Source organism: Trachemys scripta, chromosome 1, assembly GCF_013100865.1.
Source record: "Trachemys scripta elegans isolate TJP31775 chromosome 1, CAS_Tse_1.0, whole genome shotgun sequence".
Classification (NCBI taxonomy): Eukaryota; Metazoa; Chordata; order Testudines; family Emydidae; genus Trachemys; species Trachemys scripta.
In genome coordinates, this window is record NC_048298.1 from 91,074,370 (window position 1) to 91,146,174 (window position 71,805).

At 48.0% G+C, this 71,805-nt stretch overlaps 1 protein-coding gene across 1 annotated transcript; it reads left to right on the forward strand.

The window, feature by feature from the left end:
- Nucleotides 1–9,127: 9,127 nt before the first annotated feature.
- On the forward strand, nucleotides 9,128–58,955 carry NPTXR (neuronal pentraxin receptor). The gene is made up of 6 exons (XM_034791896.1): nucleotides 9,128–9,299; nucleotides 36,441–37,420; nucleotides 56,034–56,256; nucleotides 56,894–57,147; nucleotides 57,709–57,888; nucleotides 58,721–58,955. Exons 1-6 carry the CDS (start codon nucleotides 9,128–9,130, stop codon nucleotides 58,943–58,945), a joined length of 2,034 nt encoding a protein of 677 aa, XP_034647787.1. The 3' UTR covers nucleotides 58,946–58,955.
- Nucleotides 58,956–71,805: the final 12,850 nt, after the last annotated feature.

The following is a 71,805-nucleotide window of genomic DNA, read 5'->3' on the forward strand; positions in this document are numbered from 1 at the left end:
TCCCAGAACCTGCACCCTGCACCCCTCCTGCACCCCTGCCCCAGCCCAGGGCCTGCACCCCAGACCTCCTCCCCCACCCAAACTCCCTCCCAGAGCCTTGGGCAGGTGGGGGGTGGAGTTTTGGGGGGGCAGAGTTTGGCAGGGGCAGGTTCTGGGCACCACCAAAATTTCTACAAACCCTGCTGGCAAGAGCTGGTGCGCCATAGCGGGGTGGACCAGCTTCCTGAGACAGCAATTTAAAAGGCTGGAGCCCAGGGCCCTTTAAATTGCCACCAGGCTCCTGCTGCTGCTACCGCCCCGGGCCCTTTAAATCGCTGCTGGAGCCCCACTGCTGCTACCCCAGGGCTCCGGGGACAATTTAAAGAGCCTGGGACGGTAGAGGCAGTGGGAGCCCCAGGCCCTTTAAATCACCCCCAGAGCCTGCTGGAGCCCTGGGGTAGCAGCGGCAGGGCTCTGGTGGCTATTGAAAGAGTTCGGGGCTCCCGCTGCCTCTACCACCCTGGGCCCTTTAAATAGCCACCGGAGCCCTGCCGCCGCTACCCCAGGGCTCCAGCAGCAGGGCTCCGGAGACGATTTAAAGGGCCCTGCTGCTGGAGCCCCGGGGCTCCGTCGGCAATTTAAAGTTGCCCCCTTTAAATTGCCCCCGAACCTCAGGGCTCCCAGCCACTTCTGCAACTGGGAGCTCAGGGAGTGATTTAAAGGACTTGGGGCTCCTCGCTGCTGCTACCACAACCCTAGAGGGCCTGGGGATTTAAAGGCCCCGCCTCTTCTGGTGGAGGCCATGCCTCTTCCGGTGGAGGCCATGCGCCTCCTCAGGACTCCAGAGTACCGGCAAGTCCTTTAAGTTACTTTCACCCGTGGAGGCAGCTACCTTTTATATTCTCCTCCAGGTTTAAGAACATCTCTTTTTTCTTACTGTGGAAAATTACAGCAAAATGGAGTTTGGAGTCACATGGGCAAGTCACATGTCCATGCATGACTTAGTTCTTTACAGGCAGCAGCCATTGCTTACATGCTATCTTGAACGTCCCCAGATAGACTTCTTATGTGGATTGGAGTCTTCCAAGGTCCATTGTCCGTTAAGTGTTTCTTGATTGGGCACTTAACTTGCTAATTCCTTTCTCAAGAAGCTGACCAAATGCTTTACTAAGGCTTCTTGGAATCAAAACACATTGAGATACAAGTACATAGCCAATATTCATAACTTTCACTACAAAAATGGTACACACATACAGATAGCATAATCATAACCAGCAAATCATAACCTTTCCACAGACACCTTATATGACAAAATTTGTACAATATTTGCTGCAAATATATAACAGTGGTTGCCACAGCAATCTATACGGTTACAGATTCTGTCAATAACATCACATATGCAATGAGGTGTTTCTTACCATCCTCCCCTTCTTACATGAGCGTTGCCCCAAATCCAGTACTGGAAGCATCCAAGCTCAGAAGGAATGGTTTCTCAAAATCAGGGCTGGCTAGGACAGATTCTCTAGATAAAGCTTCATTTATGCTCTGGAAGCCCTGTTCACAGTCCTCTGTCCACATCACCTTGTCTGGTTTTCCCTTCTTTGTAAGGTCTGTTGGCCAGACCAATAAAGGATTGGACCTGCTTCTTTGTTTTAGGGGCAGGCCAGCTTTTAATGGCTTCTACTTTCAAGGGTTTGGGGCGAACCAGCCCACTGCCCACCCTGTGTCCCAGGTCTGATACCGCTGAGGTTCCCATTTTGCATTTAGAAACTTTAACAGTCAGGTTGGCTTCCCTGAGTTTTCTTAACAGTCCCCGCGTGATTTATGTGATCTCGCCAAGAGCTGCTGAAGATGGCTAGATCATCTAGGTAAGCCCTTACAAAAGATTCCAGTCCCTGTAGGACTTCACTTATGAGCCAGGCCATCACAGGCCACGGGGCATATTTACCACTAATAGTCAAAGATCAATTAATTGCCAAAATTAGGCTATCCCCTCCATAAACTTATCAACCATCTTATCAACAAACCTATCAACTTATCAACAAACTTATCCATACCATCCCCTCCATAAACTTATCAACTTATCATGAATGTGGCTCCTGAATTCCACAATCCAAACAGTAAAAACCTTGAATTCATATAGACCAGATTCCACTATGAAAGCAGATTTTTCTCGAGTATCAGCATCTAAGAGAATTTGCCAGTACCGTTGAGTTAAATCCAGTGTTCTTATGAATTTTGCTCCTCCAAGTATATCTAGCAGATCCTCTATTCTGGACATGGGGTAAGGATCAGGTTGAGTGATAGCATTCAGCTTCCTATAATCCACACAAAACCTCAAGGTTTTGTCCTTTTGGGGTACCATCACAATAGGAGATGCCCATGGGCTTTTGAACCTAGTAACTATTCTCATTGCTAATATGCTCTCCACCTCTTCCTGAATCTGTTTCTGCATTTCTTCCTTGGCTCTGTAAACCCTGCTAGGAGCTGGATGGGAACCTGTGGTTTGAATGGAGTGCATCTTCTTGCTAGTTAACCATGGCCGATTTGAGAATGTCTGCTTATGATGTTTCAATACAGCTAATATTTCCTCCTTTTGAACGGTAGTTAAACCCCCCCCCCCAACTCAATGCTTTCAAGCTGTGTCTCCTCTTTGCTCTCTGTAACTATATCAATTAAAGAGACAGACAAAGCAGACAAAAAAGGGCTAGTCTACACTGCGGGAGGGATCGATCTAAGATACGCAACTTCAGCTATGAGAATAGCGTAGCTGAAGTCGACGTATCTTAGTTCGACTTACCTTGCATCTTCACGGTGCGGGATCGATGGCTGTGGCTCCCCTGTCGACTCCGCTTCCGCCTCTCACTCTGGTGGAGTTCTGGAGTCAACGGGGAGCACGTTCGGGGATCGATTTATCGCGTCTAGATGAGACGCGATAAATCAATCCCCGATAGATCGATTGCTACCCGCCGATCCAGCAGGTAGTGAAGACGTACCCAGAGTCTCTTCCTCAGCTCAGCAAATCATATTCACAACTCTATCTATTGACATGCACTGTTTGTGCAACTCCTCTGCCAATGGGGCTTCCTCACATTATAGGTAACCTCATTACCTCTTTCCACTACCTCCTAGGGTCCATTTCAAATATCTTGCATTTTATTCTTTCTCACAGGATCTAGCATAGGCATCATATCTCCAATTTCAAACACCCTTTCCTAAGTATGCCTATCATACCAAGCCTTTTGAACTTCCTGGCTTTTCTTAAGATTCTGCTGAACCAATCCATCCTGGCTTGTAAATTCTGTTTAAATTGAGACACATACTGCACCACTGGCTGCTCTGTCTCCTCAGTATTGCCTTCCCAAGAATCAGGAATCAGATCAAGGCATCCCCTGACCTGCCTTCCATGCAGTAACTCAAAGGGAGCAAACCCTGTAGATTCTTGGGATACACTCCTGTACACATACAGGAAATATGGAAGCAAAATGTCCCAGTCATTCTGGAGCCTACTCACATACATTTTCAGCATAGCTTTCAGTGTTCCATTGACTCTTTCCACCAGACTATTGGTCTGTGGGTGATAAGGAGCCATAGGTGCTGACTCCGTGGGTCCTCCGGGGCTGGAGCACCCCTGGTGAAAAATTAGTGGGGGCTCTGCACCGACCAGCAGCCAAGCTCCCTCCGCCCCCGCCTCGCCTCCTCCCCCTTCCGACGGCACCGCGTCCCTGCTCCTCCCCCTTCCTCCCAGCACTTCCCGCCCCACCCCCTGCTGCCTAACAGCTATTTGGCTGCACTTAGGACTTTCCAGGAGGGAGAGGGAGGAGCTGGGATACGGCGTGCTCAGGAGAGGAGGCGGAGAAGAGATGGGGCAGGGGCGGAGACTTTGAGAAAGGGGTGGAATGGGGGTGGGGTGAGGGTGGTGCAGGGGCGGGGCCAGGGGTGGGGAGGGGTCGAGCACCCACTGGGCAGAGGGGAGTCGACGCCTATGTAAGGAGCAGCTTTTCTGTGTTTAACTTCACACATCTCCCATAACTGCTTAAAAACAACAGACATAAATTTTGTCAGACTGTGGTGCAAATTTTATCTTGGAAAATGCACTCTGCTAAAAATAGTAAGCAGTGCTGTAGCCACTGTCTTTGCCTCAATATTAGACAATGCTGCAGCCTCGGGGATATCTGGTAGCAAAATCTACCAAGATAAGAATATATCTCTTTCCATTACTGGAAGGTTTAGAGAGTGGTTCCACAATATCCACAGATACTTTTGCAAATGCTTCCCCAACAATGGGTAACGACTGCAGGGGTACCTTACTAGGTTCCTTTGCACTTCTGACACGAATCACAGCTTCTGCAATAATCCCTCACTGTTTCAAAAAGATGAAGCCAGTAGAAATTTTGCTTTAGCCTGTCACACATTCTTTCCACTCCCAGGTGCCCTGCAAATGGACCCTCATGAGCTAACTTTTCTATCAGGTTTCAGAGTAGCAGCTGTGTTAGTCTATATCCGCAAAAAGAACAGGAGTACTTGTGGCACCTTAGAGACTAACAAATTTATTTGAGCATAAGCTTTCGTGGACTACAGCCTACTTCATCAGATGCATGTAGTGGAAAATACAGTAGGAAGATATATATACACAGAGAACATGAAACAATGGGTGTTACTATACACACTATAAGGAGAGTGATCAGTTAAGGTGAGCTTTTATCAGCAGGAGAGAAAAAGAACTGTTTGTAGTGGTAATGAAAATGGCCCATTTCCAGCAATTGACAAGGAGATATAAGGAACTGGGGGGCGGAGAGGGGGAGAATAAGCATGGGGAAATAGTTTTACTTTGTGTAATGGCCCATCCACTCCCAGTCTTTGTTCAAGCCTAATTTAATGGTGTCCAATTTGCAAATTAATTCCAATTCAGCAGTCTCTCGTTGGAGTCTGTTTTTGAAGTTTTTGTGTTGTAATAGTGTGACTTTTAGGTCTGTAATCGAGTAGCCAGGGAGATTGAAGTGTTCTCCAACTGGTTTTTGAATGTTATAATTCTTGACGTTAGATTTGTGTCCATTTATTCTTTTGCGTAGAGACTGTCCAGTTTGGCCAATGTACATGGCAGAGGGGCATTGCTGGCACATGATGGCATATATCACATTGGTAGATGTGCAGGTGAACGAGCCTCTGATCATATGGCTGATGTGATTAGATCCTATGATGGTGTCCCCTGAATAGATATGTGGATAGAGTTGGCAATGGCCTTTGTTGCAAGGATAGGTTCCTGGGTTAGTGTTTTTTTGTGTGGTGTGTGGTTGCTGGTGAGTATTTGCTTCAGGTTTGGGGGATGTCTGTAAGCAAGGACTGGCCTGTCTCCCAAGATCTGTGAGAGTGATGGATCATCCTTCAGGATAGGTTGTAGATCCTTGATGGTGCGCTGGAGAGGTTTTAGTTGGGGGCTGAAGGTGATGGCTAGTGGCGTTTTGTTACTGTCTTTGTTGGCCCTGTCCTGTAGTAGGTGACTTCTGGGTACTCTTCTGGCTCTGTCAATCTGTTTTTTCACCTCAGCAGGTGGGTATTGTAGTTGTAAGAATGCTTGATAGAGATCTTGTAAGTGTTTGTCTCTGTCTGAGGGGTTGGAGCAAATGCGATTGTATTGTAGAACTTGGCTGTAGACAATGGATCGTGTGGTGTGGTCTGGATGAATGCTGGAGGCATGTAGGTAAGTATAGCGGTCAGTAGGTTTCCGGTATAGGATGGTGTTTATGTGGTCATTGTTTATTAGTACTGTAGTGTCCAGGAAGTGGATCTCTTGTGTGGACTGGTCCAGGCTGAGGTTGATGGTGGGGTGGAAATTGTTGAAATCATGATGGAATTCCTCAAGGGCTTCTTTTCCATGGGTCCAGATGATGAAGATGTCATCAATGTAGTGCAAGTAGAGTAGGGGCATTAGGGGACGAGAGCTGAGGAAGCATAGTTCTAAGTCAGCCATAAAAATGTTGGCATACTGTGGGGCCATGCGAGTACCCATAGCAATGCCGCTGGTTTGAAGGTACACATTGTCCCCAAATGTGAAATAGTTATGGGTGAGGACAAAGTTACAAAGTTCAGCCACCAGGTTTGTCGTGACATTATTGGGGATATTGTTCCTGACAGCTTGTAGTCCATCTTTGTGTGGAATGTTGGTGTAGAAGGCTTCTACATCCATGGTGGCTAGGATGGTGTTTTCAGGAAGATCACTAATGGATTGTAGTTTCCTCAGGAAGTCTCGAAGATAGCTAGGAGTGCTGGTAGCGTAGGGCCTGAGGAGGGACTCTACATAGCCAGACAATCCTGCTGTCAGGGTGCCAATGCCTGAGATGATGGGGCATCCAGGATTTCCAGGTTTATGGATCTTGGGTAGCAGATAGAACACCCCTGCTCGGGGTTCTAGGGGTGTGTCTGTGCGGATTTGTTCTTGTGCTTTTTCAGGCAGTTTCTTGAGTAGATGGTGTAGTCTCTTTTGGTAACCCTCAGTAGGATCAGAGGGTAATGGCTTGTAGAATGTGGTGTTGGAGAGCTGCCTAGCAGCCTCTTATTCATATTCCAACCTATTCATGATGACAACAGCACCTCCTTTGTCTGTGTGTATATATATCTTCCTACTGTATTTTCCACTACATGCATCCGATGAAGTGGGCTGTAGCCCACGAAAGCTTATGCTCAAATAAATGTTAGTCTCTAAGGTGCCACAAGTACTCCTGTTCTTTTTAACTTTTCTGTATCTCTCTGGTATCACAAGCTGTTTGCAGATACTACCATGAGGATGCTTTTTCCCTATAGAGATTTGCTATAACAAACCATCTTGCATGAAAAATCTGCCTTTCCCTTCCCCAGCTGGGGCTTGATTCTGAGCATCAATTCTGGCCCTCTCTAATGAAACATCATTTTTCTGCACAATAATAAACTCCTTCTGTGTTCCATTCAAGTTCAGAGCCATCTCTGACACATCAGACAAATTCTCAGTCGGCACAAGCTGAGATACACTCTCTGCCTGTTCACAGTTTCCCTCACTGACATCATGCAGGGTATCTGCATCAGAGCCATACTTTCCCTGTGACCTGGTCACGATGTTAACCTGATTAAACGTAGCTGAAAGATCATTACCAATCAAGATATCAGCAGGTAACAAATCTCTAATACGAAACACCATATCACCTTCAAAACTTTCCCCAGATTCTGCCCAAAGGCACTTTTACAGAAACCTCAGAGAGAGACAATATGTTCACTCTCTTATCTGGTAACAAAGCAGTTCCTCTCTGACCAATTCCCCTTTAACTAAAGTAATATCAGATGCAGTGTCTCACTGTCCTGTACACATAATTCCACTGACCTTTGCAGTCCTTATGAATTCCTCATTATCCCTCCGCATCTCAGTCCTAATATAAATTGAGGCTATTTTCCTCTTCCACCACCTCATTTGGAATTAAAATGCTAGCATTAACACCTGCAAGGTTGGTGTTTGTACTCAAAGTGGCAGTGTTGGTGCTTATATGGTTAGCCTCTGTATTCAGCGTAACAGCATTGGAATTTATTATGGGTGCAGATAGTGGGGTGTTTTTAAGGTTTGGGCAATTCGGTTTTATATGACCAGGGGTCCCACATTGGTGGCAGATAACCTGTTTCCCCTTAGGGTGAGAGGTTTTATGTTCTGGACTCCCAGTAGTCTTTCTAATAAAGTTGGAGTTCTTCTTCGAGTGATTGCTCATGTGTATTCCACAATAGGTGTGCATGTTCGCCATGTGCACCGGTGCCGGAAGTTTTTCCCCTAGCAGTACCCATAGGGGAGTGCCCCAGCGACCCCTGGAGTGGTGCCTCCATGGCGCAGTAGAAGTGGCGCACTCCCCCCACCCTCAGTTCCTTCTTGCCACCAGTGAAGGTGCTTCGGAACTGCTCTGCTCCAGCTTTGCTGTAGCTTGTCTCCGAAACTGTTTGTTTGTTCAGCGTATAGTACCTGTAGTTAGTTAGTTTAGTTTAGTTTAGCTAAAGCGCCTGGGCCGGGGCATGCCCCAAGCCCCGGGTTTTAAGTCGTGCGACACTTGTAGGCGATCTATGCCACTGAGTGATCTGCACGCAGACTGTCTGTGCTGTTTGGGGGAAATCCATCTCAGTGATCGCTGCAAGATTTGCAAGTCGTTTAAGCCTCGAACCAAGAGAGAAAGGGACATTAGGCTCCGGGCCATCCTGATGGAGTCAGCACTGACCCCGGCTCCGGCGCACCGCTCCGAGTCGGCACTGGGCACCCTGTTGTAGGTGCACGGCGACCCTCCGGCACTATCAACTAGTCAGCACCGCTCCCCATCCATGGAGCATGCCAAGAAGGCTAGGAAGAGGCCTTCTTCACGGTGGCACCAGAGTAAACCTGGGGCAGAGGCTAGACCCACGGCGTCTAGACCACCAACTCAAGTCAAGTGGAGTAGCCCGGCCCATTCGGGGCAGGCCTCCCCAGATGTCCAGGCAGCCCAGGATGTTATGTCCATGCTGGTACCAGGAGCACCGCCGATGTTGGCCCTGCGCTCCAGAGGCAAGCCGCCGCTAGGATCTCCGCAGTCACCCCCGGCTTGATACTGGTCTCGGTCGAGGGAATGTTCCTGACGCCATTCGCCGCCTAGCGACTGTTCAGAGCAAAGTCCACGTGGATCGCCCTCCACGCCCACCAGGCTGTCTGGTTGGGTTCCGTCTGACTGAGATTCTTGGCACCGCTCCACCTCAAGGAGCGAACACTGACAGGACCAAGGCAGACATCTCGGAGGGGCTATCGCAGCCGATCACGGCACGAACATCGACGTTGTTCCCATTCGGCATCCCGCTCCAGGACCCCGCCACAGGATCGCCTCTGCAGCCCCAGGCCTCGATCACCAGCGTCTCACCATCGCGGGTCCACCTGCCGGAGCCGATCACGGAACAGCTGTTACTGACGGTACCGGTCCTCCACGTCGGGATTGCAGTCCCGTGGTCGGCATTGCTCCCAGCACTGCCGATCCTCCTGGTCCAGGGACAGCAACAGGTCGTATGTCAGCCCGGCCTCCCTTCGTAGTTGTCCATCAATGGGTCAGGCCAGCCAGGCCAAACAGCCAGCTCCACCGGTGCCACAGCAGGTGCAGTGGCACCGGGCCCCATGGCCGGCCCAATGGTACCAGTGGGCACCATGGCCCCCGACTCAGCCCCCGGTGGGGGCTTGCTCGGTGGCCGGAGCCTCAGCAGGACCATCGGCTTCCCTCTCCAGACCTCCGAGGAAGGAGTCGGCGGGACGTACATTCTGAGCACCGTGCCCAGAGACCGACCAAGTGGTGGACCCTCCGGTGCCGGTGGACATCCAAAGTACCACGCCGGCCTCCTCACCCTCCCCAGATGAGCCGATTATGGCCCCTCCTCCCTCCGTCCCACAGGAGGACTTTAGGGCCCACCAAGAACTCTTAAAAAGGGTGGCATCAAGCCTCCACCTCCAAGCAGAGGAGATGGAGGAGCCCTCAGACTCCCTGTTTAATGTGCTGTCCTCCTCGGCACCGGGCAGGGTGGCCTTGCGTCTCCACGAAGGGGTGGCAAAAATTTCAAATGACCTGTGGCAAACCCCGGCCTCACTGGCCCCCATCTCTAAGAGAGCGGAACGCAAGTATTTTGTACCCACCAAGAGGCATGAATACGTACACATCCACCCTGCTCCTAACTCCCTGGTAGTCGAGTCAGTCAACCACAGGGAATGGCAAGGCCAGCCAGCCCCTACCCCGAAAAATAAAGATTCAAGGAGGTGGACTCATTGGAAGGAAAATGTATTCGTCCTTGAGCTTCCAGTTACGGGTAGCAAACCACCAGGCCCTCCTGGGCTGGTATGAGTTCAGTCTGTGGGGCTCCCTGCCCAAGTTCGAAGACTCCCTCCAGGAGCACGATAGGAAGGAGTTCAAAGCGCTGGTGGAGGAGGAGACAGCAGCTGCCAGGGCAACCCCGCAGGCAGCTTCGGATACAACGGACACGGCCGCGCGGTCCATGGCCTCCGTGGTGTCCATGAGAAGGGCGTCATGGCTCCTGCTCTCTGGGCTGTCCAGACTCCCGCACGACTCTCCAGACTCTGGGTCTCTACATTCTGGCTCCAACTAAACCTAAGTTCAAGCCACAGCAGACTCCCGCTCAGGCCACCCACCCAAAATACGAGACCGCTTATAAGAAGTCACAGGACTATAAGAGGCACCCACAGAAGCAGTCTCGGCCTGCCCCCCAGCCTGGGTCCTCCAAGGGCAAGCAACCGGGGAAAAGGCAGTTTTGACGGGATGCCTGGGGGCACCCTGCCAGTTCTCATTAGGGATCCACCCTGAATAAAGCTTCCCTTCTCCAATCGGTTGTGTGCTTTCCTCCCGGAGTGGTCACAGCTGACCTCAGATCGATCGGTCCTCAACACCATTTCCTGGGGGTACACCCTCCAGTTTACTTCCTCCCTGCCCAGCCATCCTCCACCCCTGTCCCTCTTGGGGGACCCCTCGCACGAGGCTTTGCTCGAGCAGGAGGTGGGACGGCTCCTGGGCCTAGGAGTGGTGGAAGCAGTACCCGGGGAGTTGAAGGGCAAGGGGTACTACTCCTGTTATTTCCTTATCCCGAAGGCCCATCTTGGACCTGCAAGGCCTGAACCAATACATGGTGAAGCTCAAGTTCCGCATTGTCTCCCTGGCCTCCATCATCCCCTCCCTGGATCCCGGGGACTGGTACACCGCCCTCAATCTGCTGGACACGTACTTCCACATTCATATATTCGAGGGGCACAGACGCTTCCTCCGTTTCAGAGTGGGGCAGGAACACTACCAATTTACGGTCCTCCTGTTTGGCCTGTCCACTGCCCCCAGGATAGTCACGAAATGTATGTCAGTGGTGGTGGCCTACCGAGGGGTCGAGATCTTCCCCGATCTAGATGACTAGTTTGTCAAGGGCAGCTCCCGGTCGTAGGTGTGGGATCACGTGGCGCTCCTTCTGTCCACATGCACCACTTTGGGCCTGTTGGTAAACAATACCAAGTCCACGTTAGTCCCAGTTCAATGCCTAGAGTTTATCGGGTTGGTCCTGGACGCCTCGTCGGCCAGAGCCTCCCTCCCACCGGACAGGTTCAAGACCCTAAAGGGGCTCATCAACACGGCCACAAGGTTTCTGGTGACAACAGCCAGAGCATGCCTCCAGCTCTTGGGTCACATGTCGGCGTGCACATATGTGGTCCATCATGCCAGACTCAGGATGAGGCCCCTCCAGCTCTGGTTGGCCTCAGAGTTCTCCCAGGCCAGGGATAGGATGGACAAAGTCCTCACAGTACCTGAGTCAGTGATCACCTCCCTACGGTGGTGGTCCTCCCCGAGAAACATGCTCCAAGGGGTCCCGTTCAGGGGCAGGCCCCCGTCACTGGAGCTGGTGTCTGACGCGTTGGACCTGGGATGGGGGGCCCATGTGGGGAACATTCAGATCCAAGGTCTGTGGTCGGCTCAGGATCTGCCACTCCACATAAACGTCAAGGAGCTCGGGGCAGTCCGGCTGGTGTGCATGGCCTTCCGCTCACACTTGGAGGTGGTCAGGGTCCTCATGGACAACACGGTCTTGATCCTCTGCCCTCTGCTGCAAAGCCCTCAGGCTGTGGGATTTTTGTATAGCCCACAAAATCTGCCTACAGGCCTTCCATCTGCCAGGTGCACGGAACACGCGGGTGGATCACTTGAGCAGGGACTTCTCCTCTCAGCATGAGTGGTCTCTCCACCCAGATGTGGTGCACAGACTTTTCCAAGTGTGGGGAACTCCCTAGGAGTTCGCGACTCGGCAGAACAGTCGCTGCCCCTGGTTCTGTTCCAGGGGAGGGGGTGGGAGGGCTGGGACGGGGCTCTATCTCCGATGCCTTCCTCCTGTCCTGGTCAAGCTAGTTTCTCTACGCCTTTCCCCCGTTCCTACTGATCGGCAAGGTCCTGGGAAAGATAAAGACAGACAAGGTCCGGGTCCTTCTGATTGCCCCGGCATGGCTCAGGCAGCATTGTTACGGGACCCACAACTTGTCATCCTGCCTGGACCTGCTCTCCAAGGACCAGGGCAGCCTCCTCCATCCCAACCTAGCGGCACTCCACCTCACGGCATGGCTGCTCAATGGTTAGGTCAGGAGGAATGGACGTGCTCGGAAGGGGTTCAGCACGTCCTCCTAGAAAGCAGGCAGCTCTCCACGCACTGAGCCTACTTGGCAAAGTGGTCTCGGTTTTCCTGATGGATGGACGAGCGGGGCGTTTCCCCGGTGGCTGCCCCAATCCAGTTTATTCTGGACTACCTCCTTCATCTTAGAGCCCAAGGCCTGGCGCCCTCGTCAGTCAAGGTGCACCTGGCGGCCATATTGGCCTTCCATCCGCTAGTGCAGGGCCACACGGTATTCTCCCATGATATGACTGGCCGATTCCTTAAGGAGTTAGATCTCCCCTTCCTGTATGTTAGGCCCCCTGTCCCACAGTGGGATCTAAAGCTGGTGTTGGTCTGTCTCATGGGGTCCCCATTTGCACCGCTAGCCACGTGCTCCTGGTCACACCTCTCGTGGAAGGTGGCCTTCCTGGTTGCGATCACGTCAGCTAGGTGGGTCTCAGAGCCCAGGGCCCTGACCTCTGAGCCCTTGTACACAGTGTTTCATAAAGATAAGGTCCAGCTCTGCCCACACCCTTCGTTCCTCCCGAATGTGGTCTCCACCTACCACATGGTCAGGACATTTTTCTGCCAGTCCTCTGCCCCAAGCCCCATGCGTCCAGTGAGGAGCGCTGCCTCCACACACTAGATGTGAGACGGGTTCTTACTTTCTACCTGGAGTGGACTAAGCCGTTTAGAAAGTCCTCACAACTGTTCATTGCCTCGGCCAAGCTCATGGAAGGTCAGCCGATCTCCACTCAGCGCCTCTCCAACTGGATCACCTCATGCATCCATACCTCTTATGACCTGGTGGGAATCCCTCCGCCACCAATTGTCGGCTGCCTTTTTGGCCCATGTCCCCATTCAGGACATTTGTAGGGCTGCCACGTGGTCTTCAGTTCACACATTCATCTCGCACTATGGAATCGTCTCCCAGACCAGGGATGACGCTAAGTTCAGCAGGGCTGTGTTCTGTCCTGAGAATTTGTGAACTCCTATCCACCTCCAACAGCTATAGCTTGGAATCACCTATTGTGGAATACACATGAGCAATCACTCCAAGAAGAAAAGACAGTTACCTTTTCCGTGTTCTTCGAGATGTGTTGCTCATGTCTATTCCACATCCCGCCCTCCTTCCCCTCTGTCGGAGTTGTCTGGCAAGAAGGAACTGAGGGTGGAGGGAGCACGCAGCGCCCCTTCTACCGCGCCATGGAGGCGCCACTCCAGGGGTACTGCTAGGGGAAAATCTTCTGGCACCGGTGCACATGGCCAGCACGCACACCTGTTGTGGAATAGACATGAGCAACACATCTCGAAGAACACCAGTTACGGAAAAGGTAACTGTCTTTTTGGTTCACTCTAAAACCCTTCATCCCTTTTAAATTGGGGTGCATAGAGATTACCTTTCCCAGGGTTTATGCCCATCATGAACCCTGTTTTCAATATATTCATCAGTAATTATTTCTGCCTGTAAGACTGAATCAGGTTTCTTATCACAGACTGCTACTCTGATTTCTTCAGGAGCCATCTTTAGCAACTTCTCTAGTGTAATTAACAGTTTATCAAAGTCACCATAAGATCCTGCTCCTGTATTCCACTTTTTAACAAAACCAAGCAATTTATAAATACATTCCACATAAGTAGCATTATCAGACATTCTGAGCTTTATAAATTTCAATCTATAAAACTCAGGAGTAATCTTAAACCATTTCAACACAGTTTCTTTTAACTTTCTGTAATCCAAAGCCTCCGCTGCCCCCATTTCATTGAACACTTGCCTTGTTTTACCAGTCAGTTTGGTCAGGAGAAACACCATCGTTTTTTCATCTGGAATTTTCTAGACATCACATAGAGGCTCAAAGGTGGATAAAAATTCTTCAGAATCTTTATAAATTGGACAGACTTTATCCCAGTCTCTGCTATTGAGAGGGGATGGAATTCCCGGCGGTGGCAGCCTCTCTTCCACTCCCCGGACTTGAATTTGGAGTGTGGCAGCTTCCATCTGGTTTTGATGTGCTTCTTTCTCAACTTGCAGCTGTTCCATTTGCCTCTTGTGAGCTTTCTTCCTCCATCTCCTCACTTGCTAGCTTCTCCCTCAATCAAAGGTCTGCCATTTTTACTTCATGCTCAAGACGCTGCTTGTCTGCTATCATCTGCATTCAGATTGCTTCTTCTGCTGCTTTTTGATCACATTCCATGAGCAAATCTCTCATCTCCTGATCTGAGATGTTCTCTGTAAGGGCTATTTTCTTATCTTTACATACTTTTAAAAGTTATTTTGTGTTCATAGCCTCATAGGATTGTGACTAACTCATGGTCACTAATTTTTAACCCTTAAAACTTCCTCAATATCAAATTAAAATTTTGGATATACCCATCTAGAGCCTAATCTCCAGTGGGTGAAATAGGATATTGAAGGTCCATCTTTCACAGGCTCAGGAAAAGCAAAATGTGTTTTATGACCAATGCTAATCTAACAAATGCAATAGAAGGGATTATATCTCATAGAATCATAGGACTGGAAGGGACCTTAAGAGGTCATCTAGTCCAGTCCCCTGCACTCATATGATTGAATCAGTCCGAACAATCAAAGCTCCAGGCTTGTTGCATGGGTCTCTAGTGTGTGGAAGCATGTAGAAATGATGACTATCAGCTTTTGCTCTAAGGAGGGGAAAGAAGCAAAGTGGCTTCACTGGTCCACTGTCCAAAGAAGTATCACCATTTTGTCCATGAAGGTGGAAAGAGGGGCACAGAATTGATGGGAGGGGGTAAAGAGGAGAGGGATTTTTGGTGGGGAACAGTTTAGAATGTTAGAATACTTCACCAGACTGTGAGATTGGAGAAGTCATGGGATCACAGGGTACAGAACAGAGGTGCAGCCACAGAAAAAAATTAGTGGGTACTTATCACCCACCGGCAGCCAGCTCCCTCACTACCTCCTCTCCCCTGCACTTCCCGTCCGCCAGCAGCCACACCAATCAACTCCTCCCCTTCGCTCCCAGCGTCTCCTGCCTGCCATGATCAGCTGTTCTGCGGCGTGCAGGAGGGGCTGGAAGGGCAAGGGAGGAGTGAGGATGGGGCACGCTCGGAGGAGGGGGCAGAACTGGGTGGGAAAAAGTGGGAAAGAGGTGGAGTGGGGCAGAGTGGGGGTGGGAAGAGGCAGGTTGGGGATTTGGGGGAAGGGAGCAGGACCAGGGTTGGAACAGGGGGTTGAGCACCCCCGGGGCACAGAGGAAGCTGGCATCTGTGGTCCAGAAACAAAACACTTTGGCCACCAGCAAAAGTGAACTGTTTAGGAATGAGTCACCCACAGAAATAGCAAATGGCTGGAGAATTCAATCCAATGGCACAATTAGATCGACTATATTGCAGACACTCAACAAGCCCAAAACTACACCATCACCACGATGTGCTGGAAAATATCCACATAATTAACTTTAGACGCTTGTTTACTTCCCACCCACTCCCCTTTCCTTTGCTGTTTTCCACTCAGAGCCAATGAGGTACTCAAGTGAGCAGGAGCCAGGAGTTAGACTCTCTCAGGTCACTATGTTCTCGACTCAGAGGAGCTCTGGGGAGCCAAAGGGAGGCCTGTGCTGTGACAGGAGGCCTGTGCTGTGGTGGGGTCTCTTGTTCTTGGTGCCTTCGGTAACGTTCTAATTCTGAAGATGACTGTAGCTGGTAGTGACATATTCTACAGCCAGACTGCAGGCCTGGCAGCACAAGTCTAACCTCAGTCCAGCGCTGGAGAGCCTGCTGCCTCTGCTTTGTACGGTTAAGTAGGGTTGAGGCTTTGGAGAGATGTACTGAAGACTCCGCTCTTCCTTTCTCTCATTCTTTGTCTTCTTTTGCCTGGTTCTGGCAGTGCCCCTTCCTTGTGTAATATAGTCACTAGTAAATTCCTTCCCATAGAGGGCACCAAAGCTCTCATTAACTTCCCCTCTGATACAGAATTTGCTATGTGACATGCCATGACTTGAGCTACAGATGTGACTGACACCCCCATGCCCCCCTTTTCCTTGTCTCCTGTCAGTGTGCCACAGAGAAGGGAAGCAAAAATTGCTTTCTTGCCTTCAGGCAGCTCAAAGACTAGCTTTGCCCTCCTCTTCATAGAATTCATTATCATCAGCCGGCAGAGAGTGATCCAGCAGTGACATGCCCCGTTTCTCATCCCCCAAGTCCCTGAGCTAATCAGGTTCCCTGACTGTGGGCCGGATTGTAACCAGTGGCTAAACTGAAGGGCTTTGGATATGATCCCTAGTTTTTTGAATCATCCAGGCCGCATGATGCAGGGCTGTACTGGAATTAGTGATGTAGAGTGGAAAGGCTCTGACTCCTGTTACCAGTTCCAGGCAAGCAGGCCCATTGCTGGGGGAGGAAGTGGACAATAGCCACTTTTCCAGCTGTCTCTTGTCACTGCACCTGGACCACATCTCTGCCCCTACAAACACCAGTCTCTTCTCATCCCTATGCCTGGAACTCAACTGTTCCCTTCCCCAGTCCTCCATCTCTACTGCCTTTTCTCAATGTTAGCCATCAACTAGATAACACACCTGATTTCCTCACACCTTCTCCCACTTTTCCTTTCCTCCCCCTATGGCCTCCCAGAGAGGGTGGAAAGCAGAGACACCCCTATGTGCAGAGGTGCTGGAACAATTAGCATAGTGGGGGTGCTGAGAGCCATTGAACCAAACTGTAAATCCTGGATATGATGGAAACCACCCCCAGCACTCCTAGTTCCAGCACCTATACCTGTGAGTCTAGGAAAGGGCAGCAGCTTCCCTGTTGCTATGGTGCATAACCTAATAGGGCAACACAGACTCTGAAGACAAGCCAGCTGGCCAGGAGGGCCAGTTGTAGCCAGCAGTGGTGAGCGGGAGGAGGAGACAGGTCAGAGGTAAGGAGAGGCCACCCACAGCTGAATTATTTTGAGGGGTTTGAATTGAGTACTATAGAAGAAGGGATGTGTGTGTGTGGGTGTCTACTGAATAGATTGGGGAGGGGCCCGGAATTGATGGAAGGAGTGAAGAGGAGAGGGGATTTTTGATGGGAAACAGGTTAGTGTGTGAGGAGGGGGAAATGAGGACAAAAGACCAGATTGGGTAGGAAAATAGGGGAAGACCGGAAGAGTGCAATTGGGGGAAATGGTGAGTGGATTGCAGGAGGATGGAGAGGGAGAGAGATCAGGTGTGTGGGGGCAGGGCCTGTTCAAGCCAGTCTGGGGAGCCTCTGTGAAATCACATGGTTGGGTGTCCAGCTGCAAGGCCCAGGATTGAGCGTGCAGCCCTGCACTGAGTATGCAGCAATCTCGTCTGCCCTGCCAGCTGGCAGAGGGATCCAACCCTACCGGGACAGGGAAAATAAGAAACATGTCCGGACCTGGGGGGGGAGAGGGGGTTGCGGGAGCTGTTTGTAGAGGGTGTTACTGGAAAAGCAGATGGAGGCTTCCTGTCAAACAGGGGGAGGCGGGAAGACTGCTTTGTGCCCCAGTCAGGGCTGCAATAATGGGAAGACATTCCTCTTCCCCAAGGGCTCCTGCTGGAGTGCTTTCAGTTAGCGCATAGCAATTCTATCTCCTCACCCACCGCACACAGCGCTGGAACATGAGCACATCACACTAGTACTGTAGCCCGGCCTTGGTGGGAAGGAGGCCATCAGGAGCTCTTTGTGGCTGCAGGTTTGGCAGCATTTGTCTGAACGGCCTCTCAGGAGGAGCAGGAGGGATGAGAGGGAGGGTGGAATCTCACAAAGGAAATGGGAGCAGTGGGGATGGAAGAGGAGAGGGAATATTTGGTAGAGTGCTGCCCAGAGGCAAGGGCACTTGGGCCCCCATGGTTCAGTTGTGAACTGTTTGCTGACAAATTCAGAGCATGATGTGGCCCTGGCAAGTTACTGTAGTAAAACATTCTTTATAAGCACCGGGTGGATGTGCTTAGATGCATGCATGTTTGTTTTGAAAAGCTCCAGATTGTGGGAAATCACACACGACCCGGCGTCTCACAATTTAAATATTTGGGGGTGGGGTGGGGCAGAAGCCTCCAGGCTATGAACCCTCATGCTTCAGGGCATCACAAACATCTCATCAACTACCCCTCCTCCCCCAATTTGATTTTTCCTCCCCTCCCCATAGCTCCCCCAAGCCCCCCTCCCTTCTGTTTGGCCAGCTCACAAGCTGTCTGGTCCTCTGTGGGGATCATTTCATCGCACACGGTCAGTGGGTCTGCCTGGCAGGAGGGGCAGCTTTGCTGGTTTCTTTCCCCTTGTGCCAATGGTCCTGAGCCCAGTTTCCTCATCTGCATCTCCTAATACAAAGGCCCCAGTGGAGCTGGCACGCTTGAAAGCTTTGCCCTGTCGGATTCAGCTCCTCCAGAAGAGCTGCCAGTTGGAGACACTGATTGGCCATTAATTACAGATGTGCTTCAGAAAGAAATCCCTTAATCTCCCCCTCTAGATTGAACCTAAAAGCTGGTGTTAAAACAGGCTTCTGTCACCAATCCTGCTTGTCACTGCTCCTTCCCTTCTAAAAGGGCTGTCTCCTGCTGTTTTCACCCCACTCCACCCCAACAGAAAGGCCAGAAGGGCTGAGACTAAACCCAAGGGCCTACCCATGGAGCTTATTGCTAATAAAGATTTTATGGCATTATTCACAAGGCTAGGAGGCAGGCCCTGACAGCCTGGCTAAATTCCAACCTGTATTATCTGCCAACCTCAATTTTTGCCTTGCAGTTTCAATGGAAAAGTTGTTATATGTATTATAGTAGCACCTAGAGGCTCCAGCCAAGATCAGGACCCCATATCAACTGTGCTATACACCCAGAGAAGGACTGTCTCGGCCTTATAGAATCACTGAAGTGTAGGGCTGGAAGGGACATCAAGAGATCATCAAGTCCAACCCCCTGCACTGAGGCAGGACCAAGGAAACCTAGACCATCCCTGACAGGTGTTTAACTAACCTGTTCTTAAAAACCTCCAAGGCTGGGGATTCCACAACTTCCCTTGGTCACCTGTTCTAGTACTTAACTACCCTGATAGCTAGAAAATTGTTCTGAATCTCTAACCTAAGTCTCCCTGGTTGCAGATTGAGCCCATTACTTCTTGTCTGTCCTTCAGTGGGTGTTGAGAACAATTGATCCCTGTCCTCTTTATAAAAGCCCTCAGCATAGTTGCAGACTGTCCTATCCCCCCTCAATCTTCTTTTCTCAAGATAGAACATGCCCGATTTTTTTAACCTTTCCTAATAGGTCAGGTTTTCTAAACATTTCATCATATTTGTTGCTCTCCTCTGGACTCTCTTTAATTTGTCCACATCTCTCCTAACACGTGGCACCCAGAACTGGACCCAGTATTCCAGCTGAAGCCTCACCAGTGCAGTTACCTCCCATGTCTCCCTGTTCATATATCCCAGAATGACATTAGCCTTTTTTGCAACAGCATCACATTGTTGGCTCACATTTAGGGCTGTCAAGTGATTAAAAAAATTAATCTTGTGATTAATCGCGCTATTAAACAATAATAGAATACCATTTATATAAATATTTTTGGATGTTTTCCACATTTTCAAATATATTGATTTCAATTATAACACAGAATACAGTGTACAGTGCTCACTTTATATTTATTTTTATTATAAATATTTGCACTGTAAAAATAAGAGAAATCGTTTTTTCAATTCACTTAATACAAGTACTGTAATGCAATCTCTTTATCATGAAATTTGAACTTACAAATGTAGAATTATGTACAAAAAATAACTGCATTCAAAAATAAAGCAATGTAAAACTTTAGAGCCTCCAAGTCCACTCAGATTTACTTCTTGTTCAGCCAATTGCTCAAACAAGTTTGTTTACATTTACAATTCATCCTGTTGAATTCCGAGCAATTCTCCAATTCTGCCCACTTCTTGTTTACAATGGCACCTGAAAGTGAGAACAGGTGTTCGCATGGCACTGTTGTAGCCAGCGTTGCAAGATATTTATGTACCAGTTGCGCAAAAGATTCAAATGTCTCTTCATGCTTCAACCACCATTCCAGAGGACATGCGTCCATGCTAATGACGGATTCTGCTCGATAATGATCCAAAGCAATGCAGACCGACACATGTTTATTTTCATCATTGTAGTCAGATGTCAGATCATCTGAGTCAGAAGGTTGATTTTCTTTTTTGGTGGTTTGGGTTCTGTAGTTTCCGCATCGGAGTGTTGCTCTTTTAAGACTTCTGAAAGCATTCTCCACACCTCGTCCCTCTCAGATTTGGGAAGGCACTTCAGATTCTTAAACCTTGGGCCGAGTGCTGTAGCTATCTTTAGAAATCTCACATTGGTACCTTCTTTGCGTTTTGTCAAATCTGCAATGAAAGTATTCTTAAAACGAACAACATGCTGGGCCATCATACGAGATTGCTATAACATGAAATATATGGCAGAATGCGGGTAAAACACAGAGCAGGAGACATACAATTCTCCCCCAAGGAGTTCAGTCACAAGTTTAATTAATGCCTTCCTTTTTTTAACGAGTGTCATCAGCATGGACGCATGTCCTCTGGAATGGTGGCCGAAGCATGAAGGAGCATACGAATGTTTAGCATATCTGGCACATAAATACCTTGCAATGCTGGCTACAAAAGTGCCATGTGAATGTCTGTTCTCACTTTCAGGTGACATTGTAAACAAGAAGCAGGCAGTATTATCTCCTGTAAATGTAAACAAACTTGTTTCTCTTAGCAATTGGCTGAACAAGAAGTAGACTGAGTGGACTTGTAGGCTCTAAAGTTTTACATTGTTTTGTTTTTGAGTGCAGTTATGTAACAACAACAAAAATCTACATTTGTAAGTTGCGCTTTCATGATAAAGAGATTGCACTATGGTACTTCTATGAGGTGAATTGCAAAATACTATTTCTTGTGTTTATCATTTGTACAGTCCAAATATTTGTAATAAAAAATAATATGAAGTGAGTACTGTACATTTTGAATTCTGTGTTGTAATTGACTAACAGACTAATAAGGCTACCCCCTGGTTCTTGTGTTGTAATTGAAATCAATATATTTGAAAATGTAGAAAAACATCCAAAATATTTAATAAATTTCAATTGGTATTCTATTATTTAACAGTGCAATTAAAACTGCGATTAATCATGATTAATTTTTTTGAGTTAATCGTGTGAGTTAACTGCGATTAATCGGCAGCCTACTCATATTCAATTCGTCATCCACTATAACCACCAAATCCTTTTCAGCAGTCCTATCAGCTAGACAGTTATTCCCTGTTTTGTAGTTGTACATTTGATTTTTCTTTCCTAAGCGTAGTGCTTTGCACTTGTCTTCATTGGCTTTCATTCTGTTGAATTCTGAGCAATTCTCCAATTTTTCAAGGTTGTTTTGAATTCTAATCCTGTCTTCCAAAGTGCTTGCACTCCTCCCAGTTGGTGTCATCTGCAAATTTTATAAGCATATTCTCCACTTTTTTATCCAAGTCATTAATGCCAATTTTGAACAGTACCAGACCCAGGACTGACCTCTGCAGCACCCTTCTAGATACATCCTCCCACTTCGATAGCAAACCATTGATAACTACTCTGAGTACAGTCTTTCAACCAATTGTGCATGCACCGTATATAGTTTCATCTAGACCACATGTCCCTAGTTTGCTGATTAGAATGTCATGTGGAACTGTTTAAAAAGCCTTAATAAAATCAAGATATATCACATCTACTGCTTCTCCCATTCACTAGGCCAGTGACCCTGTCAAAGGAGGAAATTAGGTTGGTTTGGGATGATTTGTTCTTGACAAATGCTGGGTATTTCTTACAACCCTATTATCTTTTAGGTGCTTGCAAACTGTTTTATCATTTGTTCCAGTATCTTGCCAGATATCTAATTCCCCATGTCCTCTTTGTTCCCCCTTTTAAAGAGAGGTCTTATATTTGCCCTTCACCACTCCTCTGGGACCTCACCCGTACTCCAGAAGTTCTCAAAGATCATTGCTAATGGATCTGAGATTGCTTCAGCTAGTTCCTTAAGTAACCTAGGATGAATTTCATCAGGCTCTGCCGACTTGAATACATTTAATGTATGTAAATAGTCTATAACCTGTTCTTCCCCTATTCTGGTTTCTGTTCCTTCCCCCTTGTTGCTAATATTACTTGTATTGTGTCTCTGGTCACCATTAACCTTTTTAGTGAAGACTGAAGCAAAATAATCATGTCTATCTCTTGCTTCTAATGTATTTAAGAACCTCTTCTTATTACCTGTTATGTCCCTTGCTAGGTGTTACTCATTTTGTGTCTTAGGCTATGTCTATACTACAGCTTCTGTCAGCAGAACTTATGTCGCTGTGAATCAATGTGCATAAACCACCCCTGAGTGACATAAGTTACACTGACATAAGTGCCGGTGTGGACAGCACTATGGCGGCAGGAGAACTTCTCCCATCGACATAGCTACCACCGCTTGCAGAGGTGGTTTTATTATGCCGACGGGAGAGCTCTCTCCTGTCAGCACAGAGCGTCTTCACCAGAAATGCTGCAGCGGCGCAGCTGCATCAGTGCAGCGCTGTACGTGTAGACATGCCCTTAGCCTTTCTGATTTTGTCCCCACATACTTGTGCTGTTCTTTTGTACTCCTCCTTAGCAAATTTGTCCATGTTTCCACTTGTTGTAGGATTCCTTTTTGATTTTCAGGTCATTAAAGAGTTCCTGATGGAGCCATAGTGACCTCTTACTATTCTTCCTATCTTTCCTTTGCATGTTGATAGTTTGCAGTTGTGCCTTTAATATTATCTCCTTGAGAAACTGCCAGCTCTCCTGAACTCCTTTTCCCCTTAGATTTTCTTCCCCTAAGACCTTACCTGACAGTTTTCTGAATTTGTTAAAGTCTGCTTTTTTGAACTCTGTCCTCATTCTGCTGCCTTGGGAAGCCTTATAATCTGAATAGACAAAATGGATGACAAGGGAAGTATCTCCATTTTGAGTGTGTGTATAACAGAAGCTCAGAGAGATGAAGGCCCAGGTAAAAAGAAGAACAGGAGTACTTGTGGCACCTTAGAGACTAACAAATTTATTAGAGCATAAGCTTTCGTGGACTACAGCCCACTTCTTCGGATGCATATAGGTAAAGATATTTAAGCTCCTAACTCCCACTGATTTCAATGGAAGTTAAGAGCCTGAATACCTTTGAGGATCTAGGACAAGGTGACACAGAAATTGAACCTAAATCTCAGTGACCCATCCATAGGCTCCAACTTTCCAATCTGCGAAGGGGTGCTCCACCCCTGGCTCTGCCCCAGGTCCCGCCCCCACTCCACCCCTTCCTCCAAGTCCCCACCCTGCCTCTTCCCACCCCACCCCACCCCATTCCACCCCTCCCCCCGAGCCTGCCGCATCCTCGCTCCCCCCACCCCCAAGAGCCTCTTGCACGCCGCGAAACAGCTGATCACGGCATTCAGGAGGCACGGGGAGGGAGGGGGAGGTGCTGATCAGTGAGGCCGCTGGTGGGCGGGAGGCACTGGGGAAGGAAGGAGAGAGAGAGGGCTGATAAGGGGCTGCTGGTGGGTGCTCAGCACCCACCATTTTTTACCCAGGGGTGCTCCAGCTCTGGAGCACCCATGGAGTTGGCGCCTATGGTTCCATCCACTGCCTCAATCATAAGACCATCCTTTCTCTCTATTGAGCTATTCCTCATTTTCCTCCTACTTGATACTTGCATAGCATCACTGGGAGGGAGAAGGAGATGCACCTATCTACAGATTTATGTAACACACACATTTATATAAATATATGTAAAACACTTGTGGTTCCTTCAGAAGGAAAGGCATTCAGATGCTGGCACCCAGCCTTTAGTGGTTTGAGATGCACTTCATCATTCAATAGCCTTGCAAAAAGACAGGAAACACACTCATCCTAATAGCCTGATGTTGCAGTGTCTTTTATTATTTTATAATTATTATAAATTACTGTAGTGCCTTGGAGCCCCAGCCATGGACCAGAATCCCATTGGTGCTGGGTTCTGTACAAAAACAGAGAGAGGTGTGTAACGATGCGGCCTCTGGCGGGACACAACTGAGAATATCAGTTCAGAACAAGTATCAGAGGGGTAGCCGTGTTAGTCTGAATCTGTAAAAAGCAACAGAGGGTCCTGTGGCACCTTTGAGACTAACAGAAGTATTGGGAGCATAAGCTTTCGTGGGTAAGAACCTCACTTCTTCAGATGCAAGTAATGGAAATCTCCAGAGGCAGGTATAAATCAGTATGGAGATAACGAGGTTAGTTCAATCAGGGAGGGTGAGGTGCTCTGGTAGCAGTTGAGGTGTGAACACCAAGGGAGGAGAAACTGCTTCTGTAGTTGGATAGCCATTCACAGTCTTTGTTTAATCCTGATCTGATGGTGTCAAATTTGCAAATGAACTGGAGCTCAGCAGTTTCTCTTTGGAGTCTGGTCCTGAAGTTTTTTTGCTGTAAGATGGCTACCTTTACATCTGCTATTGTGTGGCCAGGGAGGTTGAAGTTTTTGTATATTGCCATTCCTGATATCTGACTTGTGTCCATTTATCCTCTTGCGTAGTGACTGTCCAGTTTGGCCAATGTACATAGCAGAGGGGCATTGCTGGCATATGATGGCATATATAACATTGGTGGACGTGCAGGTGAATGAGCCGGTGATGTTGTAGCTGATCTGGTTAGGTCCTGTGATGGTGTTGCTGGTGTAGATATGTGGGCAGAGTTGGCATCGAGGTTTGTTGCATGGGTTGGTTCCTGAGTTAGAGTTGTTATGGTGCGGTGCGTGGTTGCTGGTGAGAATATGCTTAAGGTTGGCAGGTTGTCTGTGGGCGAGGACTGGCCTGCCTCCCAAGGTCTGTGAAAGTGAGGGATCATTGTCCAGGATGGGTTGTAGATCACTGATGATGCGTTGGAGAGGTTTAAGCTGAGGACTGTAGGTGATGGCCAGTGGAGTTCTGTTGGTTTCTGTTCTGGGCCTGTCTTGTAGCAGGAGGCTTCTGGGTACACGTCTGGCTCTGTTGATTTGTTTCTTTATTTCCTTGTGTGGGCATCGTAGTTTTGAGAATGCCTGGTGAAGATCTTGTAGGTGTTGGTCTCTGTCTGAGGGGTTGGAGCAGATGCCAGACGTGGACCCAGAAGCCTCCTGCTACAAGTGAGGTTCTTAGCCACAAAAGCTTATGCTCCCAATACTTCTGTTAGTCTCAAAGGTGCCACAGGACCCTCTGTTGCTTAGTTCAGAACAAATTGCTTAGAGCGGGGTAGTCACAGCCCAAGGCTGGGGTTCCTTCACTATTAAGGCACACCAAACCAGCCAAACAGAGAGGACTTCAGTTTTACCCCACTGGCTAACCAGAAGTCATATAAGCAATTCCCTCAGACACTCCAGTTGCCCAGTATCACCAACAGCGCCATTCCTTATGGGGATGAATGGTTATGAAAACCAATACCCCAGTAAAAGAAAAAAGATTCTCCCAATCCCAAAGGACCAAGCCCCAGACCCAGGTCAATATACCAGTTAGATCTTATCCACAAATTATGCTGCTGCAAATTCTTTAGAATCTAAAATCTAAAGGTTTATTCATAAAAGAAAGAAATATAGATGAGAGTTAAAATTAATTAAATGGAATTAATTACATACAGTAATGGCAAAGTTCTTGGTTCAGGCTTGTAGCAGTGATGGAATAAACTCCTGGCTTAAGTTAAGTCTCTGGAGTACATCCACAGCTTGGATGGGTCATTCAGTCCTTTGTTTCAGAGCTTCAGTGTGGCAAAGTTCCTCCAGAGGTAAGAAGCAGGATTGAAAACAAAATGGAGAAGATGCAGCTGCCTTTTATAGCCTCTTGCCATGCGGCCTGTGCTTCCTTTGTTTCAAACACAAGCTGCCCAGCACATGGCTTGAAAGCCTCAGAGTTCTGTCCATAGGCAGGTCCCTGCATGCCTTGCTGAGTCATAGGGTGTATCTGCCTTCTCTCAATGGATCAATTGTATAGCTGATGGTCCTTAATGGGCCATCAAGCAGGCTAGGCAGTGCTGATGCCAAACTGTCTGGAGTGTCACCCAGAAGCATAGGACAAGTTTGAAATACAGACAGTATAGAGCCAATGCTTATAACTTTAAATACAAAATGATACATGCATACAGATAGCATAATCATAACCAGCAAATCATAATCTTTTCATAGACACCTTACTTGACCTCCTTTGTACAAGATTTGGTGCCACTATAGGACCTTGGTTGCAACAATGATCAATACGGTCATAGTTCATGTCAATAACATAAAAAGATGCTCCCCAAGTGATGTTGCATTAATCTGCAATGATGTTCTGGTGAAACAACTCAGTGTTATTCAGCATTGAAACAACAATACAGTCCTGTTACAGCACCTTTCATCAAAGGACCTCCCACGGCTTTCCAAAGGTAGGTGAGATGTTTCATCCCCATTTTACTGATAGGAAAACTGAGGCACCAAGACATGAAGTAACTTGCCCTGGGTGAGTGAGAGTTAGTGGCAGATTCCAAGTCACCTGACTCACAGGTCCTGTTTTGAGCAGGGGGTTGGACTAGATGACCTCCTGAGGTCCCTTCCAATCCTGATATTCTACAAAATATGTTTTTTCCCTTCCAAAACAAGCATGTCCTTTCTTGTTTATACAAAAATAGTAGAGACACTTGGTTAAATTAAAAGGTGACTGCTTTAAAACAAAGATTTTTTTTTTAACATGTGCCTTAGAATTAGCATGGCACTCACTGCTACAGGAAACTAAGGTAAATAGCTTAATTAAAATTTCAAAAAGATCAGGCATCTCTAAGATGAAAAGCAGCATTTGTAGGGTGATCATATTCCCAGAGGGAAAACAGGATACTGCACAGGGCTGCCTGAGCCCTTCCATCCCCATCCCCAGCCCCACCCTGTGTGGGGCTTGCCTAAGGCCACTGGCCCAAGCCCTGCCTGCCTTCCCCCCCAAGGCTGTTGCTGCACACTAGAGCCCTGCCTCCCCACTGCACAGGGCTGCCATTGCCCCTTCCCTACATGGTCCCCTGCACTACGTCCACTGATCAAATTGGCCAGAGCAAATGGGACAAATGCTCACTTTTGCCCCCCAAAAAAGTCAGGACAACCTGAACAGAGCTTAAAAAAGGGACTGTACTGGCCAAAACAGGACGTATGGTCCCCCTGAGGATCTGCAGTAACATTAGTTAGGATCCAGTGACAAGGACTATTAACCCTCATGCTTCAGGGCATCACACTCTGATCATCAGCTGAAGTCAGGATAAAATTACCTATCAGCATTTGAAAATGAAAAATGTTAAGATGCTGGCATCCTTCCTGTCACGGGGGCTCTCTCAGCTACCCAGTGTGCTCTACAGTATAGCCCAGTTCTGTCAGCTCACAGTCAAAAACACCTAGGCTGTTTTCCTTGCACCTTTTATGTGCATCTTTTATTCCTCTGTTCCTCTGCTTTCTTTTTTTTTTTTTTAAACAAACACCTTCGACCATGTAACTGACACTTTCCACATAGCCAGCCTCCCTCCCCAGCACAGCTCAGCTTCTGATGCTACCCCTTGCTTCCTGTTCCTTCTACTTTGATCCTCCCAATGACATCACTAGCCCAGTAGTTACCACTCAGGTGCTGGTAATCTCTCAACAGAGTGTTTAATTGCTCACAGCTGAGATTGAAGCCAACCTCATGCTGTAGCAATTTCAGCGATCCAAATGCGGCTGCTAGCACTCTGTTACATTTCCCCTACTACATCCCAGGGCTGTAGATAGATGTTCCACCCGCATCTAGCAGCTGCAACCAGTGCACCTCTTGCTTCTCAGCTTCCCTTTTCTGCTAAGGATACACCTTTCATTGCAATGAGTTTTAACACTCAATGAGTGTATACAACCTTTCATTTGGGTGCATCTTCACTCTGCCTTTCTCCTCCCATTTCTATAGTCCAAGCTCCTTTCATCCTTTCTCTTTATTTCCATGTCTCTGTCCCCTTTCTGGCTTTTAACCCTTCCCCCTCAACATCTTTTCCCCTCTTCTCTTTTACACTCCAGACTTTCCCTTTTCCGTCCTGCTTCCCTGCTCCTCCACTCTGTGGTGCTGCCTATTGCTCTCCCCCTTGTTTTGTCTACTTCTCCATGGTCCCATTCTCCCAATCCTTTCTCCTACCAGTCTCTTCACTTGACAACTTCATTTCTCTACCCTTCCCCTCAGGATCATAACAACCTCATATCTTCTATGATAATGGAGGACTGCAGTTTTTGCTTGTTCCATCCCATGAGTCCATCTCCCAGGAGGCTTTCTTCTAGGGAGGATGGATTTCCAGAAGCAGAGAGAGTGCCAAAAACCTTGGATAACTATGACTAACTCTCTGCAAATATATCTGAAGGGTGTGAATCCTAAGGTATGATTCAGAGATTCAGTATGGTAGGGCCAAAGGAGATCTGGTAGTAATGGAACAGAACAAATGGGATTATAAAGAATAGCAGGAAATAGCTCTTGATAGTGAGAGTTCATCCTGCATTTTGGTAAACCAGGGCCTAGGCTAGGATCTGTGAATCCATCCTTGACTCACCACTGGCAAACAAAATCCCTGCCTGGTGGCTCTCATGGGCATAAACCTTCATGCATCAGAGCATAACCCCGTTGCTGACTGATAAGGTTAGAAAGGAACTTTTCATATGGACTGCCATATTTGGGTTCAGGAAGGAATTTCCCCCCAGGTCAGATTGGCAGAGTCCCTGGGTGGAGAGGGGTTTTTGCCTTCCTCTGCAGCATGGGGCACGGGTCACTTGCAGGTTTAAATTAGAGTAAATGGTGGATTCTCTGTAACTTGAAATCTTTAAACCATGATTTGAGGACTTCAGTAACTCAGCCAGAGGTTAGATGTCTGTTACAGGAGTGGGTGGGTAAGGTTCTGTGGCCTGCAATATGCAGGAGGTCAGACTAGATGATCACAATGGCCCTTCTGGCCTTAAAGTCTATGATTCCATAATTGTTCACTATAGGATGTCTTGCCTCTGGAGCATATGGTCCTGGCTGCTGTCTGAGAAGTGGTATTGGCCTAGATAGACATCTGGTTTGAACTGGTCCGGCAGTTCCTCTGGGTATAGTACAGGGATCTCAAACTCAAATCACCACGAGGGCCACATGAGGACTAGTACGTTGGCCCGAGGGCCGCATCACTGAAACCTTTTCATACAACGATACAAATGTATAGTCAAAAATGAAGAGTAATATAGTATGCTATTAAAAGTCAATGTATTCACTTTTTAAAAACTGTAATGCGAAAAGTCAATGCTAATTTTGACAGTCATTTCATTTTTGGCCACCTAACTGGCAGCATTTTGCATCAACCAGAGCATCAATATTAGGTGTGATATCCTGAGATGAAACCAATCTGTGTTGCTTGCAAATGGTACCACATTCCATACAAAAAACGACACTAAGAGAATGTTAAGACTGCACAGTTAAGCACACGTGCCAAAATCAGGGTTGTACACACAACTTTTTCTCTGTCCCTTTGAGACTATGTGTTATCATGTAATCTTTTAATTACAGGGTCACGTCCTGTTTCTAGGATATATATAATATATACCTTTTTTCTACACCCTTAAATTGCATAGCATCTTAAAGTGATCTTTCTACTGATTTTTATTGCGTTGTCACAGTAGCCCAATATATGCTTAATGGCAAAGGACTTGCCACTTAGCCACTCAAGCTTATGGTAAGTAAAAGTGATGGTGGGAAAATGTGTCTTGTGATGGGAAGCTGTGTTGATTTGTGTTCGCCGCAAATAAGGGGTGTGTGCTGAGGTGAGGGGCTATCTGTATTTGGACTTGCTGGTTGTGTTGTTGTGTAGGTGGTTGTGCTGATATGTGAGGTGCAGCTAGGCACAAGGGTGTGGCAGTCAGGCCAAGTAATCCACCATCTGTGAAGTCTCCCTCATACAACCAATGAAACTGTAGCATGCAAATTAGCTATTGAGTAAGGGTGGTGATTGGTTAAGCTATCTCTGATATCACAATGGTCCAGTACTCTTGACACAGCACAGATACACACCCTTCTGTAGTTGTACACCAATTGGCAAGTCAAAATAGCTGAGAACTTCAAAATTGGTTGGTAACAGACTGCAAAAACCCCACTCCACCCCTTCCATGAGGCCCCACCTCTTCCCACCCCTTCCCTGCCCCCTTTCCAATCCCTTCCCCAAAGTTCCCGCCCCAACTCTGCCCCCTCCCTGCCCCTATTCCAACCCCTTCCCCAAATCCTCGCCCCGGTCCTGCCTCTTCTCCACCTCCTCCCCTGAGCGTGCCGTGTCCCTACTCCTCCCCCCTCCCTCCTGGAAAGTCCTAAGCAGGCCGGAAGTACTGGGATGTAGGCGGAGGAGTGGGGATGCAGGACGCTGGGATGGGGGGGAAGGGGACCTTGGCTGCCGGTGGGTGCAGAGCACCCACAAATTTTTCCCTGTGGGTGCTCCAGCCCCAGAGCACCCATGGAGTTGGTGCCTACGGCGGGCTGCAGGAAATAACTCCGCGGTTCGCATGTTTGAGACCCCTGGTATAGTACAATGCAAGAAGCAATCACAGTGATGGGGTGGTTTGCTTACAGTAGCTGGAAAGAATTTACTTGTTCTGTAGGGAACAATTCTGCACTAGCCAGAGTTCAATACTCTGTTTCCATCTCTTTTGATTCTATGAACACTGACTCTGTCATGCTGGCCCTGGGGAGGATTTGTGCCTCCTCATTCTGCTTATATCCAGTAATACAAGTCTGGGCACTCACTGCTTGTGGTACTAGAAGATGTAGACTTTGATATTTCATGTCCACTGTTCGAGCTGTTTTCATCCCCTCTGCCAACTGGAAGAATATTTCTGGCTGTTATTGAGCGGCACTTAAAATCAATTTCATTTGGTTTCCATCCATCTTTTCTCTCTGCTTTAGTTCTTCATTTGTATACTGGAATATTGGTGATATCAGCCTGTCGAGAAGGGGAAGCGTGTGTGTTCATGGCCCATAACAGGCTTGGTTATTAACAGTAACTGCTACAAGAGAAGCTATCAAGGAGAAAGAAACCATGGGTACTGAGCATGTTGTTTAGATCCACTGTAAAGTGATGGTAGTTGTTTTTTTATTTCTCAGATACAGAAAAAACATCTCACTCCTTCTCTGGGTGGCATAAGTCTTGAGCAGAATGGTAGCCATCAAACTGGCAGAAGGAGGCAATCTCTGAATAGGGTCTTTTGATTAAAAAAATCACTTGGATAAATTGCCTGAAAGCTTTGTACCTACTGCTTCTATTGTACTTGCAGAGAGGGGAGAATGGAAATAGGCAGTACAGGGACAGGAAAAGTGTGTGTAGCTTTACATAAGTCAAACACTACAGTGCAAAGGACTTTAAAGTCATACTTAATATAAAGGACACTTATAAGGGGAACATTAACACAGGGTTATTACTCTCAAGATAGCAGCAGATTTCCTTGTACTTCCGAATAAAGACTTGTCAGTCTGATATTCTCTGTTAAGTTGCCCTGACATCTTTCCTCCAAAGAAGAGAGCTCTGCTCACTATGCTCTCTCTTTCACAGGGGTTAGAGAAAATACTTATTAATGTAGGTCTTGTCTGTACTCCCCCACCTCTGGCTAATACAGGTCTATTCCCTATAGTATTTGCTCCAGTGCTCCATTCAATCCATTTTTTAAATGAGTCAAGTCACCGGGGGTAGGATCCACAAAGTTACTTAAGTGCCTAAGTCTGGGATATTGATGCCTAAGTCACAGTTTTAGGCTCTGCTACGTCCACAAAATCCTGCCAAACACTGTAGGCACCTAAATTCACTCGGTGCCTTAATTTGCAGGGTAAAAGTTCCTTAGGTGCTTAAGTTTCTGCCTCTGGATATGCGCACTGCTGCCTCACACTAGCTGTCTGGGTGCCTATGTCCTCCCTAGGCCCCAGAGTGATTCACATACTGGGGGAAGACAGGCATTCAGCCACCTAAATTGCACAGGGCTCAATCCAGTAGGTGTGCTGCTTACCAGATCCGGTCCCATTCAAGATGAGGAGTAGGAGGAGGTGGTGCTGCCCACTTAATAACTTTTAGTCTAGTGGTTAGCCCACTCACCTGGGAGGTAGGAGACCCAGGGGCAGCCAGTCCTCCTGCTCCAGTCATTATTAATTGTTCCACTGTGAATAAGCTTCAGCAGGAGAGGCTGAGGGAGCCTCATATCTGGCCTACCCATAGCTTAGTGGTTAGGATTTGAATGGGGGGCTCCCTTCTCCCCCACTGTCAGAGAGGGGGGAATTGAACCTGGATCTCCCACATCCCAAGCAAGTGGACTAACCACTGGGCTAAAGTTATAGGGTGTGTAGGGCTACCTCCTCCTCCAGACATACTGTGTGGCGCAAGGCAGGCACCTAACTCATTGCCACAAGAAATGCTTTAGATGCCTGAGCTGCCTGACTCCAGGCAGTGTCCCCCCATTTGTGGATAACTAAGCAGAGATAGGCACTTTCTTAGCACACACCCTTCTCCTTAGCATCCCCCATTGGCTAGCTTAGGTTGCTCCCTACCTAGCATGTTGGCTTTTATGGGTCATGAACTAAGGTGCCTCTTTCTCCCTATTCATTGTATAGGAGTTTAGACCTCTAACTCAGGCTTTCTGTGTCAGCTGAAATCAGGAAGAACAAGCACTCTTGCAGGCAGGGGAAAACATGCATCTCACAAGATCTCCAGCCCCTTTCATTCTTGGACCAAAGAACAACACTCTGAACAATTCCTTCCCCTCCTTGGTGTTTACACCTTTCATATACTTGAAGAGAATTATCATATCTTCATTAGGATCCTCCCTCAGGAAAGCATTAAACTTTGGCAAATCTAGACATATTTAGGTAGTTTAAGTCTTTTCTCATAAGTCAAATTCCTCCAAAACCAAACACACAAATAAAATCTGCTTTGTTACCTTTGCAAAACCTTTTACCCCTCTTCTAATTAAGCTCAAAGCTGAAGCAACATCTGATGGTTTGTTTTACTACTGCCCAGACCAGGGTAATAGTTCGTGTGCTAAGGGAAGAGACTGAGAGCGTATTTACTTTTAAATTAAGGATAATTGGTGTCACAAGTTTTCACTGAGAATTCCGATACCCAAATTTTAGAACCTCGGGGAAGATAAGTTATTTCATTTATATTTGAACTACTTAAGAATTTAATTCCTTGGTAACTAGTGACCAATTTGGGAAGAATATAGAGAAATGCATGTTTAGAACATCCTATTGGAGGCTGCTTCTCCAGGGGAATTGTGGCTTCTTGCTCTCCTTTTGTCTCTGTTAATGTTGACTGTGGCTTTTATACCTGAAAACCCTCATCATCCTAATGGGCCAAATTCAAAGGTGACAAATGGTGTAGCAGGTTACATGTTGGTAAGTCAGTGTAAACTGGTTGAAGTGGATGAACTTACACTCCAACAGGGCAGAAAGAGAGGGTGTAGCAAGAAAAGCAAGGAACAGGAGAGTGTAGGGGTAACAAGATGGTCTGCCCCTTTAAGAGTCAGGGGGCCTGGGACCAGCCAGCCTTGTTCTATTATCACACCCAGCTGGGAAGGGGGCAGGAGATCCCTATAAAGGGCTGAGAGAGCTCAGGGAGAGCTGTGGGATGGGGGTTAGCTCCTTTGAGTGGCCCTGGAGCAGAGAGAGGCAGGCAGAATGAAAGGCCTGTATGGATAATTGTTGGTTAGCAAAATAACTTTGTCTTGTGTTTCTTTGTGATTTTTTGCTTGAATTAATAAACCATGCCCTGAGGGAAGCGCCTGAAAGAGATCTGGACATGGTGCTGATTCCTTCCTGGGCTGGGGAGACAGGCCAACAGTTTACAGTAAAATAAAACAAGGAGAGCCATCCAGCTACTGGCATCCAAAAGCTAGACCTCATCACACTCCTGTACAAGTTCCAACACTCAAGCATGCCAACATACACAGTGATACCCCCCTCCTGCATCCATGTGATGACAAGATGCCACATGGATGGCTCCTCACATGGCACATCTACACTCATGCTGGCACCCACCCACCAAGAGGACACACAGACCCTCAGGCACCCACCAAATGGGGCTGGATCCACAGCCCATTGCAGCCAATGGGAGTCTTTCCACTGACATCACTGGGCTCTGGGTCAGGCACATAAACAACCTTGGCAGAGTTTGATTTTTGACCATATAATTTTGACTGAAAAGATCAAGGTTTATTTTAAAGCGTTTTTAATTTTTATCAATGTAAATGTTCACAAATGCAGGAATTTGGGAGTGGGGTCAGATCATTATTTAATGACAGTTGATGCTGCAATTCAAAAAGTTAAAGTTTTATAAACTGTGAAAACACAATTTGTCAACATCATGTGTCACCAAATACACAAAGTAAATATCCTTAAATCAACAGATCAGACCTGTTTTTACTGTCAATTTGCTAGTCCCTTTATAGAAAGCCCAATTCAAAAGTCTAAATCATTTAATAAGGTCTCAAGCACCATTTTCTTACTTTGCCTGTCTATACATTTTAATTCTTATTTGATGGAAACATGTTCTCATTGATTTGTGCAGGTACAGTAAAATCAACATTTACCAATAAAAACCTAATCCTTCCAATCCTACCCATAGACATCTCCCAGACTCCCGAATACATGTTATCCTGAGAAGGCTGCCTGGGGGCTGCTATGATTTTATTTAATTGTTTTTAGGTTACCGGTGTGCATGGCACTTCAGTAATGTTGGCGAGAGTAGGAACATGTGTACTTCTGCTTTATATTTCTGGGTCTAGTTATTTACCTTTAATACATTTTTAAAGGAAGAAAGCAATTAGTTTTAGCCTCAGAGACCCACAACCCCACTAATGTGTCTAATATTTTGAAACGTTCAACACCTCCCAGAAGACAAAACCTTTTCCTATTTGATACGGCAATAAAGAAAAGAAGAGGTAATAGAACAAACCTCTTATGACAAGTTTCAGAGTAACAGCCGTGTTAGTCTGTATCCGCAAAAAGAAGAACAGGAGTACTTGTGGCACCTTAGAGACTAACAAATTTATTAGAGCATAAGCTTTCGTGGACTACAGCCCACTTCTTCGGATGCATATAGAATGGAACATATAATGAGGAGATATATATACACACATACAGAGAGCATAAACAGGTGGGAGTTGTCTTACCAACTCTGAGAGGCCAATTAATTAAGAGAAAAAAAACTTTTGAAGTGATAATCAAGCTAGCCGAGTACAGACAGTGTGATAAGAAGTGTGAGAGTACTTACAAGGGGAGATAGAGTCAACGTTTGTAATGGCTCAGCCATTCCCAGTCCTTATTCAAACCGGAGTTGATTGTGTCTAGTTTGCATATCAATTCTAGCTCTGCAGTCTCTCTTTGGAGTCTGTTTTTGAAGTTTTTCTGTTGTAATATAGCCACCCGCAGGTCTGTCACTGAATGACCAGACAGGTTAAAGTGTTCTCCCACTGGTTTTTGAGTATTTTGATTCCTGATGTCAGATTTGTGTCCATTAATTCTTTTGCGTAGAGACTGTCCGGTTTGGCCAATGTACATGGCAGAGGGGCATTGCTGGCACATGATGGCATATATCACATTGGTAGATGTGCAGGTGAACGAGCCCCTGATGGTATGGCTGATGTGATTAGGTCCTATGATGATGTCACTTGAATAGATATGTTGACAGAGTTGGCATCGGGGTTTGTTACAAGGATAGGTTCCTGGGTTAGTGGTTTTGTTCAGTGATGTGTGGTTGCTGGTGAGTATTTGCTGTACTCGGCTAGCTTGATTATCACTTCAAAAGTTTTTTTTCTCTTAATTAATTGGCCTCTCAGAGTTGGTAAGACAACTCCCACCTGTTTATGCTCTCTGTATGTGTGTATATATATCTCCTCATTATATGTTCCATTCTATATGCATCCGAAGAAGTGGGCTGTAAACCTCTTATGGGTTCTTGTTGGCAGCTCTTAGCTGTCGCTTTAAAATTATTCTTATTGTACGATTCCCCACCTCCACCCCCTTGTAGGGTTGACAACCCTCCAGGACTGTCCCGGAGTCTCCAGGAATTAAAGATTAATCTTCAATTAAAGATTATGCCATGTGATGAAACCAACCAAAATTGGCAACCCTACTCCCTTGCTTAAAGAAATGTGTTTAACAGCCCAGGCTGGGGGGGGGGGGGGGGCGGGGGGGCACGTGGTGGATTCTGGGCGTGGGGCCCCAATCCATGAAGTGGCAGCCCCTGTTTGCCCAGGGAGGGGGCTATGCCAGCTCCCAGCTGGGGTGGGGGATTCTGAGGGTTGTTTTGCTCTCCAGCAGCAGCTCTAGGGCTGGTTCTCTTCTCTTTCCCCTCTCACGCCTCGGAGCGCGCAAGTCAGGCAGCCCCGGCAGCAGGCTGCGCTCCCCGCCCGGCGCCGCAAGGGTGCGGGGAAGGGCGAGGAGGGATCCGGAGGGGCAGAGTCAGTGACGTGCCCACCAGCCCCCCGCCCCCCAGCCGGAGACACTCGGCGCCGCGCTGGTTCAGGCGGCACAAGGCAGCCGGGGGCTCCTCAGGCAGCGCCCGCTCCGCCTCGCGCTCTCCCGCTCCCCCGCCCGCCATCCCGCCTTGTTTTCTCCTGGCCGGGGCCCCCCTCGCAGCTGCCACCCTGAAGTTTCTGGCCGTGCTCCTGGCCGCAGGGATGCTCGCTTTCCTTGGTGCAATCATTTGCATCATCGCGAGCGTCCACCCTGCGGCCAGCCCCGCCGGAGCTCTCCGGGGTGCTGACAATGACTCCAGCGCCGCCGCCGCCCTGCTGCCGGCCTCCGCCGCCGACAAGGGGCCGGGCGCTCTCCACGGAGCCGGGCAGAGCTTCTCGGGCGGCCCCCAGGACTCCCTGCTGGAGCTGCTCTCCAGCAGCGCCCGGCCCCGCCAGCAGCAGCAGCACCACCAGCAGCTCTTCAGCCGCTTCCTCTGCACGCCGCTGCCGGCCGAGTGCCCCTCCGACAGCCCCCCGCCGGGGGACGGCCCCGCGCCCGCCGAGGACCTCTTCTTCCTGCACGCCGCGGCCGAGCAGCTGAGGCAGACGGCGCTGCAGCAGAAGGACCAGATCCTGAGCGACCAGGAGACCATCCGCGAGCTGACGGGCAAGCTGAGCCAGTGCGAGAGCGGGCTGGAGCTGAGCTTCCAGGACAGCGCCTCTCTCTGGGGCGGGCCCCGGAAAGACACCATGGGCGACCTGCCCTGGGACTCGCCAGCCATGGTCCAGGAGCTGGAGGATGCTGTCCGGTCGCTGAAAGACAGGATCGACAAGATAGAGGCAAGGCGTGAACCCCCCCCCCCCGCCGATCTCCCCTCTTCCCCCTTCTCCCCTTCCTCCCCACTCTGTGCCCCTCAGCCTTTCAGCTCCTACGGCTGAGCCTTCTCCTTCCCCCCTTTGCACGGCCCTCGCCAGGGTTTTCCTAGATTGCCAGTGGCGGGACGGGGGGGGGGGCGGTTAGTGTATTTGAATATTTCATATAATTAAATCAGAAATGTAATGTACTCTGGTAAATCAGACCCAGCCTGGCAAGCCCTGACTGTTGGCTCTGGGAAGTAAGTAGTGTGTGTCTGTGTGTGGGTGGTGGTGGTGAAATGGGGACACAGTATAATGGATTGAATATATATGTGTGTGTGTTTGATTCCTTGCTACCTTTTCTCTGGTTTCTCCCTTCTCTTTGATGTGAGCTTTCATATGATAAATAGCATTTGTTTAAATAAAATAAGTAGCTCTCATAGAATCCACAGATGGAAATTATAGGGATATTGTGTGTGTGTATATATATATAGATAAATTTATAATATATATACATAATATATATAATACATAGAAATGGATATTTCATGCCCTCCTTTCACACTTCCAGATGCCCTACCAATGTCGGATTGTTCCCCACAGAATATTCGCAGCCTAGTTTTAATTGACTCTCAGGAGATGGGGCTTTCATCACTTCCCTTCAAAGACTATTACTTATGTAAAAGATCTTAGGACATTTTATAGGTATCCATTGAAACATTTTGTAGACATCTCTTCTCCATAAATGGGGACATGTATCCCTTTCAACTCCACCGTCAAGTTTATTTTGAACCCATGTCTCCATTCCCCACATATCAATACTATTAATTACTCAGGGCTACAGCAGGCCACCAGTGCTCCCACAGAGTAGTATCTCACTTTGCCCATAGTCCTATTGGTGTGGGTGAGGGTAGCAGCATGGGGTTAGTAGGGCTAGATTCTGCTGCCTTCGCACATAATGAGTATTCCTTACTTATCAAGTTATGTCACTGATTGTAATGGGACTGCTTGCAGAGGAAGGCTCTGTACTATTCAGTGGGAGCAAGGTGGCAGAATATGCCCCTAATTATTACATTAATAACAATAATGAATATTCCTTACATAAGAAATAATGAATTATGAAAGTGAGGCCATGGACATTTTTGTTTACACTCAAGAAATGGCCCTGTGTCATTTTCTGCTTGCCTACAGTGCTATTACTCTTCCTGTCCCTCCTTTGGGGTCACTGCCCGTGTTTCAGTCTCCAGTCTGGTTACAAGTGGATGAAAGCGAGCCTTACCTAAAGACATACAACAGCTGTTCCCCTGGGTGGGTAGGTGTGGGAGGGTCTGTGTGTGGAAACTGAATTCTCATGTTGTTAGTGGCTGGTGGCAATCTCAGAGATGATATACACCTTTGCAAAGTGAGTTAAATGTCTCTTTTCTTTCTGGGATGCCCTCTGGCTAGATCTTGAGCTGGGAGATACTGATGGATTTGTGTACCTTCAAGGGGTGAAATCCTGGCCCTACTGAAGTCCATGACTTTGGTGAGGTCAGGATTTTACCCAAGGAGTGTAGCATGTCATCTGGGTACACTGTGAGGAGACATGTTTCTTATAGTAAATAAAGTGTTGCCCCTTCCCTGTGGAATGAGCATGGGTTTGCCACTCAGAACCCAAGGATCTCCCAAGATCTGTATGGATCTCAGGAGATCTGCCAGAGGCCAGGGCCATCTGTATAGAAACCTGGGTGTCGTGACTGACTCCATGGCCCACTGATCCCCCTATCTGGATCCCTGGCAAGGGATTTCCCCACCCATTTCTATCTATGAATGAAATGGGGGCTCTCAGCATGGGAGAGTGAGGTGGGGAGAATGAAAAGTTAACCCAGGCTGATGTCAGAGCCTGTCCGGACTCACCTCTCCACACCAAAGTCTCTCAACCCCTGGAGAGCTCTTAGTGGATTGGGGGGAGGGAAGAAGAGTGTGCCATGAAGACAGTTCATCGTCTTCCACATGGGAAGGGGGAGAGCTATATGTTGGGGGAATCCTATAAGCATAGAATCTAGAGATGGGTGGATGGGGATGATCCCTCTCCCAGAGACACTGTCATCAGGGATAACTTTCTACATGCAAGAAAGAGAGAAAAGGAGAGAAACACACTTAGGCACATACAGTTAAAGAGAGAGGCTGATACACACACAGAGAGAAAGAACTAACATAACACATGTAGCCACTCAGATTATCCATGCAACAGATCGGCAGAAAAACACAAGAAGAGATAGAGACAAACAAAGATACAGGGAGAGACAGATATGCAGGAAGATGGATGGCGAGACAAAGAGAGAGGCAAGTGCACACACATAGGAAAAGACTGTGAAACACGCATGGAATTACAGATCCACATGGACATGCAGAGTGAGAAGAACTAGTGAGCTCCCAGAGAACAACATGCACACAGAGGAGAGAAAGAGGCACACATAGGAACAGAGGGAAAGACTGTCACACACATGGTGCGAGACAGACACACCAAGGGACAGAGACACACATGCAAGGAGACAAAGACCCATCTAGAGAGAGAGCCAGATAAACCATACCCATAGAAACCTCCCAGAATGGAGAGACACATGGGCAGAGGGTCAGAAAGATGCAAAGACTGAGTGAGAGAAACACAAACACAACTGGACACAAACATAGAGGAGTAGAGAGGAAAAGTCTCTCTCTCTCTCTCTCTCTCTCTCTCACACACACACACACACACACACACACACACACACACACACACACAGAAGGACAGTACAACACACAGAAACCCAGAAAGAGTGAGTATACATGATGATGGGTGTACATTACATTTCATCTCATTGATCATCATGAGATGACAAAGTGGGTAATGTGATGCCTTTTAGCTGTACCATTATGTGCCAAAACATAAGTCACAATTCTTTGATTCCAAAAAGCAGCTCTCCATTTCAGGAGATGGTGGGGTGTTGTATAATATATGAGCTATTTTGACCTGTTTCCTGTGATTTCAAATGACAGTTTCAAGGGATGGTCTAGACAGTATTTGGTCCTGCCATGAGGGCAGGGGTCTGGACTCGATGGCCTCTCGAGGTCCCTTCCAATCCTAGAATCTATGAATCTATGAGGGGCAAGGTGAGGGAAGGTACTGTCATTGGGGGACCTTCCTTCTTCTGTTTCTTTATTTCTATTTGCACTGACATAGTAAAGAGAGGGAGACAGATATGTACAGAGAGGGCCAAATTCTGCTCTCAGTTGCACCAGTGAAACTTGAATAGCTTCAGTGAGTATACAAATGAAAGCAGCATTTTGCAGAGACACACAAACATGTAAAAGTATCCACTTGATGATATGAGACTAATATCAATGCATCAAAGGATGGTGGCAAGTGGACCAAGAGTGTGCTCTGTATTGTACCTTCTGGGAGTCAAGAGTGTTTATACTTTGCAATAAATTCTCAGCACCTCACAGACCCCGGCCAAGGGATCAAGCAATTGAGTAAATAGGGTAGTATGTCACAGACAGGTTGGGATAAGGCTTCCCTCGCTCTAGCCTGAAAACCATGTCAGTTAGAACTTACTGTATGTGATGGCTAATATAATATTAAACCCTAGAAGTCAGAGGTGGAGACAGTCTATTAGATTACATCTAATCTCCGTGCTGCAAGGCTGTCACCTGTAGCATACTATCCAGTTGTTTGTCTGATGCAGTACGAAATGTCGGAAGCTATTGAGCTTCTCCACTTCCCCTGGGGGAGGCTATTCCACATTCTGAGATTTCACTGTTACTAGAGAGCCCACACAAGGGGCTTGCACTTGGTCACACATAATAATGGGGGGAGGGATAGCTCGGTGGTTTGAGCATTGGCCTCCTAAACCCAGGGTTGTGAGTTCAATCCTTGAGGGGGCCACTTAGGGATCTGGGGCAGAAAATTGGTCCTGCTAGTGAAGACAGGGGACTGGACTCAATGACCTTTCAAGGTCCCTTCCAGCTCTATTAGATAGGTATATCTCCATAATTAGGGTGAGCAGATGTCCTGTTTTTAAAGGGACAGTCCTGTATTTAAGCCCTCCTGCAGGTGTCCCAACTTTTTCTTAAAAATGGGCAAATTGTCTTGTATTTTCTGTCTCCCCCCTCCCCCGTCAGTATTGGCGGGTCCTGCTGCTGGCCGGATCCCTGCTTGCCAGCCGCCCGCCTACCAGCAGTGAGTGGGGGCGGTCCAGTGGCCAACGATGGAGGTGGGTGTGCAAAACTGGTGGTGGGGCAAAGATGCAGCGCGTGGGGCCGGCTGCTCCCCCTGCTGGTCCATCAGCGCAGCCCCTGCTGCATGCCAGTTCTGGGCCAGCAGGGCCCTGCCCCCCAGCCTGTTTCTGGCAGGCGCTGGCTGCAAGCTGTGAGCTGCAGTGGCTGGTAAGTGAGGGCAGGCGCCATGCAGTGACTGGTTACATGTCGCCTCTTCTGCCAACCCATCGGCCCTTTATGTGCTTCCCTTCTCGCTGTCCTCTCCCTGCTTTGCCCCTTCACCTTCCCAACCCCGCTGCTCTTCCATTTCCTCCACGGCAGGACGCGTCCCACTCCCAGCGCTGTGCTGAGAACCAGCCCCTGATCAGAGCACTCAGCTCACCAACAGCCTGGCCAGCAGGCTCCTTCCTTCCCCCACTGCCTCTTGCTGGACCAGTGCCCCAGGAAAGCCCAAGACCCTCTGGCCCGGGGCACTGGCCAGAAGGAGCTAAGCCCTGCATGTGCCAAAGCCCTGCACAGCTCTGACATGGGGAAGACTCTCCGCCCCTCAGCTAAGCTCTGGATTGGTGGCAGGGGGAGGGGTAAAGCAATTTCTGGCCCGCTCACGCCCCGACCCTGCCGGCTCCAGAGCAGCCCCCAGGGCAGGGGCTTAGCATCCTCTTCATCCCCTCCCCATGCCCCCACGCCCCAGGGAGCGCGGGATTGCTCTGTCCCCCCAGGCACCCTCCTCTGCTGAGCCATCTCTCTCTGGCCGGGTTCACTGAAGCCCCTGCAGTCAGGTTCCCTGGGTCCTGGTGCACAGTGCATCCTTAGGGCTTAACCCCTTCCGGCCCGCACTGTAGCCGGGGGACAGGAGGCAGCTGGGTTATGTCGGTGGCCAGCAGCAGCCTGGAGGTGTTAGCTGCCTTTATACTGTGCGTGCAGGAAGGGACAAGCTGCTTCCAGCCACATGAGAGGAGGTGAGGGGAGAGAAGAGCCCTGCAAAGACACAGGCCAGATCACCCCTTCCCCCCTCCCTGCCACCCCTGCGGCTGAAAGCAGCTCCCATCCCTGCCCTCCTGCACAGTGTGGAAAGGCTGCTGCTGGCCACATTCTGGTGTGAACCCTGGCAGAAATCTGGGGAGGGAGGCAGGTGACCCTGCATGCCCCCACCCCATCTGTTGCCTCGGGAAGATGCGACGCCAGATACCAGGACAGGCAGATCCGTCCCGGGGGCCCAGCCAGGCATGGAGGGTGGAGAGCACTGGGCAGGGAGGGGTGGGTCAGTTGGTCACCCCCCCCTCCGTGTACGGGAGTGAGTGTATGTCACCCCGCCCCATGTGCGTGGGGGAGGTAAGGGTATGCATGTTTCCCCTCCCCGTGTAAACCCTAAAGCCTTAAAGATAAGGTAAATAAAAAGAATCCAACTAAGCAGTATTTCTTTTTAACAGGGGCTCAGTCAACTTGATGTTAATATGAACATTTGTACAATTGATTGCCATTGAACTCGCTTGAATACGAGTAATTTTACCAGGTGTCCTGTATTCAGCATAGGGAAATATGGTCACCCTACACCTAATACAAGACAAAACATCCCATTATGAAGCAGAAAAATGATAGTCCCTCTTGACACAGCTTTATTAGTCAGCCTCTAAAATACTGCATTCAATTTTTGGCACCTGATGCCAAGAAGAGGGCAGAGGAAGAGGAAGATGTCAGCAACTTGGAGGAAGTAACCAGAATTATTGGGAATGGGAATGATTGATCAAAGAAGGAAGATTAAAAGAGCTGAGCACATAACAGACCACAAGCATTTGAAAGGTGTTGCTTTTAAGGAGGGGGAGGAATTGTTCAGTGTGGGTGTCACTAGGAGCAATAGGATAGAATTGAGCAAAGGGTAAACTTCACCTGAATCTTACGAAACATTCCCTAAGGGCAAGATTTCTTAGCCTGTGGAACAGTCTCCCAAGGAAAGTAATGGAAGCCCCAGAAAGTTGGCACTTTTAGATAGGATTGGACAAAGCACTAGAGGATAAACTGTATGGGGAATATTCTGTACTAGTTGGAGATGAGGGGGGGTTGACCTAATATGTCTCTTCTAATTGTAATTTCTATGCGTTTCCATCCAGATTGTGGTGCTGGGTTGTGTCTCTGCACCTCAGCTTCCAGTTTTATTTGCTTTCTGCTAAGGATTTTTTTAAAGATAAAAATTCTGTGTGTGTGTGTGGGAGGGGGATATAGTGGGGGGAAAGGGTCAATTGGTGGGGATATGTCATGGCAGAAGTCTTTCTTTGGGACTGACAGTGCTCTTGGAACTGAATAAGGCATAGAAAAAGAGCTGTTCCCTGCCGTCAGGAGCTTAGGGTATGTCCAGACTACTCGCCGGATTGGCAGGTAGCGATCTATCTATCGGGGATCGATATATTGCGTCTCATCTAGACGCGATATATCGATCCCCGAATGCGCTTCCGCCGACTCTGGAATTCCACCAGGGCGAGCGGCGGTAGCGGAGTCGACAGGGGAGCCGAGGCCGTCAATCCCGCGCTGTGAGGACGGGAGGTAAGTCGAAATAAGATACGTCGACTTCAGCTATGCTATTCCCGTAGCTGAAGTTGCGTATCTTACATCAACTTCCCCCCCACCCCCCAGTGTAGACCAGGCCATAGTCTCAATAGACAGACAAAACCAAATGCACTGAGAGACTCATAGGAAGGTTCTGTCTTAGAGCATCTATCTGGTAACAAGCACATTCAGTGACAGTCTTTTTATTGCCATGGGTTAACATTTGCAGGTTTTGCAGGAGAAGTGAGTTTTGGGAGGGATTTGAAAGAAGATTATTAATATAATCTGAATGCTGTTAGTGTGGCTGTCAGACATAACAGGATTTATTGGCGCTTTAAAAACCCCTATTAAGTAGTTTCATTCTTAATTTTTTTTAAAGTGATTTAGCTGTGGTTAGACAGGCTGGCTTGATAATCCTGGAGGCTGGAATCCCGTATCCTCAAAGAACAGGGGCACAACTGACAGAAGCAGTAACACTTCCCAGGCACACCACCCTCAGCAACTGTGCACCCCGGTCGCTCTGGAGAGACCCCTACCAGCTGAGGGTATCCTTGGGCCTTTCAGTCCCCAGCCTTCCTGCTGAGAGTGCAGATGGAGAAGAGGAGAACAGCGTCAGTTGTGTTGGATTTGTGTGTGGAATGTGGACACCTGTCCACTAGCGAATGGAATGGGTTACTTCACTCATTTCACCTAGGCCATTAGACAGCCGTTGTCAGATGGGAACAGCTCTTCCGGCACTACCAACCTCAGACTAAATTCAAACTGATGCCTAGAGATAAAATCTTCTATAACCAATTCCTTAATCCCTCTAGCCATTCAGTCTGCCAAGCGAGTCTTCCTTTCTTCTTCCTGTGCAGTATGTTTTTCTCATTTTCTCACGTTCTCTCCATGTCTCTGTAGACACGCACACATACCTATGCGTGGGCATATATTCTTGGCTTGCAAAGCCAGTGATGCCAGAGGCACCAGTTACATTATTTTAATTTCAGCCCCAAATTTAAGAGAGAACAATTGACCTTAACCCAATTTTCTGCTTTCAGTCTGTGGAGCCTTCTCCACTGCTACACCCATCTGAGATGGGTAAAGGAGGAAGGGAAACGGACAGGCCAATCTAGAGTTTTATAAGGGGACTAATCCTTATTAAACCACAATACTATTCTATACTAAACACCCAGTAACTGCCATATCATTGTTTTTAAACTGTAATGTTTTGGCCCATTACATAAATTACTAGCGTACCTTTGGCTAAGGAAATCTGCTATGGAGAGAAACAGGCACATCCATCCCATTTCAGTTCATGGAAAACCAGAGACATTGGGCCTCTAATCAGGAAAAAAAGATCCTAAGTGGACAAAGCCTATTATGTCACATCTGGTCCACTCTCCACCCCCACCTCCACTGTAAGGTGGTTCTCTACATCTACGGTACATCCCTTGTGGCTTTGTCTTGGTGAGTTTTTAGTGACTTCAGCAGCAGGGCTTTCTACCTCTTCCCTGAGAGACTGGTCCACAGTCTAACAAGCCTCTCTGATAGGAATGGTTTCTTGTCATTCATATGGAGCAAGTGTATTGAGGCAGTGCCCAGCCCCAGGCTGCAGAGTGGCTGTGGAAAGGCTGTGCTCAGGCTAATGCAGTCCTAAAGCTGCAGTAGCACCTGTGGCCATCTCCAGGGGGGAGAGGAGGAGGGCGGGGGGGAATCCACGTAGGAGCAGAATCTCTTTTGCTATGTGTACGTACAGTGCCTACTAAAATGGAGCCCTAATCTCAGCTGGAGCCTCTAGGTCCTACTGTAATAACAAGAATTCTCCAGCCCCATTTTTTCCACAAACCACTTCAATCCCACCTGCCCCCTGCATGCCAGTGTGCATGGGTCCCCACAAAGCTGAGCTCCCTTTATGGACCTCTGCCACACCCCCTTGCACAGTGGAACCACAATGGTGTTGCTTCCAGAGGAGTCTCTGCAAAGACAGGAGGAGGACTGGTCCCATGGCTCCCAAGCTGATGCAATCTAGATTGAGAGGTTTCACATGAGTATATGGGGCATTCGTCCTTGGTCCTGTCCTCTTTATCTTAGCAGTTAAGGTGAACATATTGGAGGGAAGGGATGGGAGGGGGGAAATTGTAACAAAATCAGTGGGAACAGATTTTGTAATGCATTAGCTAAATGAGGGGCTTTGATCTCCTTATATAAATGAAAGTGCATTTGCTTAACAATGAATAAAAACCAATCAAGTCCCAGATTCACAGACTCACAGATTGCCAAGGTGTTGGCTTCTCCCCCATCCCCGCTCCAGACGTTGACATTTAACGTGACTAATATTAACTGGCAAATTTCAATCTTTTTGTTGGTTTGGCAGCACAAAAGCATAACGAAGCCCCCGCTGCCCACCCCCTTGCTGCCCTCGCTTTGGCAGATGGGAAGCGCTGAGCTCAATGAACAGCTTTTCAGAATTCGTTCCGTATATTCCCTCCTCCCAAAAGGTCAGTGGTAAATAACATCAGTGCAGCAGTTATGGCTTTGAAGTAATTTGGTTTGAGGGGAAAGGTGCTAGATTGGCAGCCCTGGAAACTGAAATCTCCATCACAGGCACAGCTCAGCCGGCGGCAGTGAACATTTCCAGCACACCAATGTATCTCAATGCTGACTCTAGGGGAAGCCTTTAGGTTTGATGTGGGGAGTTCAGTCTCTGTGGCTCTGTCAATCCTGGGCCTCTCTGGTGAGCTGGGATGATGGCTTTGTGCTGTGAAAATCTGTCCCACTAGGAAGGGGATTGAAACACCCTTCAGCTAATTCTGCACAAGCCACTGAACACATGTCAGGAGGTTTTTATTTCCTGGTCCACTGGCCTGGGACCAGACTGGAACTGCTGACCTGGAGGCGAAAGGCTGCGTGAACCATTCACCATCCAATCGTTTGGCAAATACATTTTTGTCTCTTCCCCCAAAGAGTGAGGCTAACATGATAGTTCCAGGGAGAGCTGTAAATGATGTCCTCATACTCCAGAAACCTCCTGACTTGCTTCCCACCTGGGCCAAGCAGTTTCCTTATAGGAATAGCCAGACAGATCCCACTAGTCAATCCCGGCTGCTCCTTACCCTCCCCTAGGAGATGAGCTAACCCTGAGGAGCCTGTCCAAAAATCATGCTCCTTGCTGACAACCCCAGGCATGCACCAAATTTTGAGGTGCAGGAGCCCTTGCTGGCACCTCCCAACCTAGCACAAACCTTCCCATCTGCCTGACCCCCCCACCTCTACGTGAAAGGTAATCTAGAGCAGAATCCTCTCGAACACTCCCAGGGACAAGCACCTTCATCCAAAACCCCGACCAGCTTCTGAAGCCCTCTCTCCTTGCAGTGCCAAACTGACCCTCTCACAGCTTCTGAAATCTTCCCTCCCCGCTCTCCAGAGACAAACCCTCTCCCAGCTGCCAAAACCTTACTTTCTGCTCCACAGTGACAGTTTCCATTGTCTCCTGCCCAGTTGCCAAGCCCTTCCCACCCACCCCTTATTTCTGTTGCTTTCTGAAGTTGTCTGGGGCTCCGCAGGTCTGATTTTGCACTGGCCCCTGCTAGGTTGGTTGATGTTCTCTGCTAGAGAAATGGATTGACATTCCTACTGTCCCTTTCAGTCAGCACACAGGGAAAGTGGTGACAAGTGAATGTTCTGTGTGCGGGCACGTTACGCTGGCTCATCATCCCATACGCTGACAGTGCCAGAGCCAATACTGCAGTCTTGTTCTCCTCAGATCGGATACAAGAGCATCTTTGTGGCCCTTCCAGGAATCAGTGGAGTCAGGGGAGGGAGGGGGAGGAACAGATAAACCGAGATAGAAAGATCAATACAGAAAGAGAGAGAAAAGGTAGGGGAGAGAGACAAAAATAATTAGCGAGAGAATGTGGAATGAAGGGAGCTAGAGAAAGAGAGAAAAGTTTCAGAGAGAAATGGAGGAAGCTGCCAGAAGAAAGAAAAGACATTACAGAGAAAGAAAGAAAAGAAGGAAAAGAAAGAAAAGGCAGTCAGTCAGAGGGAACAAGGAAAAGAAACAAACCTTTATTAATCAATGTAGGGCAGATTGTCATGATGCTAACAATGGTGACAAGAGCTAGTCCTCTTTTCTATTAACAGATGGAGCTGAACATGAAAACAGGGACTTGGCATTTAAATCCAGAGCTAGAACAATCGAAGGGTGTAGCAGACAGTATCTCTGCAGCCTTTGTAATATCCAAGCAGCCTAAATGGATTAGAAAAGCCCTCAAAATCCGCAGCAACAGTAATAGTAAATAAATAAATAAAAGCTAAAACCAACAGGGAGCACAAGTAAATAACCCCACCAAAACAAAGCAGGGCGCCCCACACACAAACCTGATCATAAATTATTCCTCTCATGGGCACGTAAATGACTCCTTCAGCTTTCCCTCCTCTCCATCCATCCCACTTCCCTGCTGTTCCTTTCCTCAGCTTTCTCTTCTCCTTTCTGTGTCTTTATCAATGTGTCATTTTGCCCCCACAAAAAGCACCATGTGCCCAATGGGGAGTAACTAGAAGTAATGGCACAAAATTGAGCAAAGGGAAAATGTGACTGGAGATCAGGAAATGTGTTCCTAACAGTGAGAACTTCAAAGCCCGTAGAATAATCTCCCAAGGAAAGTGGTGGGAGCCCTGTTGTTTGGGACAATTAAAGCTAGAATGGAAATACCACCAGGGAATAGATTTTAGAAGACAATTCTGCATTGGCTGGTGGCAGGGGGTGAACCTAGATAGCATAATAGATCTCTTTTATCTTTAATGCTTACAATTCTATGACTGTAATTGCAATTAAAGCATCTTTTGCCCTGAAGGAGGCCAGGATAGAGAAGTACTCAGCAGGCAGTTGACTAAAGAGAGAATTCACCCCCCTCTAACCATCACCTCTTTACTGATGGAGCATTTTCTTGTTAATTCATCTGTATTCTAAAAGTATGTTCTATGCCTCATTTTACCCACAGTGGGGATGTTTTTTCCCTTGATAGAATAACCAGAGAAGTGATGTAGTTTGTGATGTTTTTTTTTTAAATGATTATTATTCAAAAAGAGGTTCCGTTGTCACTGGCTTAGCTTAAAAAGCCCAGCAGAGGCAGCCGATCTTCTCTCACCTACCAGGTTGCTAGGAAGTCCATCTCTCTGCATGAGTCTTTGCCTGAAAGTCTTGGAATTGTTGCTCTATTATTAATTCTATTATTATTAATGCAAAGAAGATGAGAAAGACAGATGTTCACCAGTAGCCCTCGCTGCTTTTTCTCAGGAAATAGATTGTGTGGAATATGCCTTCCTGATCCTAGACCATCCCAGTTCACCATTCCAGAGAAAGGAGACACACCCAACACACCGAAGGGCAGGATTCCATGCTGATTTCTGATCTGAGAGGAGACAGATCTTTGACCTAGCAGAACAAGGCATAGCAAGATCCAGTGGTTGGAGAATGAAGTCAGACAAATTTAGACTAGAAATAAGGTCGACATTTTTAACAGTGAGGGTAATTAACCAGTGAATAAATTACCAAGGAATGCGGTGGATTCGCCATCACTTGAAGTCTTTAAATCAAGACTGGTTATCTTTCTCTCAAATGAAAGTTATGAGCTTGATTCAGGAATTACTGGGTGAGGTTCTCTGGCTTGTGTTTTGCAGGCGGTCATACTATTTGACCATGAAGGTTCCTCCTGGCCTTAAACTCAATGAATCTAATGATTGACTAAGGTGACCTGCAAAACTTAATATTAAAAAGAGCTCGTGCCCTTTCTTTGCTTCTTTTGGATCAGAGCTGGTTGGCAAATTTCTGACCAAACATTTTTTCATCAGAATTTGCTGATTCACCGAGTCAAAATATTTTGCCAGGTAGGTTTCAAAACTGCCTCGTTTACCGGCAGATTGCCCCCTCCTGGCTCCTCAGCAACCTGCCTGCTGGACTGCCCAGGGCAGGAGACCCCAATACTTCCTGGGTCTGCAGCTTCAGGGTAGCTTGCCAGACTGCCTTGGGGCTGGGAAGCCCAGGGTTTCCAGAGCCCATGGCTCCATGGCTTTACACAAGTCAGACTGCCCCAGGGTAGAGGCTTCATTTGCAAAGAATTTCAAAATGTTGGGTTTTCATTCCTAATTGGAATGAAACCAGATTTCAAAGTATCAAAATCCTGTGTGAAAGGGGATTCCCTTTTTCCCCCCCAGCTCTATTGATGATGAATAAAGAAGGCCTGAAAGGGTGTGTGAGAGAGGTTTCTGCTTGTTTGTTTACATTAAAAGTTCAGGCCTTGTCTGCCCTGGAAAACTCTTGAACTAGTGACTTCACACAGCCAATAGAGAGGAGAAGGAGATTTTAGTCCGACTGTTTAAAAACCCTTTGGACCAGACCATCAACTGAAGAGCTGGCTCTATAATTTTAGTTTGTTTATCTGGACACTTACATCACTCCTACGACTAGTGCAGATTTTGATGAAGGAACATCCTTGTTAAAGTTTCAACACCACCCAACACTTCAGTCAAGGTCTGAGAGCTCACAACATACATGATCTGAGACCTGCAAGAGCTCCTGCACCAAAGCCTGGAAGGGGGGCAAAGAATGCTGAACACTGATCTCCCTTTGAGGGGAAAAAGCCCATGTGTGGATTAACTACATGAAGAAGCTGTTCTAGCCACCACTAACTGAAGGGAGCAGGAGTGAGGAAATGCAATATGTACCTGAGGACACTAGCGAGAGCTGGTAGGAGGAGAAGGAGGTGGAGGCGCTGTTCCATTTGTATAGGTTTGCTTGAATGGAGTCCACTTTAACCCTGCAGCCTGTTTGCTTATTTCAATCAAATTACACAGAGCTGCTTTGTTTTAAATTTCCGGGCGTGCTAATGAGTTCTTTTGTTGCTGCTTTGCTTGAATAGCTCCTATTCCAAGTCTGTGCTTCCCTTGGTAGTTAGTTTTGTTGCCAGCAGTGGGAAGGCTGCATGCAAGACATTCCCAGATAGGGTCTCCTACCAGTTTAAACCTTCCAGTTAGACTCCTAGACAGGGGGCCTCTCAGAGTTCCCTCCCCACTCTGAACTCTGGGGTACAGATGTGGGGACCCACATGAAAGACCCCCTAAGCATATATTCCACCAGCTTAGGTTAAAACTTCCCTAATACACAAATTCCTTTCCTTGTCCTTGGACGGTATTGCTGCCACTACCAAGTGATTTAAACAAACATTCAGGGAGGGGCCAATTGGAGCCCTATCCCCCCCAAAAAAAAATATCCCCCCAAGCCCCTTCACTCCTTTTCCTGGGGAGGCTTGAGAATAATATACCAACCATTAGGTTAACAAAGTGAGCACAGACCAAATCCCTGGTTTTTAGGACACTGAAAATCAATCAGGTTCTTAAAAGAAGAATTTTATTTAAAAAAAAGTAAAAGAATCACACCTGCAAAATCAGGATGGAAGATAACTTTACAGGGTAAATAAAAAGTTTTAAAACCAAGAGGATTCCCCTCTGATTCTGCTTCCCAGTTACAAAACAGACAATGCCAGTTATTCCCCGCTAGGGAACCAGAAGTGCTGCTGGCAGTGATAATAGGAATCAGTCAGAAATCTACTTTTGCTGGCCTTTGCAGAAGCTTCTAGTCTGTGAAAATACAGGAAGCCACCACCCTGTGACAGTTTCCAATGAAGCAAAGCAGGAAATGGAGAATTTTCTCTGGATCCCTTTCTTAGCCCACATAGTAGTGGGGTGCCTGTTGGCAGTGCAGTCTGGGCTCAGACCAAGCCAGTTTGCAGTAGAACAGCCTGAAGGCCCATCAGTTTCCTTAACATCTAAGCAGGGTGGAAGGAAAATAGCTTGTTTAAAAGTTTTTTTCTGTTGATGACAAATGGATTTTTGAACAGTGTGAAAAATGTGTTTGAAATGGTTCCAGGAAGGAAAAAAATCATTCTGAGTCATTTGGTTGATGAAGTTGAAAATTACACATACACAAAAATTAAAACAAATTCATTTAATTCAAAATATGTATAGAAAGTAGATCCCTTTTTTTTCAACCAGCTCTACATTGAAACTCTCATTGAACATTAACATTCAGTTTCTAGGCTTTAGGGCTGTGGAAGAGACCTTCAGAACACAGACCCAGTGCAGTCTGGAGTGAAATAATAATAATGCTATCTATGGGGAGGTGGTGTGGACTAGTGGTTAGAGCACTGGACAGGGACTCAGGAAACCTGAGTTCTATTCCCAGCTCTGCTGGGTGACTTGGGTAAGTCACTTCACCTCTCTGTGCCTCCATTTCCCCATCTGTAAAATGGAGACAGTTACATAAAGTGCTTTGAGATCTATTGATGAAGAGCATTAGACATTGCGGCTGCTGCTATGTTGCAAATGCTGCCCCAATCCTGTCACCACTGATGGTCTTAAGTACAGTGGAACTAATTCCTGTGGGTTCCACTGTCATGCTGTGTGTCAGGTGGGTGGAAGGCAGACATGTATGGTGACCCTATGTCAAGGTAGAGGTGCAGTGAAGTGGCCTGGGGATGCATAGGAATTGCGAGACCATCTACCCCAGTATCTTGTCTCTGACCACCAGCAGCAGCAGATGCTTCAGAGGAAGGTGCAGGAACCCCGTAGATTCACACTGCATGCCCAGGGGTCTCATCCCCTATCACAGCCCTGCAGAGGAGCAGCTTTGGCCCAACCCACCACATGGTGTGTACAGAGATTCCTTTTCCATTCCTTTCTGCTCATTGATCCTATACACAAAGCAGACTTTTGGTCTTGAGAGTGGCATTAAGAGCTCCTGTTCCGGTCACTGCAGGGTTGATTCTAACCCTAAAGATGTCAGTTTCAGTTATGAACTCTTTCATGTCTCATCCTTTTATCAGACCTCTAGCTACTCTGAGATTGTGGGTGGAGTTGGGGATTTTTGGTGGGGCGTGGATAGGGCTTCACCACTCCCCCTGCCGTAACCTATCCCCAGTCAGACCTCAGAGCACAGCAACTGAAAGAGCTAGCACATGGCCTGGTATAATGGAGCCTGTTTTATTGTGAGGAAAAGATTTGCTTGGGCATCAGAATTATACCCCAAATTTTTCCAAAAGGGCCAAAGGATCCTTAACTGGACAAGCCACTGGAGAGGGGCAGAAGCGACATTGCTGTAACGTCTCACTAGAGACGGGTGGAAGGGACTTTCATGTAATGCTTCATTGGAGGTGGGTGGAAGGTGCTCAGGTTAATATCCCAGCTGGTCAGTTAATGGTATTTTGTGTCCTTCCTCTCTCTAGCCTAGGTCTGTAACAGGAATTATCAATTGAGGGATGTCTCAGTAACGAAGGTTTTTCCAACCATCAATACTTCTTGCAAATCCAACTCTAAAAGAGGCAGGAGGCTTCGATGGAAAAGCAGGACAGATGTACATGTGTATAAAAACAGACCAATACGCCATAGGCAGGGGTGGGGCAGGCAGGCAGAGATGGATTGGTTACATGTAAACAGACAAACTAGGTGGGTGAGGAAACTGTGCTCCAGACGCCTGGAAAGAGAGCAAGAGACAGAGTCAGGGTTTGATCTTTCAGGTCAGTTCTCCTGCCCCGGCACATTTTCCTTCCTTGCCTGCCACTTTGAGCCGATATCAGTGCTCACCTGAGCTGGTCGTACTCCCAAATGCCCTCTCCCCAAGTCATTAACTAAGCAGTGATTATCCAGAAGCCTTGAGTGCCATGACCTCATCTCAGGCCAGCTCTGGGGGGCAAAGGCTGAGCATCACAGCTGTTCAACTTCTTTCCCACCCGACCCCGCGTCTTAGGAGAGCCTAAGCTTAACATAGCAGGAGGGGTACATGGGGGAAATAAAAGAAGGTTGTTTCTCTGGGGGAAGAGAATGGGAGATAGCATGAAGCAACTCCTCAATTCCACATGGTCAGGAGGAGGGCTGGAACGGGAAGAGGGTGGAAGGTGACCACAGTTAGCCACACACACATACAGACACCCCGGCCCTGGCATAAGTAGCCTTGAGAGGATTTGTGAAGCCCAGCACAAAGGGAGGCAGAGAGTGTAAGCTAGTCCAGGGAAGAGCTGATATTTGAGGGGGAATGCATCCCGGCAGCAGCCACCTCACCTTCCCCACGCTGGCGTTAAGAGCAGGAGGCATGTGGGATGGTGTCGAGGACTGACTCCCACGGCACCATCTGCCATCACCAAACTGATTACATAGAGGAGGCAGTACATTTTAGGCTAAGACAATACCCTGCCCTCGCAAACAACATCACCTGGGGATGGGTTTGAATCGGACGGTTTCTCTGGCTGAACTGACCCCTTCTGCCAGAATGGGCAGGGTCATAGACAAACGCTGTGCAGCAGGGCCCCCAAAGGGCAACACCTTTTCATTCAGCTCTCCCCTCTCACCCCAGCTTCCACCACCATGGGGTAATACCATCCCCTTCTCCTGCTGACCTGGTGTCCACAAGGAGCCTGCAGGATGATGGTTGGGTCTTTTGAAAGTGCTGTAACATCTTGGGACATCCCCTCAATGTTCCTGACCAGGATTTTGCAATAGCCAAACCAGAGCCTGCCTCAAAGAATCCTATGCAGGTTATATTCTGCGCCTGGTCCGTGGGAAGGTAGGACTTCGGGAGTTTGGGGTGTGGACACCTGTGCAGCACAGGCATGATCTGTAAATCTCAGTGCTGGGATTTAAACTCCCAGTAACCGGAGACACTGTAAGTGTGGCCACTACACCCCAAGTTTCTGTTATACAAGTTAATACACACCCTGGTGGGGAGCTTTACCAGCTGGGGCCTTATCTCCTGTCACAGGTCCTCCCCCCACTTTGCCATGTACTACCTGCTGTGACCTCACACACAACCACACAGAGAGAGCAGCGACTGAGCTGAGCTAAGAGGATTACAGCTCCACTTTGTGATGTTACAATGACAGTCGCCTGAAAGTCGGAGATGAGAGTGGCAGGGAGGGGACCTCTGATCTTTCGTTGCTCAGCCCCAGCCACCGTTATAGACTCAGAGCCTTTTAAGGTCAGAAAGGACCATTGTGATCATCTAGTCAGACCCCCTGCACATCGCAGACCACAGAACATTGCCCACCCACTCCTGTGATAGACCCTCTAACCTCTGGCTGAGTTACTGGAGTCCTCAAATCATGATTTAAAGACTTCAAGTTACAGCAGATTCACCATTTATACCAGTTTAAACCAGCAAGTGACCCATGCCCTGCGCTGAAGAGGAAGGCAAAAACCCCCCAGAGTCTCTGCCAATCTGACCCTGGAGAAAATTCCTTATGGCGATTTGTTGGACCCTGAGCATGTGGGCAAGACCCACCAGCCAGACACCTGGGAAAGAATTCTCTGAAGTAACTCAGAGCCCTTCCTATCTAGTGTCCAATCCCTGGCCATTGGGAAAATCCTCACAAAATTTCCAGTCACAGCCCCATGGTGATGGTCTCCTGAGAAAGTTTGTCCAGGGAGAGAACGGACGTCCGTGGAAGTCCCTTTCTCTATTCAACCCCAAGGTAACAGGGAAGGATCATGAAGGGTAACCAGTTGACATGCTTAATGTCAGAGATGTTTGTAATGAAACTAATGGAGTCTCTTAAAGGTGAGGTTCAAATTTAGATGGAGGCTCCTAAAGGTGAGGGTCACATGAAGACTGAGGGCCTTAAAGACCAACCACTTTGACTTGGAAGTCCAATGCTTTATCCCCAGGTGTCTCTGAAGTGATGGTGCTAGATAATTTGTTTTCATCTTTGTGATTATGTTTATCCCTGATTTTTGTCTTTCTTCCTTTCCCTCTCCCCTCCCCGTTCTCCACCTCTCTTCCTGAGTGCAGCAGGAGCTCCCAGCACGAGCCAACATCTCCACCTCCTCCTCCCCTGTGCTGACCCGAGATGTGCTCCACACCAAGATGGAGGAGATAGAGGAGCAGCTCCTCTCCAAGATACTGTCTCTGGAGAAAGAACGCTCCTCCGTTACCAGCAACAATGACCAGCAGCAACAAGAGGTGGAGAAGGAGCTGAGCGTTCTCCAGAGCCGAGTTTCTGAGTTGGAACAGGGTCAGTACTGGTAGGGGAGAGTCTGATTAAACCATGATATGCTCCTGGCTGATTCAAAAAATCCTACCCTCCATCTGCCAGCTATGCACATGTGGGTGCCTCACTGTTCTTAATCAGAAGGAAGGGTAGATACTTTGGGCTAGAAATGAAATACCATGTCACTTTAATGATTATTTATCAGTGTACAAATAAGTGGAAACACAGCCTGTGGCTAAGGAGATTACAATCTAACCTGGACTCGGGCCAGGTTCAGATATAGGGCACAGAGTCTGAAGGGCCAGATATGGAGCGGTGAGGGTGTTCTTTCAAATCTCTCCTATGCACTGTGCTCACTGCGCTATTGCTGCTGGGCCTGTCTGATTTCACCAGGCCCTTTCAATGCGGCCTTGTCTAGCCCACGAAACAGAACTGCCGCTGACAGTGGCTGTTAACAGTTGCAGCTGAGTTGGTGCTGTACATGGGGGCAGGATGGTGCTGAGCTGCAAGTGCTGTCAGTGGCCCTTGTCAGCGAGGGTTCTATTCTGTAGGGTTGATTTTAGTGTTGGGTTGGTTTAATTCTCAGTGTTTCTATGGGACAGTCCCACTGTTACTCACCTGTAGCCCTGTTTCTTTTCCCCCTCTTCTTTCTTCACTCAAGAGCACCCAGGAGCACCAGACTTTAACCCTCCAGATGCCTACAAGGTGACCATCCCCGTACGGACCAACTACATGTACGCACGCATGAAGAAGAGCCTGCCGGAGCTTTTCTCCTTCACAGTCTGCATGTGGCTGAAGTCCAAAGCCTCCTCAGGGCTGGGCACTCCTTTCTCCTATTCTGCTCCCGGGCAAGCCAACGAGATTGTGCTGATGGAGTGGGGACACAATCCCATGGAGCTGCTCATCAACGACAAGGTCAGGAGGGGTTAGAGCCTCTGAGGTGGGCGCATAGGCGTGTATGCCACCCTTTCCTGTGGGTGAGGGGGGAAGGAGCCTCCCACCCTACTCCCAGTGATGGGGATTACCTCCATGCTTCCCCTTGTCCTGGAGAGGGGAGAGGCGTGTCTACCAGACCATGTTGTTTCTAACTCAGACACCTTATCTACCCACCCCTGCTCTTCCCTTCTCCCTGCTCCCTCCCCCTCCCTTTTCCTACCTTTCCCTTCCTCTCTTATTTGCCTCCTTTCTTTTTCCCCTCTCTCCACCTCCTTCCTCCTGAGGGGATCCTCATCTTTCCAGGCACAGTCCTGAGGATCTATCCCCCCCCCAACCTAACATCTCCCTTTCCCCTCTGCACTATCCCTGAACATCAGGCTGCTGTGTGTCAGAGCCAGTGGGAGAAGGTCTGTGCAGGACTCCTGACATGCTGCTGCAAGTGACTGCTGGGAGAGATTGTCTCACAACATCCCAAGGCTGCACTGTGGGTTGTAAGGCAGCCCCATGACATTCCTGGTTTGGTTTGTTTTTTTTTTTAAGGTTGCCCAGCTGCCCCTGAATCTGAAGGATGGGACATGGCACCACATCTGCATCGCTTGGACCACCCGGGATGGCGTATGGTGGGCATATGAGGATGGTGAGCAGCGTGGGTCCAGTGAGAACCTGGCCGCCTGGCATCCCATCAAACCCCACGGGGTAATAATCCTGGGCCAGGAGCAGGTGGGTTGCAGTTGCTGCGTCATCTTGGGAACAATTAACCTGGTGTCTGGGGAATATGCACAGCCTTTGGGGTATTTGTAAACCTCAAAAGCAGAAAACTCGTGTCCCCTCTAGCACTCTCCCCGGACTGCAGCTACCACCCTATCTGGAGTTGGTCAGAATAGCTCCTCAGCTGATCAGAGGGACCATTGTTGACTGATGCAGTGTCCACCTCCCACAGCCTCTCCTCAGGGGTGGTGGTGGGGTGGGGACTGAGGATACTGCCTGTGTCAGCCCTACACAGCAAGAGCTTGGGTTCTCTTTGGAATCCCCTCCCTGATTGCTTCCAGGCCAAAGCTCAGTTATAGTCCCCAGATGGTTGTAGAGCACCTGGGAGTTTGGGTGGGAGTTCGCTTGGCAATGCTGTATTCAGCCTTCAGCCATTGTGTGTGTTTACAGTAACAGCCCCTACGGATCACACACACAGCCTGGGAAAGGGGATCCTCCAGAAGAGAAATCTGAGATAGTCAGGAATAGTGCAGTGGCCATATTCATTCACTGTATTCACTTTACCCTTGTCTGTCTCTCTCTCACTTTCTCTCCATGTTTCTCTCTCTTTCATTTGTTCACTCTTGCCATTTAATCTCCTTTGTTTTTTCTCCATTTCTGTCTGTTTCTTCTTTTCCCCTCTCTATTTCACCTCTTCTCTCCTCTCACTTTTCCTTTTTCTCCCTCTCTCTTTCCCTCCCCCTCATTTCATTTGTATGTCTCTCATTCACTGTCTCTCCCTCTCACTTTCTACCTTTTCCCTGTTAATGGGCTGATACCCCCCACCCTCAATGTGCTGGTGCAGGATACGTTGGGCGGGCGATTTGACGCGACCCAGGCCTTTGTCGGCGAGATAGCTCAGTTCAACATATGGGACCATATCCTGACACCCACCGAGATCCTAGGCCTGGCCAACTGCACCTCCCACCTGCAAGGCAACGTGATCCAGTGGGACGACGAACTAGTGGAGGTCCTTGGGGGCGCCACCAAGTGGAGCTTCGAGATGTGTGAGGAGAGGATGAAGGCCTGAGAAGCCCCCCCACCCATGGAAAGGAGAATGACAGCGACGTCCCCTGCCTCCACACCACCTAAGGAACGAGGCGTCAGGGATCCCCTTTTTCCCAAATAGAAACATCTTGAGTTCTGAATCCACGCGGGGAGGAAGGTGGGAGGGGCAAGAAAACCATCTGAACTCAAAGAAATTTGACGCTGTTTGTTTTATTGTGCCAGTTAAGGCCTATTTGACTCATAACAAGTAAGTGGCAAGGTCCTCCACCAACCATCCATACAATGGCACCACCAGGGGGCTGCTCTGGTGTGGTGATGGGGGAGCCATAGGTACACTGGGAACTCCCGAGCCAACATTTCCCCTCTCTGCACATCCTGTTGCTAGCATCGCCAGTCTGGGGTGGGTATTGGGTGGAACTGAAAGGCCGTAGAGCCTAGCTGGGGGTCACTGGTCCTGGGGAAGTCATTGGCTGACTGGGAACACCCAAGCTAATATTTCTCTGATCACTCCATATTCCACTGGGAGTGTCACAGTGATAAACCCTCCTCCAGATATTAGCTCCATGGTCTTGCCAGCTGGGATTCCCCCCGTCTCCTATAGCTACTAACACCTGAGTTCCACAGAGGACTTAACAGGTTTTGTTCATTTCCTCTTGCCACAAATGGGCCAAACTCATCCTGGGTTTAATGCTTTAAGGCTGAGTTTCTCACAGCTGCCTAGGGGCATTTGGACGTTCAAATCCAGTGGTTCTCAAACTTTTGTACTGGTGACCCCTTTCACACAGCAAGCCTCAGTGCGACCCCCCCCTTATAAATTAAAAACACTTTTTTATATATTTAACACCATTATAAATGCTGGAGGCAAAGCGGGGTTTAGGGTGGAGGTTGACAGCTCACAACCCCACAAGTAATAACCTCGCGACCCCGTGAGGGGTCCCGACCCCCAGTTTGAGAACCCCTGTTCAAACCCCATTTAGTTTGAGCTTCGACATCCTGTAGGCAGATTTGAGAAACTCAGACTTAATATTCACTACATGAAAAAGTCTTGTAGCCTCTGAACGATGGGGGACAAGAACAAGCCCTTGATCAATTCTCAAAAGCTGTCCCATTTCTGTTTCCTTTCTTAAAATAGGATTGTTCATTCCCTCCACTGCTCCTGCATCCCCTTTAATTCCCCTGAAAAGGAGACTGTCAACGCAAAACTCACAGGGCCAGATTCAGTCCACTGTCCCAGGCCCTGGTGGAGAGTTCACAGTGGGAGGAAGTCAGCCTGAAATAGGGGGGAGGGTGATCAGGGCTGGCTCCAGGGTTTTGGCCGCCCCAAGCAACCAAAACAAAAAAACAAAAAAACCCCCCAAAAAACAAAAGCCGCGATCACAATCTAAAAATAGCCGCGATCACAATCTGCGGCAGCAATTCGGCGGGAGGTCCTTCACTCCCAGGCGGAGTGAGGGACCGTCCGCCGAATACCTGGACCTGCCACCCCTCTCTGGAGCAGCCACCCCAAGCAGCTGCTTGAGAAGCTGGTGCCTGGAGCCGGCCCTGAGGGTGATGCAAGGAACTCCCTGCCTGGGATCAGTCCAGTCTCAGAAGTGAATGGTGCTGGGTTGGGGAAGGGTGAAAGCAGAACTGGGTAACAGCTGGTGCAGCCTCAGTGTGCTGGAGCTGCGGGCAGACTGTGTGGACCCCACCCCCTCCCCGCTGTGGAGCATGCAGTGGGGGCACTAATTGCCTTCTCCTGGAGGTGCGCTCTCCCCTCAACCTGGTACAATTTGCAACTGCCTGCAGAAGCAGGAGGCAAATCTGTCCCACAGACTTAAAACAAAAGCCCTGACTGTGTTACGCCTGCTAGCCCCTCCTAGTACTGAAGCCAACAGAGTTAGAACATGCGAAGGGCTTGAGTACCCCAGAAAGTTTTGCTAGTTTAACTGTACCAGTATAGTTAAAGTAGCAAACATAACAAACTAACCCCAACTATAGTGTGGATGCAGTTATACTGGTATCAAAATACTTATACTGGTATGGCTTATTCTGGTTCAGGAAGCAGAATAAGCTTTGCTTGTATAAGGCACTTTATACTGGTACAAGTGTAACTACTTTAATTAAAAAAAATAACACACATCCTCATCTAACATTGTTATCCTGTAAAGCTTTTAAATGTGGACCAGGCCTTTGACTGGGATTTGCAAAGGAGCCTAAGGGAGCAGGCACTCAGCTCTCATTGAAATTCAGTGGGATTTGGGCACATAACTCCTTTAGGCTCGTCTGCAAATCCCAGCCTGATTGCCTTATTCTCACTGATGCAATTTGTTTGCTTTTTGCATGTCACTGAGTTGGGACCATGAAACAAGCCTAGTCAGTTTCACTTTCTGCTTTAGTTAGTTTCACTTCCTAATTCCCATACCCTAGCCTGATGCTCTTGTGTTGGGTTTCCAATAGGCTGACCCTCCTTGAAAAGCATTGTTTTTCCCCCCAATGCCCTGACATTTGTAATAGTAGATTTTGTTAGGCCATGCTTTTACCACACTTAAATGCTGGGCCTAAAGCTACTTGACAGCATTGCCTTCAACCTATTACTGTCCCTACCCATCAACCCCTCCAATCCCAGTCAATCAAATATATCTTCCATCCTCTTGGAAAGCAGGTAGTTTCAGCCAATAGGATGGGTGGCAAAGCTAATGCCAACTTTACTGATACTTTTTTTATGTATAGCTATATTTATATAATATGACTCAAACTCCATCTCATCAGCAAACCCTTTTTATTGCTAAGAATACAGTAAATGCAAACACACACACACACATTTATACTATATAGGGAGTGGTAATAGCCACATGAAAGATGCATTTATCAGGCACTGTTAGCTTCCTTCCCTGCACTCTGCCCAAGAAGCATCTCCATTAAAAATCTTCTAACATTCCAAACCTCTGAAGTGATTTAAACAGCTGCCTTTAAAAACCAGCCAACCTGCCAAGAAATGTTCCCTAATTCTTCCTGCTCTAGAGGTGGAATATTCCCCTCACCAAAATTACAAAGCTGGAGGCTCGGGATGCCCACCCACGGACAAGGTCCAATATCTTGGGCCACACCAAAGTTAAAATCAGATACTTTTACCACTGACAAGGAGTTTTTGTTTCCATCTCTAATAGATCAGGAGGTAGCTTGACCTCAGAATCATGATGTGACGGTGTATTAGAAAGGCCTTTTAGAGATTTTTAAAAAGCACAAGTTGACCTTTCCCTCTGGGCGGTAAAAAAGTAGATGGAAACAGCACAAGGAACTTCCTTTGCACTGGGGGAGAGGGACAGGGGAGCTGGCCAGGTGGGAGGCCGCACTGTTTGCTCAAGGCAGGGAGAGAAAGGGGAGTGCTCCCTCTGCTTTTAGCAGGGGGGATGGAACTGTGCTCTGTCCTTTAATTTCACCCCGCCTTTGAGACTTGTACAGTTAGACTCCTGGTATGCAGGGAACCTGACTACAGGCAGAGGGATACAAGATAGTTCCAATAATGTTGTTATCTCCACTATTTCTTAAAGCATTTTTCTGTGGCCTAAACAGACTCTCTGATGAGGCGGGGTGATCTGAGTGTTCTGTTGGTACTGAATTAGGATGACCTGAATAACTCGCTCAGAGCCGTGCCACCGAGGAATAATGTGGTCATCCCATGCTGATCAAGCCTCTCTACCACACCAGCATGCGTTCTCTTTCTATGCTATAAATGTCATATCTACTGTGTGTATGGAGAGATTGAGCCAGATTCAACTCTGGCTTATGTTAAAGCAGCTCCATTGTAGTCAACTGAGTTTCATTTGCACCCGGTCCAAATCTGATTGGCTGTAGCATAGAAACTGGTGTGTTCTCTGTGAGCCAATCAGAATGCAGCTTTTCAAAACTGGGCTTGCTGCTGGGTGGTGTGTTCCTTTGCTCAGCCTTCTTTCCCCACCCCCAAGCCATGCAGGGATTTGGGGTGGGCATGTCCCACTTGCAGCCAGGATTGGGAAGTAGGCAGACAAAAAGCAAACCGTGATCCCAAATCTTTCCCCCTAAAACAAGTTCAGGGCCTGATTCTTCTCTCTCTGGCACCAGCCTGATGTAACTCCACTGACTTGACTGAAGTTGCTTTAGATTGTCACTGGTATAGTGAGAGATGAATCAGACCCTTTGGGGTCTGAAGGCTTCATCTTGTATTTTATCTGACCCTGAACACTTAGATGCTGAGTCAGTAACCAGCTGTTCCCCCCTCTGCTGCTGGAAAGGCCTCAGTTACAGCCCTCGGTGGGAAAAAGTGAAGCAAGCCATTACACCCTGGTCTCAGGGTTGCAACTGGAGTCTCTTCTGAAATAGAGCCAATATGTTTCCTCTTTCCATTTGGCCGACAACCTGCATTTCCCCTCATCACTGACTCCCCTTGGCAGGCTGGGGGCAGAGGGTATTTTCCTTGGTGGGAGTGCTCATGGTTGGCTGTTGCACCTGCTTTGCTAGACTCTGTGCTGCCCTCTGGTGGAGGATCTTTGGGGCAGAAAAGGTTCTGCATATCAAGTTCAAGGCAGTTGGGAGTAGGGCAAGGGCTAGCATGGCTTTGTTAGCTAGGGCACTGCTTTCCCGTGCTGCCCACCAAGTGGTGGGTGCCACCTCTGTGGTGAGCAAACCAAAGGAAAGGGGGAAGAGGTGCTCCCTTGGGCATGTTTCCCAGATCATGGTCAACAGCTTGTGGGGAGACGACGTTAGAGAGCAAGAAGGAGAGTAGGTGGAATCCAAGATGAATTCCCTGGGGCCAGAGTACAGAAATGAAGGGAAAACAATAGCCCAAGGGATAGATAGTCCAGTCCTGAGTAGTCATACCTGCTCCATAGCCCCTTTACCTGCTAATCGCATGTGGAGGTAGCCTGCCTGTGCTTCTTAGCTGCTCAGCATACCACAGCAGGTGTGGGGGGAAAGGGGAGTTGAAGATGGACTTTCACCAGAGCACAGGGAAAGAGCCAGCACCCTTAGAGGGGAAGAGGCTTGGGGGCAGGGGAGTGGAAAGCTGCTGGACTTGAAGCTGCGGGTGGGGGAGTTCATTTTCCTTTGGAGTGCCTGATCACTCAGTGTTTCCAAGCTGCGTGAAGCCACTGATGTCTGCATACACGATTGTGGGGGGGAGGTGGTATTTTGGGGTTTTGTGATTGCTCGTGTCGTGTTTTGCTTCCCCCCTCCTCAAAACCTTCCACTTTCCGTGTCTGGTGGTTCCACCTGCTGGATCTTTTCCCTGTTCTCTCTCAACTACCCAGGGTAGAGAAATGGGGGTGCAGGGGAGATAGACAAACGCATTGTTGTTTCCTGGATTATTCTAGTATCTGTTCTTACTGGATCCCCTGCCTCTCCTCCAGTTGCCCTATGCTCACACCGAGATGCAGCTAACCCCTGCTGGAGGGAGGGACGTATTGGGGGGGGGGGGAGAGAGGCTCAAACACAATCATATTCAAATTGTAAAACACTGTGATCTTAGTGCACCATGACTGAGGGGGAAAAACCAACTACGCCAAGCCGCTCTCGCTCTCTCTCTCTCTTTTGTACATCCGTGACATGAGATTCCACGTGCGCACGTGTGTATATGTATCATATATATTTTTCTTTTGTAAAGCTGATTGTGAACAATAAACGTGATGTTTACATTTGATTCCCTCTGGGGGTTTAAGAACCATCCAGTGACTTGCCAACTTGGGGCAAAGGTGATGGAGCCGCCGAGATACCTAGACAACGGCTAGTGAGTGCCGCGTTCCTGGTATGAGAGAGAGGTCCTGAAAGCTAAACTTAGATTATTGGGACGAAGGCTTAAATCTAGGGCTTTTATGGTTGCTTTCTCTGTAATGCTTCCAGTTCCTCACAAAGGGCAAGCTAGACAGAAGGACCATCTGGAACTCAGCACATGGATGAGAAAACATTATAAAGAAGAAGGGGCTAATGTACATTGTTTATAGTATTTATCTATTATTTGTATTGGGGTAGCACCTAGGAGCCCTAGGCCTAGACCAGGACCCTGTTGTGCTAGGTGCTGCACAAACACAGCACAAAGAGAGGATCCCTGCCCACAGAGCTCACAGTCTAAATGCAAGGCACCGGGGCACTTTTGAGAAAGAAGAGAGCCACTATAGAAGTAACGGGCCCCACCTTAACTAAAGTGGAACCAGGCACCTGGTGCAGCAAAATGCCAAGATTTATTTAGCCTACAAGCAGAGAGAAAGCTGACAGTTGTCAAGGCGCATTCAGGTTGGAGCAAGGTGTCTGCTGGGGATGTCAAGCCTACAAAGTTGACTCTCTATTTGATAATAGGAGAGAAATTTCAGCTGCCACGGAGGAGAAGCAGAGCTGGATCAAAGAGGGACTTTCTAGAAAAGTAACAGGGGTGTCAGATAAAGGGGCTAATTAAAATAGGTGCCCTGTCACAAATAACAGCTATAAATATCCATAGACCAATGTGGGATGCATAAAGACAAAACAGACGTGAACTAGAATGCCTGGCCATGGGAGAGGCGCTTGTTATAACAGACATTTTTGAAACAAACAAAATCAAATGGGAGACTGTCGTGCTTTGGTATAAACTATACAGGAAGAACCGACTAGAGGCCCAAGTGGAAGAGTAAAAGATTCTATAGGATCTAAAGAGAACACTTCTGCACAGAGAGGACTATCCAATGAAAGCGGTAGAAATACAAATGCTAGAACGCAAATCTACGAGGAGGGTGGTGCTACAGCCAAGGAGAGGCTATTCTCAGCTTAGGCCCTGAGTCAGCGAAGCACTTAGGCCCAGATGCTCAAAGGGATTTAGGCACCTAATTCCCATTGAAATCAATGAGCGTTAGGTGCCTAGATGCCTTTGAGGATCTGGCCTGTAAGATGTGCTTAGGTGCTTTACAGAATTGGAGTTTTACTCCTCAGCAATCCACAGGAGCTGGTTCAAGACGTAGCCATAACAAAGCCACTAAGTAATGGGGATCTCCATATAACTAGAGCAACATCTTCTGGGCAGACATCATCCAAAAGTGACCACTGTGGTGGTAAACGTTAGAAAAGGGGATTTAAAGAAATAAAGAGAAAACCAGTCAAAAAGACACTAAAGTCAAAACCCAGGATACTACAATCCTTAGACTCATCCTGGAGGCTTCTGGGGTGATATCCTGGCTCCACTGAAGTCAATGGCAAGCTGCCCATCAAAGTCACAGAAGGCATCATGCCCCTGTGCTGGGGTATCTGCCCCCACACAAGCCCTGAGCAGGTTAATGTGGGCAAGGAGATGCCAATTAACCTTAGATGCTGCAACTGGAGGGGAACCAGAGACTGACAGGGCCTAATGGCTGAAGAAGCCCAGCTGGGGGAGGAGCTGGGCTAGCATTATAAGCCTGGAAGTGAGTGCAGGAAGAGGCTGCAGGGAGGAGAACTGCAATTAGTCAGGGACAAGAAGGAGATCCAGCAGGAGAGTAAGACCCAGAGTCCTGCCCTGGACTGGGAAGTCTGGCAAGAGGCTGAGAAGGGCGGAGTAGCCATGGAGAGCACAGGAATCTCTGGTGATAAACCCAGGATAGGCTAGGAGATAGAGAAGTGGGGTAGGAAGATGCCCAGCAAACAGCAACAGGGTTTGAGTCTGCTAGTCATAGGGTCTCTGGGTTGGAACCCGGAATAGCAGGCAGCCCCAGGTTCCCCTACCAGACACTGGCAAAGGGGTCTAGGGCCAGGAGATGTGAACTGGAAGACTGCCTGAGACAGCATCTGAACAGTTTGGTGGGACTACAACATGACCTAGTCCGAGGGCTGGGTCACAAAGAGGGAGCACCCCAAGTCATGGAGAGGGGCCACAGCATGAGCAACTGACAAATGGGGGCACCAGACAGGGAGAGAGCTAATTCCTAGACCCAGTCACAAGGAGTTGCCCCTGTAATGAGTGGACCCCTTCACAGCTCCTAGACAAAAAAAAGGATGGCGGAAAGCCAGGAGCAAAGCAATCTAGTTAACTGGCAAGGTTTTAGGGGTTATTGGAGCCAAATAGTTATCCCTTCAGACCTGGAAATCCAACCTAAGGGACAACAGTAGAAAGGAACACAGATTGCCACAAGTAAAATGCGAGGTGGAAATTAGAAGGGTTAGAACCAAGTAGAACAGCAAATAGCCAAAGACCTAGAAATCAATAAGAAATTCCTTAAGAATATTAGGAACAAGAAGCCTGCAAAAGATCAAGAGCATCTGTTGTATTACCAGAGAGTAAGGGAAGCAATTAAGGAGGATAAGGCAGAGCAGCCTTGATTTCTTTGCCATCATCCTTCACTGCATACAGTGCTGGAGAGAGATTTCACCCAGACCTACTTTATTAAGGTAACCAAGATGAGGCGCAATCAGACTGAGTTGTCAAAAGAGGAGGTGCTGGGCAAACTGATCCACCAAAGAAGAGTAAGTCACCAACACCCAATGATATTTCATCAAGGAATTCTGAAGGAATGGAGGAGTGAAGTTGAGCTGCTAACAAAAATATGTCATCTCATTAAAATCAGCTATTGTATAAGAGGACTGGAGGTTTGCACATGTATTTCTCTTGAAAAAGTGCTATGAGTGATCCTGGGAAAATTACACTCATATCACTACCAAGCAGAATTATAATATAACTTGATGAGCATGCTATGCTAGGGACAAACCAGCACAGGTTGTGTAAAGGAAAACCGCATCGCTCTAATTTTTTAGAATTCTTTGGGGATGTCAACAAAATGGTGTAGAAAGACAACCTGGATGACATAATTTATCTAGCTATTCAAAAAGCCTTTGTCAAAGTCCTCTATATGCAGCTATTAAAGAAAATAAATAGTCATGGCATGAGAGATAAAATACTGCAATGGATTAGAAACTGGTTGAGAGACAGAAAATAAACAGTAGGGACAAATGGTCAGTTTTCAACATGGCAAAATGTTAATATGAGGTGTCCCAAAGTGCTGTGCTAGAATCAGTGGTGTTAGTTTATTTATGAGTGATCAAGAAAGGAGGTGAAGGGTGAAGTGGCAAAATGTGCAGATGACACATTTTGTTGGTTATTGAAAACAGAAATTCCAGAGGGACCAAAAAAGTTAGTTGATTGGGCAGCATGGCGACAGATAACAAGTGCAAGGTAACTCGTACTGGAAGGCATAATTGGAGCTACTTATACACATTGCTGTGTTCTAAATTAAATATGGCCACTCAGGAAAAAGATCTCAGCACCATTGTGGGTCAGTCAGTGAAAACCTCTGCTCTTTGTGCAGCAGCAGCTAAATATATATATATATATAAATTAAAAGCAAACAAAATGTCAGGATGCATTAAGGAGGGAATAAAAATGTTATACTGAAAATGTAATAATGCTATTATAGAAACTGATAGCACACTCTCACCTACAATACTGGGTTCAGGTCTGGTCATCCCAAGTCAAAAGCCATAGCAGAAATAAAAGAATCCAGAGCTAGGACAATGCTCAGAGAGCTGGTGGAAAGACTTGTATATGAAGAGAGTTGAAAAGATTGGTGCTGTTTAACTACGAGAAGAGGTGATTAAAAGAGGACATGACAGAGAAAGAGAGAACAAGGAACGGTGTAGAGAAGATAAAGTGAGCTCTCTTCTTTACCCTCTCTCAGCAAGAGTCATTCAATGAACATGAGAGGCAACACTATTAAAAGTGATCAAAAGAAATATTTGTGTACACTGGCACATAGCTAACTCATCATCACAAATATCACTGAGGCCAAGAGCTTAGAAGGATTAGATCAAAGGATTAGACTTGATCACAGTCCATATGGGGACCTACAGGGGGAACAAAAATTTGATAATGGGCTCTTCAGTCTAGCAGGCAAAGGTACAACAAAAGCCAATGGCTGGAAGTTGAAGCTAGACGATTTCAGACTAACACACGTTTAAGTGAGGAAAATGAACCACTGGGACAATTTACCGAGGGTTGTGGTGGATTCTCTATCATCAGCAATTTTTCAATCTAGACTGCATGTTTTTCTAAAAGATCTGCTCTAGTTCAAAGAGGATTTAATTTTGGGAAATCCTATGGCCATGTGTTATACAGGAGGACAAATTAGATGATGACAATCATCCTTGTTGACTTTATAAGCTCTGATAAAGAGACTACATCAGAGGTGGGCAAACTATGGCCTGTGGGACCGTCCTGCCCGGCCCCTAAGCTCCCAGCCAGGGAGGCTAATCCCAGCCCCTCCCCTGCTGTCTCCCTGCTGCCCCAGCTCGCTGCACCGCCAGCACTCTAGGCGGTGGAGGTGCGTGCTCCTGTTGGGCAGCACGGCGGCATGCCTGGCTCCAGCCAGTAAGGGGGTGGGGAGCGGGGGGGTTGGATAAGGGGCAGGAGGTCCCGGGGGGCCTGTCAGGGGGCGGGGGTGTGAATAGGGGTCAGGGCAATCAGGGGACAGGGATAAGTGGGGGTTGGATGGGGCGGAGGTTCGAGGGGGGCGGTCAGGAGACGGGGAACGGGGGGGTTGGATAGGCGTGGGAGTCCCGGGGGGCCTGTCAGGGGCCAGGGGTGTGGATAGGGGTCGGGGCAGTCAGGGAACAGGGAGCAGGGTGGGTTGGATAAAGGGTAGGGTCCCAGGGGGGCAGTTAGGGGCAGTCAGAGAACAAGGAGCGGGGGGCTTGGATGGGTCAGGGGTTCTGAGGGGGACAGTCAGGGGTCAGATAGGGGGCGGGGGCCAGGGTGTTTGGGGAGGCACAGCCTTTCCTACCCGGCCCTCCATACAGTTTCGCAACCCCGATGTGGCCCTCGGGCCAAAACGTTTGCCCACCGCTGCTCTACATTTACAAATACAAGGGATATAAACCCTCATGCTGCAAGGCATAAGCCAACCACTAACTGGCAGGGGGGTAGAAGAAACATCCCCTATTTATTATCAGTATTGCTGCAGCCCATTGAGGCCCCAGCTGTGCCTAGGGTCCCATTGTGCTAGGCTCTGCACATGCACATAGTAGGCTGCCCATGCCCTGAAGAGCTGATGGGCTGGCTATTCATTATAGACTTTCTTGGACTTTCCTCGGGAGCATCTGCTACTTACCACTGCTGTTGACAGGATACAGGACTAGATAACAGGTGGTCTGATATGAATTGAGGTTACAGTAGCCTCTCTGCTCTGGCGTGGTGTCAGTTTTATCTCTGTGGCGCTTGTTAGAGGCAGAGCGGGAACGCTCAGCACAGGGAGCAGACAACTTTCCATTTGGGTGCAGGGTAGGGCAAGCATTACGCTGTGTTCCAAGATCCCACCAGCCAATTTATCTAGGCAGGGAGCTCCTGGTGTCCTGAACTGGAGGACACACACAGTACTTCCCTATCCACCCGCTTCAGAGCTGCCTCTGCTCCAAGTGAAACTTGACTATGGCATTCCTGTCGGGTAGCCAAAGAACTCCTGCTGCCCCAAGTGAACCGAGATGACAGCTCCCGCTATGAACTGGCTGGAGAGATCTTGCTGCCCTATGCATGAGTCAATCACAACACCTCCCACTGGCCAAGCAGAGAGTGTGTGGTGTGGGAAACACTAGATCACAGTGCCCTATCCTGACTGGCTCGAAAGCTCCCACAGCTCCGTGCAAAATGTGTTTCTAGCCCAGAGAGCACACCTCTGAGAGCTGATGCTCCCTACGTGAGAAGAGAGGCCAGGGCCTTTTTGAGCCAGCCAGGGTTTCCATTGCCCCCAACTAAACATAGTTAGAGAAGCTCCTGTGGAGTTTATAGAGTCAAAGATTATAAGGTCAGAAGGGACCTCTGCGATCATCTAATCTGACCTCCTGCACAGCATAGGCTATAGGAGAGGCCAAGTTCAGGAAGAGGAGAAAACTTTAGGATTTCCCTCCACACTGGAGCAGAGACACCCACAGAAGTCTATCCTTTGCTTACGGCCATTGATCAGGAGGATATCATGAATGTCTAAAGAAAACTCCCATTAGCTGGAGGATCCAGAACTCACCCTCTGTGGGCTTAATAATTTAGGAGCTGACAAGCAGGCAGTGCCAAAAGGCAGTGACAATTTTTCAACAGGGGCCATTAATTTTTTTTTAAATCAACATTTACTGCAATTAATGGTTAAATTTCCCATTAAAAAAAAAAACAATGCCACAAACACCATGGTACAGTCACCTCCCATGCTGCAGAATATATTGATTTTTTTTCTTTATTGAACATCACTATATAGCCAAAAAAAAAAAAAAAAAAAAAAAAAAGAGAGAGAGAGAGAGAGACTTTGGTCTGAACGAAGACTGGGTGGAATGAATCAGCTGATCTAGGCCCTGAGCTCCAGAGAGACCCCAACTTCCCCCTCCCCCCCAAAAAAAACAACATTTCAGAAAAGGAATCTCCCTCCGTATGTGGCCACTCCACCCACCCCACTAGGAAACATGCACATCTGAGTACACATGTTCCCAAAGAAGCACCTACATTTTGTGGCTGCCAATGACTAACCCTTGCAAGTAGGCCCCAGGATACCCTGAAAGCATCCTCTCTGGCCATTTTCTTTGAATGCCTGAAAGAGCCTAGTCCCATCTGTCATATCCTGAACCTTCATACAGTGGGATCTAGTCACTCAGCAGCATCAAAGATTGAGAAAAAAAAAGAAGAAATCCTCTCTAACTTGCTGCTTAATGACAGGGGTGGGTGACCTACACAGGGATTAGAGCATTTAAAAAACAACAATTGACTCTAGAGTTCGTTGCATCCCTGGAGAGATTACAGCAGCTGCCTGGAAACAAAATCGCAATAGAAAGATCTTCTTCCTCCCAGAGATCCTGTTCCTAATTATCTATCCATTGCAAAAGAGAAGATCTCCAGCTTTTACCCATCTCTGGACGGCCTGGGTGCTGCTACTGCCTCATTCCAAGAGAACAGTGACTTTA

Excerpts from the sequence above, each read along its gene's own strand:
- NPTXR (XM_034791896.1), top strand. The coding sequence starts at position 9,128 with ATGGTACCAGTGGGCACCATGGCCCCCGACTCAGCCCCCGGTGGGGGC. Across the intron at positions 37,421-56,033 it reads ACAGGATCGACAAGATAGAG|CAGGAGCTCCCAGCACGAGC; the intron begins GCAAGGCGTGAA and ends TCCTGAGTGCAG. Across the intron at positions 57,148-57,708 it reads AGCTGCTCATCAACGACAAG|GTTGCCCAGCTGCCCCTGAA; the intron begins GTCAGGAGGGGT and ends TTTTTTTTTAAG.